We start from the raw sequence: 72,089 nt of genomic DNA, 5'->3' as shown, positions 1-72,089 counted from the left end.
TTTTTTTTTTCCTTCACATATTTGAAATCCAAATGCTTCTTTTTTTCTTTTTTTTTGTTTTTTGTTCTTAACCGTTAACTGTCATATCCATCCAAATAAATCCAACCCCTAGCATATTTGGTAAACTTTTCCATCTTGGGTACTGTCTAAGAAATCCAGCTAGTACATACACTTCGTTTAGATTGTCTGACATCACATCACACACTTCTCAATTAGAATTTAGAACCAACAATACAAGGAGGATACTCCAAGTATTATTTCCAACGAGGTCACCAATCCTGGAAGGAACCATATTTTCAAGCAAAAACATAGAATTTTAGCCCTATCTCACACCAGTGTCACCCCACTGAAAGATTGAGACCATAAAAAGAACCATCTTGCTCAATACCACTCTCTCAAGAAATCATTATAGTGAGAATCTTTAACTTTTTCATAGGTAGGACCAAATCGTTGCAGGTCATCTCAATGCAGGACAGGAGTAGTTAAGCTGATCCGAAAATGCTACAAATCATAGTATGCAGAATTATATTTTAAGGTTCAGGAACCAATTCATTTTATGTAAGAAAACCTTAAGGAAACTCCCTTTTATTAATTAAAACTTGGTTAAGAAAGTCAAAGAAGACCAGAGAATAGTTACTAAAATTCTGATACAAATCTACTAATGTCAACCGCTGCTTAAATGGAAAGCTACTGCATATGCGAATTTAGAAAGAAAGCCAAAAAAACCAATTTCTAAAACTAGGGATGCAGCCTTTATATCTTTAAATAACTGAAAGAAAGCTACTGCATATGTGAATTTAAACTCCAGATTCTATCAGAGAGAAGAACTAGAACTCAGCTACTAGAACGTAGGGAATTTAATAGCAACTAAATACGAAAGATGTGAGAGCTTTGCTTCTCTACTTGGTCCAGAGTCAAAGTCTCACCCTTTCCTTTTTCTTGTTTCTTTTTTATTTTTGGAGATAAATAATCAAAAGTGAAATAATTTTTAAGTGATCATTTCTACATAGAATGGGATTTAAGTTAAACCTCATATACAAAAAATACATTGACTCAACTATGACTCATGTTTGCATTCCCCAAAATTCTTTCAAATAGAGTCCCAACCAACCCCTCCTCCCCTCCCCCACTCCCAACCACCTGAAAAAAAAAAAGAGTGAAGAGAAGAAAGTGCTCCACTTTACCAATCAAAGAAATCCATGAATGACTCTTGTTGACAAAAGTGGCAAGTTCCATAAAATAGAATCCATATTTATGTACCCTTTTACTGGCCATGTCATAACAACTGAAGCAACTCTTCTCAGGACTGCCTAATTCTGCCAATGGTTTAACAAAGTGAATTCGTGCCCTCAGTTGAGTATTCACAATATATGAGATAAATGGTTGATATGGAGAACACACATTTCTCATACGCTTCCCTCTAGGTATTAAATGACCAATCATTGATTACTTGTCAAGTATCAGGGTCCAATGTGAACTCCACTAGTGTAAGCTTGTCTTACACTACCCAACCTCAAAACTAGATACAGGATGGGTTGTATCAGGTTGACAACTGCACTAAAACTTTGCCAAACTCTCATGAACCTTGGTTTGATAAAATTTTCTTTTTTTTATCCTTTGTAAAACTTTTTTATATTAATAAAATTTTCATTTTTATGAGTCTACAAAAAAAATAATTCATAACAAGGGAGAGATTGAGGATGTCGTCCACAAAATTAGAGCAGGATAAGCAAAATAAAGGGGGTGTATCTGGAGTTTTATGTGATAAGTGAATACCACTTAGATTAAAAGGAAAATTCTATAAAACAATTGTAAACAAACTATGTTGTATGGAGCAAAGCATTGGGAAGTAAAGAAATATGTCCTAAAAAAATGATAGTGGTAAAAATGCATATGCCGAGATGGACGAGTGGAAAAACTAGAAAAGGATAGGATAAAAAATGAAGTCATTTGAAGAAGCCTAGGAATAGCTCCAGTAGGTGATAAGATGAGACAAAGTAGACTAAGATGGTTTGGTCACGTGCATAGAAGACCGCCAACAACAACCATAAAAATAAGTGGTTTGTTACAGATTGAAGGGGCTAGAAGGGCTAGGGGTAAACCAAAGATGACATGGGTAGAATTAGCAAGAAATGATTTAAGCACCAATAAATTAACAATGGATGTGGCATTAAACATAACAAAATGGTGAAATGGAATCATGTAGACAACCCCATATAGATGGGATAAGGCTTGGATCATGATGATGACCATTGTCCACACACACACACAAGAAAACACATGTCCATGGTAAATCTATCTCTCCCTTCAAGAATGGTATAGATATCCCCACTTTGGTCTTACTCTTTAGTTCACTTACTAAGTATAACTCAAAGGATAAAGAAGGAACTCAACTACAAAAGAGGATTCTCAGTCTAATCAATACAGTGACAAAAAAAATAAATTCAAAATGGAAAGTAGATGACATGTGTAATAAAGAGAAGACAAATAAAAGACTACAAGGGAGAATGAAAGAAGATACCCATTGAAGTATCTCAATCATCCCTATTTGATTCATATAATTGTTTGCTATTGTTTTCTAGTCTTAAACGTGCAATTAGACTTCTTCTAGCGTTTCCTTCAAGGTTTATTAACAAACTCCATGTTTTTAGAATTTTTTTTGACTTTTTAGATTTCCAAATATCTTAGCAAAGTTAGCGAATTATCCCCGAAATTTCCCATCTCTACATGGCAAAATGTCCATCAATATCGAAATTGTGAACCATGGATGGAATAGAATAGAATCATGAGGTTTTCAGTTCATATTGCATGATACAACCGTTTTTTGAAGAAAACATACAATCTAAAGCCAAATTGTTGAATCATATCATAAATCATGAAACACAAATCACACTACTTGACCTTACTTAATAGATCAAAATATTGTGGCTAAAAAATTTAACTTTCCTCTTTTATGTTGCTCGAAGAAGGGGCTTTTGTATCAAGACTCTAATATGATATTTTTGTTGGAAATAAACAATATATTGGCCTTTGAACCCTACTTTGATATGTTGAAAATAATTAGGTTTTTCACAACTAAAATGAAAGAAAAACTTCACCTTTTGATTGGTCTTCAATTTTGTATTGCCCAAGTTTCTTAAAGAAGGTGCTTTTTTTTTCGAGAAAAAGTTATCAGTTTTTCATTCTGCTTTGTGGTTTTCTTTTTCTTTTTCAATTTGAATTTGCATAACTACGTAGATACTTTCAAGATTTATTTTGATTTTGAACTTCTATTTTAAAATGACAATGACACCTAATGGATGATAACTTGACATAGTTTCCATTTAATTTTCCCATAAACATCTATCATTTCAAGTTTATAAAATGAAAAGTAAGAACTATTGCCTCCTGTAATGATGTAACGAAAATCAGTACAGTAAATTAATAGATAATTTGAAGTATTTTGACAGGGACTCCGATGCTTTCCATAAAACCAAAGGATCTGCCGATCCTACAGCAACCACTCCCTTACATTAAGTTATCAAATAAAGAAGCTTTACCTAAAAAAATGACATTCCAAGAGCTCAAACAATACCGCCATCATAACGAACATATAAACAGCAGTAGCCATACTAGGATGCAATAGCAGAAATCAAGGGAGAAGAACAAAGACAAAATGGCATTAAAATCGCGGAATTTTCAAAATAATGTCACAGAAACTAGAGGGAAATAATGCGAAATTAGGGTTCCTAAATCAATATAAGCAAGAGGCAGAGCAGGCCGTACCTAGAACTTCCCGGATCCTCAGTACTGAGTGGAACATAAGACCGATTAGAATGCAGAATAGAATTGTTGGGCAATTCGATCGCCATACCAACGGAGGAACCAGAAGAAGAATGAGAGGAAGAAGAGATCGTTGGAACACGAACATTCTTCAAAGCATCTCTATGCTTTCTGAACAGGGGAGTCCGATTTCTCGTCGCCATAGCGAATCCGATAATTTTAACGGATAGAAATCCAAACCACTCTCTTATAGATCTGAGAATGGGAACTGTGAATTCGGTTGTCTCATATTCAACGGAGTGAGAGAAGCAAAGAGTGGAAAAAGAAGAAAACAAAAGGCAGAGGACTTAAAATTTAAATAAGAAAGAACGTCGATAGATACAGGAAATTTAGGTTTGGGGGAAGGGTGATTGATTGATTGGTGAGGAACCAGGACGAGATCTGACGTTGGGAATTCCGGGAAACGCAAATGCTTCCTTGCATAAATACATACATTCTCGTGCAGGGTTACAGACAGCCACCTCTCCTTTGAACCTTCTTCCGACAGCTTAATCAACCTCTGGAGTCTGGACAACCTTCTCTCCTTCTTGTTGCCAGCCAACCAAGGATTAAAATGCGCCGATGGGGGGGGGGGTTAAAACGCTTAAACTACACACTGTCTAACTCAACGAAACGCTTAACATTAATAATACAGCATGCTTGTTGTCATATATTGCTTCTGACCAACGCTTCCCAATGCAAAAGGTTTTTTTTTCTTTCTTTTGGTAAGTGCCAGTTATTGAGACTTCAGAGAGCCCGGTCCAGCTGCGCTGGATGGTTGTTGTGTAGGAGCTATTTATCCATTAATAACGATACTGGATTCAGTCAGTGCATGTTCCATTCAACATTCTTTATAGCCTTGAATTCGGAATATCTTCCCTTGAAATAAAATACATAAGTACGGAGATGTTAAAGACTCTTTGAACCGTGTTCGAACGGATTTGCACTGACTGAAGCCTATCTTATAAATAATGCCCCACGTCATCCACAAAGTGACATAATTTGGGGTGATGCATCGGTTGCATTTGGGAGTTGCGATCTCCTACCAACGAAATACGTTCCTAGTAACCCCTATCAATCTCATGAAAATGAGATGTACGGTGATATATAATGTTAGTAGGGGTTGGCACGTGTTCTGTTGGTAGGAGATCCGGACTCTGTATTTGGGGCCTTGTATACACAACAGGAGTTAATGGTGTATTCACTTATGATTGATTATATAACCGTTTTTAAATAACTATGTTTGTAACAGATCTACGGTGTGGAGTGATTTGTGGAGCATGTAGATAATAACCGACGTGAGGAGAGTGGATTAACTCAACTTGATAGCTGCTGTGGTTTGGGCTGTGTGAGTGTGAAGTAGTCATACTTTTCCAATTCCCACTTGTAAATTCTAGCCCATAATAAATTTGAGGCCCGAAAACAATAAGATTTTAAAAGGTTGTGTGAGCCTATGTAATTTCAATAAGATTTGAGCCATAAACCCTGGGGTAAATCTTAAAGTATAAATATAATGTTTCAATTTTTATGTATATAAATGCAATGTATGTATGTAGGCAAACGATTTATTTCATTTTATATCTAATTTACACATTTTCTTTTTATTACATATATATTCTTTTTAATACAAGCCTTATGTTATTTTAATTCTATTTTTATAACTCTGTTTATATAAGTTAGATAATTAATATATAAATACATACTAAAATTATTTGTATTGTTTTATGCATTAAGGGTACAATTTATTTATTTTATGAAGTATTTATATTTATATTCATTTTTGTCTTAAAATTAATCATATGTTTATGGTAATAATTTATCTAAATAAAATTATCCACATATATAATTTTCATATTTCATAGTTTATTCATATAAATTTTAGATTGTATTGAAAAAAATCTAAAATATAAGATAGTAAACACAGCATGGTCATATATATACATACATACATGTAACTTTCTCTATGGCCACTTTTCGGGCCAAGTGGGAGATTGTTAGAAAAATTATCCATTGGGTAGGACTTGAATTGTGGCCCATCATGGTGGCCACGTTCCAGATTGAATTGGTCCAAATCCAATCACCCTAATTAGAGCTCATTTATGAGGGTATTGGACTTAAAACAATATCCTGATAAAATAACTCCATAATTTAAGGGATTTATGATATTCAAATTTGAATTTTAAATGTCCCATTTACAATTTTAGAAACCATGGGGTTGATTGATTGACAGAAATTATGGGAATTGAATTCCCTTTAATTAGGCAAGACCTTTGCTAGGAAGATTGCCTAAGAGAATGACTAGAGAGAGGATCCAAACTTCACTCTCATTCAGCTCTCCCATGAAAGAGAAAAAGAATGCTCCCTATCAACACTGAACTAGATAGTTAGCATACAAGAGAGATCGAATAGAGTTCTAAGGAGATATTACAGTTCTCGCAAGTCACTAACTGTAATCGGTGTGTAACTGCTGAATTGCTCGACTGTATCAATCCGAAGCAAGGAATTAAAGACTGACGGGGTTCGATTCAAGGAAGAAGAAAGAGGATTCGATCAAAACAACTATTACTATGGGAGATCCTTGCGCAGAGGTTATGGCAACTGGAGGTAAAATTTTATTTATATACTGTTCATTTATTTCGGTTGAACAGATTTTGGTCGACTTTTAGACCCCACGAGAGGAGAGAAAGGATTGCATTGGTTGAGAAAAGAATTCAAAACCATTATCAGTGTGGATCTTCTTAATATAATAATGAAATTGTGTTTGAACATAAGCGAAGAAGATTTGAATTAATGAACAAGTTTCAGATTTGAAATGCATGAAGAACACTCATGTACATCTAGTGAAGTCATCCACAATAGTTAAAAAAACAAAAAAAAAAACGAACACCCGTAAATGAGGAGGGTACAGTGTAGGGACCCTATATATCACACTAAATCAATTGAAAAGGCGAAGTGGTAGAGATGGAACTAGAGGGAAATGGTAACCGTGTTTGCTTGGCAAGTGGACAGATGCGACAGTTTTCATCCGTGGTGCAGGTGGGAATGAGGTATGTATATAAGGGTCTGTTTGGTTTGCAGGAATAAGGGTCTGGAATCGGAATCGGAATGGGCTATTTCAATTCCAACTGTTTGGTTGGGCGGAATCGGAATCCCATTCCCATTCCTGCTGGAATGACATTCTTCCATTTGAAGGAATGGTCATTTCTTGCCTCTCCCTTGAGAATAAAATCTCATTCATATTCCTGTTTGAACCAAATAAATTATGAGAATGGATCATTCTAATTCCGATTCTGAAGAATTTCGATTCCAATTCCAATTCCAACTACAAACCAAACAACCCTTAAATTTATTCATAGAAAATGTGCCGGGATGACCGAGCCGACGGTGCCATATTTCAAAAGAGGTTTGTAGAAGAGAAGGGACTGGTTATGCGGTATGTCAATATTGAAGTATTCCAATTGGCGAAAGGTCCTCTACAACACAATGATCATAATAAAAAGTGACGGAACAATCGTATCTGTTAGTTAGTTGACTGACAAATAAAAGATTGAATTTAAAAGGAAGTATAATTAAGCAAGACATCCGAAAGGGTGATGATCATTAAGGCGAGAAGAACCAGTATGTGTGATTTCGGCAGTGGTTTGAAAAACCAAAGGATCTGTTCAGTTTCCAGTTAATCTATAAAAAAACCTACGGTTAGTCAAACCAATCGGTATATATATTTATATGTATATTTTATATATATTTTTAATATATGTTACATATTTTCTATGTATTATATATAAATATATATTTATTATATATAAATATATACTTATATTGTATTTAAAATGATTTATTTATAAATATATTATATATATTATATATTTTTAAAATATTTATAATATATTATATATCATTTATTATTTATATATAATATTATACATATATTTATATAATATATATTATAAATATAAAAAACCGAAAAATTGAAGAACTGAATCAGTTAAAAAACCGAAACCGACGGACTAGTTAACTGGTGGTACTGATTCAGTTTCGAATTGGCGAAATGAAAAAATCAATACCATCAGTTCGGTTTACAAAAAAGGGCCATGGTTCAGTTAACCGAATTATGAACACCCCTAGTGGAAATAAAGGATAAGGCAAGATACAAAAGGATAGATTACTAGTTTTTTTTTCTGGTTTATAGTATTATACACAACAATGGGGAGCCCATACCCATTGCCCCCCCACCCCCCCTCCAAAAGTAGAATCTTGGTGCTAGTAGGATTTGATCCAAACTCTCTCTAAAACCCTATTGCTGGTTAGCTGATTGGCATTTTCAATGTATATGGTTTTGTTTTTTTTAAAATAAAAAATATCCACCACAACAACATCATCAAGAACAAATAGGAACAAACAAAGAAACAACCAGGGCACCCATTCAACAGGGCACATTATGGTAATTTTCTATAAAACTGAAGCCATGGTTCAATTATAATTATAACCAAACTTGCAATGACTCAGTAGTTGAGCCTCCAAAAAATGGATGTGGATGATCAAACCCACTGCCTTCGCGTGCACCCTCTCTTTCCCTACCTCTAAATTACCCTTTATGTGTATTATGTAATACTCCCCCACCCCCACCCCCACAAAGAAAAAAAAAACAGATATGATAAAAAATTACAATTTAGTCATAGGGAACGGTCAGGCAGTTAGGGGCAACTTTGATAATCATATTTGTCCATGTGTTAATGTCCTCTCTTCATCTTTTCTTAGTCATTTTTTTTTTATATTTTACTTTTTTTATGCATTTTTAGTACAATTTCTACCATCTCATGTCTAAATTACATCTCTCGCTTTGATAGAAATACATAAGAGTATATAATCGTTTTATATTTAACTTTTTAATAACCAATTCAATAGAACTCCACCAGAGTTGGTCGATTTTCTGGTATTACTGATCAACTTTGGTTCAACAACTTTCCAACCCAACCAAGTTAAGTCAATTTCGGTTTGGCCATTTATAAACCGACCAAAAGTGAACCAACCCAACCATAGATATATTAATAATTTATATTTTAATTATGATTTTTTAACACGGAAAAGTGGGAAAATTCCCATATTTCTTAGTTTAAAATATTTTATATCATAAATTTAATTCTTTTTTTAATTTATTTTTAATAATACCATTGAAATTTATTAAATTTAAATTCAATTTTTAAGCTTAAATCTTTTGAACAAATAAACCAAGCAGAAAATAAACCCAAATCAATACAACCCGATTTGACAGATTTTCACTAATAGTCAGTCAGTTTTGGGTGACAAACTCTCAACCTAACCAAGTCAATTTAGTAGGGAAAATAGCTTATAACCGAACTGAACCAATCTTTGAGCACTCTTAATTTTATCTAAATTAATAGTTTAATCTCCAATCATTATTGAAAATTTATAGCAAAAATACACAATTATTGACAATTAATTTATAATGAAAATACAATAATTACAAAAATACAATAAATATTGAAAATATATTAAATTAACCAATAAATAGTGTAATATCAAATAATTGTTTAATCTCTAATAAATATTAATCAATAAATTATAAAAAATACATAATTAGTGAAAATAAATTTATAAAAAATACAATAAATTAAATTTCAAAAGTTAAATAATAGTTGTTTAATCTCCAATAATTATTGACAATTTTCTATTAAATAACAAAACAAAAATATATTTATAAATAATTATTGAATATATATATATCAAATAAATAATAAATAATTATTGGCCTAACTTGGTCGGTTTACAAATGGCCAAACCGAAATTGACCAAACTTGATTGGGTTGGAAAGTTGTTGAAACAAAGCTGATCAGAAATACTAGAAAACCAACCAACTCAAGTGGAACTCTACCGAATTGGTTATTAAAATGTTAAAATATAAAACAATTATATACTCTTATATATCTTTTTTTGTTTAGCTTTCGCTTAGCAAAGCTAAATATATAATGAATATACACTATTATCATAAAATTATTACTAATAAATATTAATTTTTTTGAAATTTATTTTCTATAATTATTAATTGATATAAGAGAAATTAATTATTTACACTATTATTTAGTTATTTAAATAATATAGTTATTTAAATTTTAAAATATTAATTATTTATTGAATTTAATAATCTGTAGAATTATAATTAGTACTATTAGTACATAATTTGTTGTTAATTTTGTAAAATATTAAATTATTATTAATATGAATATTGTGAAATCTACTATAATTATTTTCCATTTTAAGAAAAATTTAAATTATTTCATGATTTCATTATTTTAACTATTTAAAATTTAGTCATGTTAAATATTTCGTTATTTAAACATTTAAATCATATGTATAATATTTAAAATTTTTCATTATTTGAATTTTATTTATTTTAAAGTTATTACGTGATATTAAATATTTTTATATAATTATTATATATTTTTAATGTTTTGATATTTAAGATATTTAGTTATTGAAATATTTAAATAATATTTTATTTTTTAATGTTAATTTTTTATTATTTGAATAATATTTAAATTGAATAATTTGTAAAATTATAATTTATATTGTTACTACATAATTTTATGATAAATTTTGTAAAAATATAGAATTATTAATAATACGAATATTATTAAATCTATTATAATTAATTTTTGTATTTTGAATAAATACTTTTAATGTGACACTTTCTTTAGATAGATGTAGATAAAAAGTGGGGGAGAGGATAAATAGGAATTAGAGATAGCTTAGGAGATAATCTCTCTACTAAATTAGAGATAATTTAAGAGATAAATAGGAGTTAGAGATAATTTAAGAGAAATTGGGAAGTGGGAACGTGTGTGTGTGTGTGTGTGTGTGTGAGGGAGATAGATAGATAGATAGATAGATAGAGAGATAGAGAGAGAGATTTTAGGTAATTTTTTATGGAGAAGGAGAGCATATTATTGATTGTTTAAAAATGACATGGAATTAAAAAATAAAAAAATTCAAAAAAGGAGAAAATTCTTAGACTTCCTTTTTATAATATATATATATATATATATATATATATATATATATATATATAGAGAGAGAGAGAGAGAGAGAGAGAGAGAGAGAGAGAGATTGATAAAAAATATTAGTAAACTTAATTTTAGTACAAAATACACAATACAAAATTGTTGATTTTAGATTTATTTTTATTAATTTAAATTCCATTTAAAATGATTACATTAATAAAGGTTTAGAATTTTTTGTCAAACCATATTAATAAAAAATAATAAACATGTATTCATTTTAAAGTTATTTTTTACTAGTTTAAACTCTATTAAATCTCATTTACAAATAGTAATACAAAATTTGGCCACCCTCTCAACGAGGTGTAATTTGAATTAAAGTTAAACCCTAAAATATAACTATTGAATTGATTTTGAATTTTGAACCACTCAACCCAACTGAGATTGTCCGTGAACTAAGGTTGCAATTTTGGTTGGGTTAGCTTGAACCCAATATGGGAAAAAAAAGTAGGGCTGGGTGGGATCGGATTGAAGTTTGAGTTAGCATTGAAAAGCATGGACCTGACCTAACTTCAAATTGGGTTAGGGTTTCATCTTTAGCCAACCATAAGTTGACTTAGATTTATGTTTATATGTATAATTATTATATAAACATACATCTATGCAAGTACCATATATACATGTATGGTTGTATGCAAATATGCAAATATGCAATCATGCATGGTGCATCAATGTATGTGTGTGTGTACTATTTATAAAAGTGCGAATGAGGAGGTATTGGCTTATGAAATTTTTCTTTATTGGAATACCCATCTTCTTGAATTTAGTTCATCTCTATTGAAAGGATAGAAAATGTAATTAAAAGAATACCATTAAATACATTCAATTATCTCTCATTAAGTCTTACATTTAAGTCATTAAATAAATTACATTCACTCTCATTGAATCCTTCATTTATACTTTTTTATCATCATTAAATTCCACTAATAAATCCATACACAATAATTATTAATAGAATGAAATTTTATATTTTTAAAATAAACATAGAAATGAAATCATATTTTTCATCTAGGTGGTGGGTAAGTAATCCAACCATTTGGGTCAAATGGATAATTTCATATGTTGTTTATAAATAATTCAAATTTAGAAATATAAAAAATATGTTTGTTTATCATCGTTAAATTCCACTAATAAATCCATACACAATAATTATTAATAGAATGAAACTTTATATTTTTAAAATAATTCTAAAAATGAAATCATATTTTTCATCTAAGTCGTGGGTAAGTACTTCAACCATTTGGGTCAAATGGATAATTTCATGATGTCATAAGTAAATAATACAAATTTAGAAATATAAAAAAAAAAATTGAAAAAAATAGATACGTTCCTATTATTATATATTTGTCATATTAAAAAACAACTATGATAGAATAGACATAATTTTATTAATTATTGACATCAAATATACAACTTAAAACTGATGGGAAATTAAACCATTTTCCTATCTAGGGGGTGTGTTAATGGTTCAACCTTTCATCTATAATATTATATACTAATAATATAAAAAAAGTATGATAAATAATAATTATTTTATCAATGATATAAATGAAATGAAAAATTTTAAACCTGTTTGAAAATGAAACTATTTCCATATTTAGATGGTAGGTAGGTCAATGATCTAACATTCTGGATCAAATGAATATTAAATACATACATACATGGTTATATATATATATATAAACTCAAAGAAAAATATAAGCTTTGTATAAAGCATTTTGATACAATTCTATTGTTATTTATTCATCATATTAAATAAACATAAACGTGAAAATAAGAATTACTTTTATCGATGATGAAAATGGAATACATGATTTTTTATCCAAGTGGTGGATTAGTGGTTAAACTATCCATGTCAAATGGATGTTATTATTAAATAATAAAATACATAAAATTCTAGAAAATGTATAAATTTGTCGATAATTTTGTGTACATTCTATAATATTATATATTCATCATATGAAAAGTGTGACTAATGAAATTATTTTCATTAATGATAGAAATAGGATAAAAATTATGACAAAAAATAAAGAGCATTAATGTCTAACACATGACCTCAGTAACCATGTCAAATGGTTCAATAATTTAATTAGCTATGTCATTATAGGCAAGTGGTTTGGTAGGGATGCAAACAAATCAGATCAGATTTAAATTAAGGTATATTCAAATCTGATTTGATCCAAATATTCGATTGAATCTCATAAATATTGATTCGAATCCAAATCCAATCAAGATATCAGATATTTGAATTTGATACGATTCAATTCAATTTTTTAAAAAGTAGTAAATTATTAAAAGAAAAAGAAAAATATAAAAGTTGAAATAAAAAAACAAAAAATATAAGCATTTTCAACTATTTCCATCATATAAAAAGTTTACAAAAATGCAATATAAATAACATATTTATACATAAATGAATAATAACATATATATTATATATAAATAATATATATACTATATATATATAAATAATTGATTTGACCACAATATTAAAAACCAATATTCAAACAATATATTGGAATTGCATTTCCTCTTGGTAAATAAGCAATTTTTATTATCTCATAAATTAAATAATAATAAAAAAATAATTTTTTTATAAATTTTATAGAAAATTTGAACATGCATTAATATTATATATTCTTCATATAAAATAAAAATATGTTTGAAAAATAAGAATTATTGTTAGTAAAGATAGAAATGGCTAAAATACAAAGAAAAAATGAATTAATGTTTTAATCATAGTCCATTTTCCTAATTAAATAGGTTAATGGCTCAACTAGTAAAATCATTTGGTTGCTGAGTAGCTATTATCATTTGATATTGTCACGTGCAACGCGCGTACTCTTTTACTAATATTACTATAAAAATTATGAATAGGGTCTAAGATTTCTGGAATTTTTCTAGACAAAAATACCCCTTTTAAATAGGATTCCTATTAATTAAATCTACAACATTGATTTAAATAGTATAAAAATAAATATTTGAAAACAAAATCATTTTCTTCCCTCCCGATGGCGGGTAAGCAATTCAACCATTTGGTTCAAATGGGTATGAAATGAGCATATCTCTAATATTATATATTCATTATATTAAATAAAATTGAGTATGAAATGTAAGAAATATTTTTATTAACGATGAAAATGGAATTACAAATCTAAAATAAACCTTGAAATTAAATTAAATTAAATGATGTCATAGTCAAATAATAAAACTTAAAATAAAATACAAAAAATCACAAAAATAAAGAAAAATTAGAGAGCAATTTGGGCACATATTTGATGTTATATGTTTATAAAAAAAATATTGGGTCCATCTATAATATTATACATTCATTCTACTGAACAAAAATAAGTATTATACGTAATTTTATCAATGATGGAAATGCAATAATAAAGGGTTTGGGTGGTGGGTTAGTGGTTTGGATCAAACAGATTAACCAATGATGTTATAGTAAAATAATAAAATTTTAAAAAATAAAAAAGTACAATAATAAAAAAAATAAGAATTACAAAAAAAGTGGACACATATCTAATATTATATATTAATTATATAAAATAAAAATTAAGAATGATAAACAAACATTATTTATATAGTGTAGATGAAATATATAATTTAAAATTGATCTGAAAGCAAGGTTATATATTCATCATATTAAATAAAAATTATATTTATTTATGATGAAAATGGAATACAAAATTAAATAATAATAATAATAATAATTGTGATGATAATAATTTTTATTGCAATTTAAAATTTTAAGGTGCAAAAGCACATTCACATTTACTAGTATTTTTAAAAAGCCAATATTACCCCTTTTATAGTCGTTTTAGTTGTATGTATTTAACATCATTGGACAAAACCTCCCCTCACAAATGTTTATCAATTAAAATCTTGGTAATAATACTGGTCATATGAGAAGCTAGGGACGAACGTTGTTCTTGTTTAAGAATAACGGGTAATGATATATATTGCTTTATAAAAAGAAACGGGATAAATACTTAAAACTTTAATGTAGTGTTTGGTTTGAAAGAAAAAGGTAGGAAAATGTAGGGAACCGATTAAGGATGTTGTATAGGTGTTCCCACCTCTCTCTGACCTCCCTAGTGGGGGGGTCATTAGACAATAGACCTGTTTATGGGTTGGGCCGGGCTAGGTTTTCACTCTTCATTAACGATTTTTTTAAGGCCCAAGCCTGAGCCTAGTCCGACCATCGGGCCTACAACTTGGGCCCAAGCCCAACCCTCATAAAACCCCGAAACCCGGGCCTAGGCCCAAGCCTGAAGTCTAAAGCTCATGCCGTTGCTATCGCTGAAACGGCTGAACAGAGAGAGAGAGAGAGAGAGAGATTTGGATTCGAATCTCTAGATCATATCATATCATATTCATATATCTGACATTGATCAAATTCGGATTCGAATCAATATTTATGAGATCTGGTCGAATTTTTGGATCATATTAGATTTGAATATACCTTGATTCAAATCTGATTTGATCTGTTTGCATCCCTACCAAACCACTTGCCTATGATCAAATCTGATATGTTTGGTTAGTCAGGTCATGTGTTAGACATTAATACTTGATGGAGGATGATTTGACCCGTCCTACTAAAACGATGACACGTGTATCTGACTCAATAGGAGCAATAGCTCAGCATCGTGACCTGACCACAACTAAGTACGAGTCTGTAGAGCAGCTCGCTACGTCATAGATCGCTATAGGGGGAGCTCGCTACAACGCGAGCTCCAGGTCCCCCGAGCTGCCCACAGGTTGCGAAGGGAATACTCCAAGGCTATTTCAGCTCGCGAGCTAGGGAAACCAGCTCGCTCCAGCACCTGGGCAGAAGAACTGCCCCGAAGACCAACAGGGTAGCTCGTTGGGCAACAGGGTCACCCCGAAGTACTCCTAAGAGCTTGCTACAAAGTAGCTCGCTGGGCAACAGGGTAGCTCACGGATAAGCAATGCTACACCCTCAAGAAGCTTCTATCTGACAAGACCGTACTCGTTAAACTGCGCCACGTCTCTCGACTGACGGCACAGTCCCTGCCCGTTTGACAGTTTGCCCCACGTCTCTCGACAGATAGTGGCGTGCCTGTCCCTTCAAAGATGTGTCACTCAGCCAAGCGGGTGGTACATTGTAACGATCACTTGCGCAGCCCTGGCAGGTAACGACTGTGATAGGAGCCCAGTGGCGGTTACGCCTGATTTGACAAGAATGCCCCTATAAAAGCCCTTTAAGCGGAGAAAAGGACTCTCTCTTGAATTAGATCTGAAATTGGACTCTTGCTCACGAGCTAATCTCGAGACATAGTGATCTAGTGCAACCCACACTCTTAGCCTTTTACCCTCTTTTCTTCCTCCCCAGCGTTCTAACTTAAGCTTCGGAGTATTCCCGCTGGGCAAATCCCCCGAAAATCCTTCATCTTCCTCTTCTCAGGTGCCATTCGTTGCCAACAAGGAGCCAGTCAGCAGCTAGCTAGGAGTGTCCGGATCGTGCTGCATCAATACTCTTTATTTTTTATCCTAATTTTTATCTCATTTCTATCATTAATGAAAATAATTCTCATTAATCACACCTTTCTTATATGATGAATATATAATATTATAGAATGTACCCAAATTTATCGACAAATTTCTACATTTTCTAGAATTTTATGTATTTTGTCATTTAATAATAACATCATGTGTTGATCCATTTGACATGGGTTAACCTATTTGACCTGAAAGGTTGAACCACTAACCCACCCCCAGATAGGAAGATGGTTTAATTTCCCATCGGTTTTAAGTTATATATTTGATGTCCATCAGTAATAAAATTATGTGTATTTTATCATACTTATTTTTTTAATATGACAAATATATAATAAAAGAAACGTGTCCATTTTTTTTCTAAAATTTCTTTTTTAATATTTTTGTATTTTTTATATATCTAAATTTGTATTATTTATTTATGACATCATGAAATTATCCATTTGACCCAAATGGTTGAAGTACTTACCCACGACCTAGATGGAAAATATGATTTCATTTCTAGGTTTATTTTAAAAATATAAAATCATTCTATTAATAATTATTGTGTACGGATTTATTAGTGGAATTTAATAATGATAAACAAAAGTAATTTTGATATTTTTAAATTTGTATTATTTATTTATGACATCATGAAATTATCCATTTGACCCAAATGGTTGAACTACTTAGCACCACCTAGATGAAAAATATGATTTCATTTCTAAGTTTTTTTAAATATAAAATTACATTCTAATAATAATTAATGTGTATGGATTTATTAGTGGAATTTAATGATGATAAACAAAAGTATAAATGTTGAATTCAATGTGAGAGAATGTGATTTATTTGATGACTTAAATGGAGACTTAATGCTAGGTAATTGAATGTACTTATAGGGCGTATTCTTTTAATTACATTTTCTGGCATTTCAATGAAGATGAACTAAATTCAAAAAGAGGGGTATTTTAGTAAAGAAATATTCCAAAATCCAATAATATACATCATCATTCGCACTTTTATAAGTAGTATAGATAATTGTTCACGTTCTAAGAACATACAACCAAGGTTCAAAGTATCAACACAGGCCGATATGCTGGTAGGGCGTATCGGCCTATATTTGTGCTTTTTTTATGTTTTATTTATTTATTTTTTCAAAACCGCTTCAAAGGGATCAGTTTAAGCCCCGATTACCCTCTAAACCATGGTCTGACCCGATACAACCCCTGTAGGGGCGTATCGAGAAGTCATCGACCAATACGAGCTGATATGTATCAATACTTTGAACCTTGCATACAACGCAAAAGCCACTCTTTTATTTAATATATATGCATTTGGTTAAAGGAAGAGATGGTAAAGAGAAAGGGAATTAACAACTAGTGCAATTCTTGTTTATTTAGACACTTGGGAGGAAGCTGAATTCCAGGATGATAATGACCAACAAAAAAAAGGGGGAAAAGGGAAGAGAGATGGATTATTTGAAGTCAATCACAATTGTAAAAACAAACACAACGAAAGGAACCAAATCCAACAGGAGTGCGCAAATACCATTGCCGTTGTAGGATTGGAGGCACCACTGGCGGCATGAGGCGAGATCACAACCTATGCCTTCCTGAGCAACTTGGCATCTTTTTGCAGCATCCGAACCCGACACCATTGATGCTGCAATTGCACCACCCATTCATCATCCATCATCCATCATATCGTTAGTTAATACATTAACCAAATGAATACCAAAAATTGTATAGAGCCACTTTACCCACCTAGGAGATGGGTATCACTTACCTAATCCTCACGTTAATCTGAAAAATGCCCCCTTAAGAAAACTTGCCCTAAAAAACTCCTAATCCCCTATAATTATTACCTCTCTCTCTTAATAACTTCTTTTCTCTCTTAATTAATAATTAATTACTATATTTATGATAGTATTCAAATTCAAAATTTACTTTGACCCTAAAATTTATATTTATTGTTATTAATTTATTTTTTTTAAGATTTATATATTTTTCCTAATGTATCCATGCATATCTTGATTTTTCGTATGTGTCCATGTGTATCCAAAGCATATCCTGAAACGTCTCCTAAAATTATCTTTTCGATACGCCTTACGTTTCTGGTACTTTGAACCTTATGAATATGAGCTACTTTTCTGTTTTCTTATAGTGAAAATCAATCTATAATGCTGGAAAGACATGATGCACAACCGATATCCTATGACTTTTGATGATAATCCACCTAATTATTTTTTTTTATGCAAGTTGATTGGTTGTAAGTTTTTTCCAGTATCACATCTTTCTGGCATCATAGTCAATAAACCCTTTCTCTATATTCATGCCCATCCAATAGGGGGTAGTTTGGTAGCAACACATATCAAACATCTATGCATGCTAACCAAGAGGGAGTGTTTATATATGTTTAACCGCTTAACCAGCCTCTTGAGTCTTACCAGATTCAACAATTAGTTGATGATGAAAATTAACTTTTAAATGAATTCATGTTCCTTTATTATTATTTTTTCTTTCTTTTTTCATTTAAGTATTTCCATCCAATATATGTTCAAGGTTCAAAGTATCGGAAACGTAAGGAGTATCAAAAAGATAATTTTAAGAGATGTTTCAAGATATGCTTTGAATACGCATGGACACAAACAAAATATCAAGATACACATGGATACATGAAGAAACTTATATAAATCTTAAAAAGTACATTTATAGCAATAAATATAAATTTTACATGACCTTAAATAAGTTATTTTAACACTTATTGATGAGGGGTAATTTGGTCCTCCTAATCACATCACAACACGTGGCCTGCAAACGACACCTCGGCGCTAAGTAAGCAAACTAGCTCGGCAAGTTAGCCTAAAACACCTCACCCAGGCCGAGCTAATAGGTCTCCCAACTCATAGCGACCTGCCTCAGAGACCGACCGAGCAATAGGAACCTATGGCCACTTACGAGGAGAGCCCACTAACTTGTCCTGAAGATATGTTACCAGCCCGAGATCTCCGGAACATTAATGCCTCGACCGTTGGACCGGCCTACCGCATCATACACCTCAGAGTTACTCGAGCAAATCATAACCCCCGCGTAGAACACATAACTAACATAATAATAACTCACCTAACCAAGCGGAAACGGCTCCACGAGAAGATGAGACCCGTTGTAAAGGGGCTCAGTCCACTAATACCTATATAAGGCACTCATTTCTACCTGTAAAGGTACACGTGATTATAAGCTCTCAAGCTCTCTCATTCTCTAGAAGACTCTCAAAGAAACTCTCTGACTTAAGCACTGGAGTGCCCACCCCGGGTAAAGACAGCCCGGGCACTCTAACTCTCCTTCTTGCAGAACATATCAGCTCGGCCACCTCCAACTCAGCCTAACATAGCTCGACCCTGACAAGGACTATCCGAATCAGAGTCCGAGTCACCTGACACGAGGGAGCTACTAAATCGCGCAACATCACTTATAAAGAAAGCATGTTATTTAAACATACAAACCCATATCTCAATAGTATATATAAAATGTGAGATATAGGGACAAATTGGTAATTGTTGAAGATAATGGAAGGAGTAAAGTGTGTATTAATTTTTCAGAAAATAAACATAATTTATATTAATGTTTATTAGTATATAAATTCTAATAATCAATTTTAACATTAATTAATGAACATCCATTAAGAAAAAAAATATTTGCTTAAGAATAATAATACATACAATTGTAATCAACAATTGAATATGGTGTAGTGGTTTGTTTATGTTTATTACAATCAAATTACCAGAGCTCAATTTTCCTTACCTTTTTTATTTGTAGCTTTAATTACCTTTCTTATTTGTAGTTTAAAATATGCTGGTTTAATAACAAGACAACTTCGAATTTATTGCTTTAATGAGGAGTTATTTAGGGCAAGTTTCCTTAAAGGTATGAATTATTAGAGAAACAAAGAATTATTAAATTGTCTTATTTATGAGAGAGAGAGAGTGAGAGAGAGAATCTAATACTATAATATGTATCACTGATACATTCAAAATATCGGTCCTATATCAGTCGATACAGACCCAAAGCAATCCGATACTAATCCATATCGATCCGATACAGATAAAAAGGAACAAAACTACTAGATTTGTAGTGTTCCATGTATCAAGGTGTTGCTAGAATGATACATATCGGACCATGTCGATCAATACATTGCGATTTTCTAAACCTTATATGTTCAAGCAAATTGGCCATTCATACCATACCCGACATTCTCAAAAACAATGCCATCTCTAACATTTTCAAAATCAGCGCCTGTTTTGTTTGGGTCCAAGCTAGGGTTAATATTTAGGTTGGCCCTTAACCTAACCCAATTCATTTAATTTACACCTCTATTTTAATAGAAAGAACCAAAAGAGATTAAGAGAGGTTTAGGCTTAGTTTGGGAAAAGTATAAATACAAATAGCATTTATACTCTTCCCAGAGTAAGCTTAAGAAAAAAAGAGGGATTTAATAGAGAAGGAAGATATTACAAACATTGACTATTAATGTGTGTGTGTGAAAGAAAGAGAGAGAGAGAGAGTAGATTTTATGAAAAACAATTAAGACCCATAAGAGTTTTAATTTTGACTTGTTAGATTTTAATGATTTGATTTAAAAATAAACTAGCGAGGGTGCCCATGATAAGCATGAGCGAATAATACTAATTAATTGGGAGAGTAAAAAATGAAGAAAATTAATAGCAATTACATCTTTAGGCAATCCCAGTTCTTGATTCTTCGTAATAGAAACAATACAGAATAAAGAGAAATTAGTTTATATATAAAGAGGTGTTCATTTAATCAGATCAATACAAATTTCTGAAGGATAAAGACGATTGTTCAGTGGAAAAAGAAGAAAGGTTTCCGATTAGGAGATGTGATGTCTAACCAAATAGTGAATAACTCTAATGATTTCAAAATTAATGTTTGCCCATCTGGTTGACCATTTCTTACTTGGGGTTACTTGGTATTTCACTTTCTCAATCCCACACTTGACCTAGACTATTGGATCCCTTCTTCCATGGCTCCACCAATCTGTTGCTAGCAACAATTCCCAGGTGCAAATTGTTCTCCTACATAAAATAAAGGATAGAAATTAATTAGTGTTGAAAAATTAAAATAGGACAGAAATTTTGGGGCTCGACATTTTTTTTGTAGATGATCAAAAGCCAAACATAAAACACAAATTTTGTATCAAGTATCATATTAAATTAACTTCATCCATATTAGATACTTCCCAACTAAAAAAAAAAAAAAACTCTCTTCTAAGCTCCCCTTATGTTTCCAAAAAATAACAGAACACAAAAAGCTAGGAAAAAGCATAGATACAATTCTAAGAAGAATAAGGATATTATCCAACATAAAATAACTTTTCCTCTAAACTTCACCTTCTATAATATAAAGAAATCCAATGAATGAGTCCAAAGGACAAAAGACACTACAAATAAGAAGCCTTAAATAATAGAGCAATGTAAACGTCTAAACTCTCTTAATACATTAAACCAGAAATCTGAAATTACCTTTTCGGGGCATTCATAATCTCATAGTACAAGACAGAGAAGTTGAGGATGAGACCTCCACAGATGGAATGAGTTGAGGGAATATTTATAATTTTATATTTGATGTTTGAAGCAGCCTGATAAAGGACAAATAGAAAGCAAAAAAAAAAAAAGGAAATATTCAAAGATTATAAGAACTAGAATTTACAAGTTATTAAATGAAAGCCCTGTGAAAATGTATTCAGCAAATGTGTGAGGGAGGAGAAAGAACCAGGTAACCCTTACATAGTTTTCAACTTTTCAAATCTTTATAATTATAAGAGGTCCTGTTCTATACATCTACGGTCTATTTGTAGGTGAATAGATTTTTCTGTAAATAGACAACTATCTCAATACAGGAGATTCCTAAGTTCATAAGAAGCCTAATTGACAGTTCACTTCTTGAAAACCAAGTCAATAAATGTGCATAAACTTTTATAAATGGAAATGCATTCGATATGATAAATAAGGTGATCATTAAACTATGGATATGTATAAAGTCTTGGCATCTCAAACGGAAAAAGAAAACATAATATACATATGCATATGTCACAGAGATAACACAAAAGCCATACTCACCTATGACTAGCAGGCACTCAAGGGGGTGAAAATCTATGCAGGTAATTTGTCCTTTGTGGAATGTAAATGTAGAAGCTTTACAGCTATTAGATCCCATACCTTTTTAGATAGTTTTAGAAGTTGTTATTTATAGTTTTATTTATTTATTTTGGGGGGTTGAGGGGGAGGGGTATATCAATGGCTTTATGGTTACCTTTACAACATTATCAAGTCCACCAGAAACAACCCAACGACCATCAGGAGTGTATCTAATGGTACTAATTCCCTTTTTTCTGATGTCCCAGATCTTTAGATTAGCATCCAGTAAGAACTAGATGCAAAGAGCTCACCAAATGGATGGAATTCAATGGCAGTGCAATTAATTCTGTGTTCGGTAAGGGTGTGAACGACAACACTTCAACAAGAACCATAAAGCAATTTAGAAAATGCCAAAAATTCTCCAAATACAAGCTTTGGTTTAAAAAGTAAAGGAATTGTTATGTGAAGGTCCTAATCAACAAAATTAATGACTCAAACTTGGGATGCAAGCAATTAGGTTCCCAAGCCCAACTGAGACCAAACAACAGGATTATTTCAATTGTATGCTTCCTTGAGTCATTAACTTATGCATTCCATTACAGTGCATGTGTCATGAGTTCCAATTTTCAGGTGCCATATCTTGGTACTTAAACTACTTAGCAAGCTGTGCCACCAACTGTTTAGCAAGTGTTTTTTTTTTTTATTTTAACTTGAAACAATCAATGGAGTGAAAAGAATAGACTTACTCTTTGCTTCCTCCAAATCCCACAGCTTTATTGCACCAGTAGAAGCTCCTATAACCACCAAAACCTCTGCTGAATCAAAAGCTACACATTCAACTGGACTTGTGTGACTAGACAGGCTTTGCATATTTACTCAAAAAAAGAAGAGTGATATCCTGTCATAGCACGTAAAGATGTACCCAAACGTTGGGTCTCCTTGCCAAATTAGATAAAGTTTCAGACAATGAGAAGTTATAGGATTAACATTAACATGCAATTAAAAAGAAAAAATAAGTGGAGCTGATAAAAAAAAAACAGTCGATTTAAGTCCATGAAAGAATTATCCTTTGGTTAATTAAACCGTGTCTATTTCAATTCGGTTCGAGCTATTAGTTTATATTTACCACAAGAAGTAGAAACAGAAGCACCTATTAGAAGCCGTGAGTTTAAAAATTATGACAAATCTAGAGAAGCACAAATGAGTAGTCGAAGAGAATTTCGGAATTTGAACTAATCAGCAATGAGCTCGGTTTCCCAATATCGCTCACAAATTGACCTTGTGATCTTCTCCTCCAGTCACAAGAAGTCTACACGATTCTTTCTGATACTTAAACAGTTTACACTTGATGCATGGGCAATGAATTCCTCTAAAGTAAGTTGGTCAAGCAAAACAAACAATCCAATGGAGCAAAATGAATCCACTGATCAGAAGAACTTAATGAATCGGATTATACAAAGTTTAAAACATTCCTCCTGACTAATTCATGGGGCAACATTCAACAGAACCAAAACTACAAAGCAAGATATATAAAAAGATGAAAGCCACCCTACTAAACCAAGTAACATTCTCTTCGTGCTAAAATCTTAGTTAAGTAACACAAACCCTAAGTTTAGACAAAGGCATCTAAATGCAAAACTCAGCTAAATCAAATCAACGGATACACAACTTATAACCTCGCTTCGCCATCAACCAATGAGCATCAAACTTCTCTTGTCAAATCCTATTGACAGAACGGGGTCGAAGACAGACAGCGATGTGCTGGAGAAACCCAAATTCACCCAACACTGGCACGGTTGCGAAAGCCAAAAAACAAGAGCAGTCGTGGGGTGGATTTAAGAGCTCCGCCTCTAAAAGCAAGACTTGATTCAGAGAGCCTGTTTCTGCTCTTCCTTTTTGAAAGCTTTGGAACTCCAAAAGGAGGGAAGGTGTATAATCGCTTTATTGTTCGAGTTTTTATTAGCTGAACGAATTCTTGTCAATAGGAGACGGCTCTGCGATTGTGTCGAGAATCAGAATCCAATCTACTAGCTTTGGATGAACCTGTTTTAGATTTTAAGCTCCGGAGGCAGTTCTCCAGAACTTCCCGAGGAGAAAACTCGTCCAATCGCTCCTTCTCCATGGCCAAAAATAGGGTCTAGGAAGACAAAAGCATTGCATGATAAAAGTAATAAAATGAAATCAAGAAAATGTGATTCAAGACATCTTGAGATCTAAGGAATTCAGTCCTTCACCTTGAGCAGAAATAGAGACGGGAAGTAGAGCCACCGAAATTTTATCTTCACCCAAAGTACCCTCGCCTACCGGGAGTTTCGCGATGGCGGCACCAGTGTTGTTACCGTTTTTGCTATGGAGATAAACCCCATTCAAATAATAAGTCACCAAACACGCCATTAAAAAGAGAGGAAGTAGAGGTTGAAGGCTCTAGAGCAGCTTCCATGAATTATCAGACGAGGGAGAGGAAGGAGGGAGAAAGAGAAAGAGGGAGAGAAACGAAGAAAGGCAGCGGTGGCAAGATAGATAGACGAGATGGGGATTGGGGAGAGCGGGAAGAAAAGAGAGAAGGGGGATAAAGAGAAATGTGGACACGTGTGTATCATGTAAGGAGAGAAGTTTTTTTTTGACAGGTAAACTTAAACTTGTATTAAGAAGAAGAAATAGATACAAAAGATTGAACAGGAGGAAGAAAGTAAGGATAGTGGGAGAGAGAGAAATGTTCTGCTGTGCAGTTTTATACCATTTTGCAAGTTCATGAGCAGGAACGTTGTACATACGCTTAATATGAACTAGTAAAGAAAGAAGATAAGTTTAGAGTTTCTGTAAGAAATCCCAAAATGTGCCAAGAGAGATCACTTCGTCCTGTTAGAGCATTGATAACTGATTGAATATCTGAAAAAAGGATCGAAGAAAGGTTTTTCTTCCTCTTGCAATATGTATACACTCTAAATGAATCGTTGGATAGATAATTCCAAAGGAAAAAATAGAAAAAGAAAATTTTCCTGCATCTGTGAAAATAATACAGTCATTATTTTCTTTGAGAAAAAGATGCAATTTCGGAGAAGGGAAATGGACCAAGTTTTTAGTGGAGGGTTTAGCAAGAATTTGATTGCAAATAGAGTTTGTTTTGTGAATAATCCATAAGTTAGCTACATATGAGTTTTTTAAATTTTTTTCATTTCGAGCAAACCAGATATAATATAAAGCAATTGCATATCAGCATATCAATTAAGTATTGTAGATTCCAAGGAGAGGCAAAAAGAACTGATTGAATAAAAGAACAGTTTAGGAAAAGATGGTTTGTAGATTCCAACTAAGATTGACAGAAAACACAAAGTTGGTCCTGGTCAGGAGCTAAAATTTTTTATTTAACAGGCAGATAATTAAAAATTATATGCCAAAGAAGAAACTGATAACGAGGAGTACAAGTGAGTTGCCAAATCCACTTAATACAGGATTGAAGAGAAATACTTAAAGAAGGTAAGTTATCCTGTATTAGACTTTTGTAAGCTACCGAATTGGAAAATTTACTAGTGGAGTGTTTAGTCCAGATCCAAACAGTGGGAGTGTATTATGGGGTAAGATAGGAGTTCTCAAAATGATAGAAGCTTGAGTATCATCAAAGAGGGAAATAATAACTGAGGAATTCCAATTTCCATGTAGAATAAGATCATTAAAATTCAGATTGGAAGTTTCAGTATTTAGAGGGCAATGGAAGTTTGCAAAAGCTAAACTATTGTAAATAAAAAAATGAATTTTCAAAAGGTAAATTTTTTAATTAAAAGTTTTTAGGAAAAAGATTTACTTAAAATAAATAGAAATTTATGAATAATAATATATTTAATTTAATAAAATAAAACAATAAATAAATAAAATTTTTAGTTTTGAAATCAATTTAATATAAATAAATCAATTTTGTTGTTAAATAAAAAATACAAATCTTTTTTTTTCAATTTCCTAGTCGAGCTTTGGGCTTTATATGGGGTCAGGCTTGGGCTCAAGATCTAGGGTCAATGATCCAGTCATGCTCCTTGGGCTTGAATATGTTCCGTTGATATAAAGGCAAAGCCTAGCATGGCCTATGAATATGTTTAGTCCCAACCCCAAGAACGGAGAAAGAGGGACCTCAAGGAGCCATGGCCTTCCCATGGCCCAACAAGTCCCTACTATTCATCTATATTACCCCCCTCCCCCACTCCCCACTTGGCCATCCATATTTACTCCCCTACCCCAATCCACTTAGATTTTGGCACCCCTCGTAAAAAATTCCTAGCTATACTCTTGCCCAACCCAGACCTAACCTATTGGTAGAACTAAATTATCCCCCAATCCACTTAGATTTTAGCCCCCCTTATAAAAAATTCCTAGCTCTGCCCCTACCAACGCAAACCTAACCTGTTGATAGCCCTAAATTATTAGGCTTGGGGCGAAAGAGAAATAATTTGTTAGTAAAATAAATTATTAATTAATTGAATAATTTAGTAAATTAAATAAATAAAAATCTATGGATAATAATTTGCTTAATTTTGCAAAATAAATAAATCAATTATTTAATGTAATAAACTAAATAAGTAAATATTCATCTATTATTGGGACATGACTGGTCCAAGTTATCTAGAACCAAACCCGACCCATTAGCAACCCTAAATATTGGGTGCATGTTGAATTAAATAAATAAAATTTTATGGATAATAATATATTTAATTTAATAAAACAAAACAATAAATAAATAAATAAAATTTTCACTTTTGAAGTCAATTTAATATAAATTAATCAGTTTTGTTGTTAAATAAAGAATACAAATCTTTTTTTCTCAATTTCTTGGTCGGGCTTCGGGCTTTACATGGGGGTTGGGCTAGGGCTCAAGATCTAGGCCCAATGGTCCGGTCATGCTTAGGCTTAATCCAAAATATATTTTGTTGATATAAAGGCAAAGCCCAGTGTGGCCAGTGAATAGGTTTAATCCAAATCCCAGGAGCAAAGCCAAGGGGACCCTAGGGGTGCTCACGGTTCGGTTAACCAAACTCTAGGGGCCTGTGAATAGGTTTAACCGAACTGTGGGGCATTTTTTGGAACCGAACCGGTACTACCAGTTTTGTAACCAGAACAGAACCGAAGCCAGTTGGTTAACTAGTTGACCGGTTCGATTAATCGTCGATTCGGTTCGTCGATTTTTTGGTTTTTCAAGTTTTACAAATATTAAAAATATATATAATATTATATTTTAAACAATAAATAATATATAATGCATATTTATTAATTTATAATATGTAATATACATAAATATATAAAATATATAAAAATATATGTATACTGGTCGGTTCAATTAACCCCCGGTTTTCTATACTAGTTAACCGAGCTGATCGGTTCAGTTAACCGATTTTTCGGTTTGGTTTTGGTCATTTCGGTTTTTTTGGTTTTTTTATTCTCACCCCTAGGCCCCCCTATGGCCCAACAAATCCCCACTCTCCATGTATATCCCCCCCTCCCTTAAATGGCCACCCACATTTAGTTCCCTACTCCCAATCCAGTTAGATTTTGGCCCCCTCATGAAAAAGTTCCTAGCTCTACCCGTGCCCAACCCAGACGTAACATATTGGTTGTTGATAGCCCTAAATTATTAGGCTCAAGTAGAGAGAGAAATAATTTGTTAGTAAAATAAATTATTAATTAATTGAATAGTTTAATAAATTAAATAAGTGGAAATATGTGGATAATACATTACTTAATTTTGTAAAAAAAATAAATCAATTATTTAATTTAATAAAATAAAATAATTAAATATTAATTTATTATTGGGACATGACTGCTCCAAGTTATCTAGAACCAAACCTGACTCATTAACATGTTGAATTAAATAAATAAAAAAATTATGGATAATAATATATTTAATTTAATAAAACAAAATAATAATTAATTAATTACAATTTTCACTTTTGAAGTCAATTTAATATAAATAAATCAATTTTGTTGTTAAATAAAGAATACAAATATTTTTCTCAATTTCTTGGTCAGGCTTGGGCTCAAGACCTAGGCCCGATGATCCGGTCATGCTCAAACTTGGAATTGAATATGTTTTATTAATATAAAGGCAAAACCCGACATGACCTATGAATAGGTTTAATTCCAACCCCATGGGTGGAGCCAAGGGCGCCTAGGGAAGCCATGGCCCCCCATTCCACTTACATTTGCCCCCCCCCCCCAAAAAAAAAAATATATATATATATATATATATATATATATATATATATATATATATATATATTTTGCTCAAGGTGAGAGAATAATTTGTTAGCAAATTATTTTTTAATAAATAAATAATGTCTATTAAAATCTTTCTCTCAATGTCAAATCTCCTTTATTTTACTAATTTATAAATAATTTATTTGATTTTGTTAAGTAAATAAATTCTTAGGTAATAATAATAAAATAAATAATTTAGTAAAATAATAAATAAATGTCTATTAAAATCTTTCTTTCAATGTCAAATCTCCTTTATTTTACTGATCTATAAATAATTTATTTAATTTTATTAAATAAATAAATTCTTAAAGAATAATAAATAAATAAATAAAAGTTGAGATAAAGAATAAGAGGATAGAGAGAGAATTAGGTGAGAGAGAATAGGGATGGCATAATCGTAAATAATTCTATATGGCATTCATGTAATTTTTTAATATCATAGAATCAATTAAATTAAAATGTTTGTCTTATATGTGGTAGTCTTGTAATTTTTGAATACCATAGAGGTAATTACAAGTTGAAATGTTTGTCTTATATGCGTTAGTCTTGTAATTTTCGAATAACATATAGGCAATTACAAGTCAATAAAGTGGCACTCCTGTAATTTTTGAATGACTTAGAGTCAATTAAATTGGAAGATTTGTCTTATATGTGGTTGTCTTGTAATTTTCCAATATTATAGAGGCAATTACAAGTCAATTACATAAGGAGGTTTGTCTTTATGTAGCATTCCTATAATTTCAAAGGAAAAAAGGCAAAAGTTAATGTTAGATTCCATTTCATCATGATTCGTGCAAACAGGTTGTGTAATGAAATTGAAGCTAGAGGAGTCTTATGGCATTTCCAATTGGGCCAAGTTGGCTCAAATCCAACCCAAACATCATTTTTTAATCTACATGGCTTTATATAAACTCCATTAAATATGTCTTTATTTAATAATTTTCATAAATTTTAATTATTTGAAATAGAAATGAAATGAATTTTACTAATTATTTTAGATGAAATTCTATTAATTTTAATTTTTAAATTAAAATTTATTCTTAACAAATATTTATTAATTTTATTATTTTCAAAAATATAATAGAAGGAGCTTTGTTAAGCAAAATTTAAACTTGTATAATTCCCAATTGTACTAGTCTAAGTCCAATCCAAAAATTATTAATTTTTGTTATTGTTTTTAATTAGATGATTGATATTTATTGTTTTTAATTGATTATTAATCTACAAATTTTTGAATGAAGTATCATTTTTATTTTAATAATAATATTATTAACCAAATATATAGCTAACATTATATATTTATTTATCACTAATACAAACTTGATTATGGTACCATACTTAACATCATGGTTTTTAAAACCACCTTGATGATCGAATTGGTCAGGGGTTTGAATGGTCCGACCATTCAAACCGAACGCTTGGCCCGTTTTGACAAAAAAATAAAAAATGGTCAAAACCATTCGAACGGTTAACCGCCTGATTCAGCGGTTTGCTGACCAAAATCAATGGTTTTAGGGGAAATCCAGTTTTTGGGGAAAACGGAACCGATCACCTGACCGGTTCCCGGTTTTTCTGGTCCAACCGTCCGGTCCGGTCCAGTTTTGAAAACCATGCTTAACATAGGTTCCATATATCATACAGGACTAGCATGTTGTTCGGGTTGTGTGAAAACAGGTCCTCAATGACCCATATAAATCGTCTTCTTTACCTGTTTAGTCAAAACATGTTTCTTACAACCCGAATACCCACAACAACCATATCCTTAATGGCCCATATAAATCGTCTTCTTCGATAAGTGTCTTTCCACTTGCCAAGTCATGGTTGTTGTGAGGACTATTTCTATCTTTATCTTTGATTAGCCTTGAGAGATAAAAGAACACATTAGAATGGGTATGCATGCACAACCCAGTTCAAATAAGCTTTTCACATCTTTTGACAAAAAATTATGAATCTTTAATTAAAAGCTAAAAAGTATCAGCATGCTCTGGGGTTGGTGCCTTGGTTGGAGTCTAAGAGGTGTTAAAAGCCATCAAAACACACTATGTGGAATTATGTAGAATTTATAAAATAAAAAATAAAAAAAGGAAAAAAAAAAAGATAGATGCCATGTCACACCATTCCGTTTTAATATATAGATATAAATGACATAAAAAGAAAGAGAGAGAGAGAGAGAGAGAGAGAGAGAGGATTAATATTGAGTTAATGTAAAGTGTTAAAAGCTTTAAAAGTGATTGGTTACTTAGTTAATCTATTCAATTCTAAAATTAGAAAACTAAAAAAAAAGGAAAAGATAAACATTTTTTAGAAAAAAAAAGAAAAATGCCAGGAAAAAACTATGAAGCAGGGAAGTGCCGATTTGGCACATTGCCTTTTAGTGTGTGTGTGTGTGTGTGTATATAAATATAGAAATAGATATATAAGATATGCACATGTGTGAAAAATGAGAGGAGGAAGAGATATGTGTGAGGTATGTGGTGAAAGGACCCCTCGCCTCCCCCTCTTTCCTTTTTTCTATTATATATAGATTATGGGCAAATTGTAGATTAGTGCTCTCATTAGATAGGATTCAATGCTCATAAGACTGTTCTCACAACCTTTTACAATTATGCATTGGGAATATCTTCGTATTTTGTATGATTTTTTCATGAGGAGATGTTCCCAATCCAAGGCTGCAAGGGGTTGTGCGGTGTGAGCATGGTCTTGTGAGGACCAAATTTGACTATGCTTTTGATTAAGTGTAATTTGAATTTTCAAAAATTATCAATCAGTCGAAAAATCGTTAATCGATATTGGATGGCATGTTAAAGGACACAAATATTCTTCTAACTTGAATAGGTAAGAAATGCACAATTTTGAAATGGTCAAAATAGCCATATTTAGATATCTTTTCCCTATGATCAAGCACCACTGTTCACTTTTTGCCAAAGAATTGGTACTTCTTACCAAAGAAGTTGCATGAAAAAACGACATTGGAGAAGACAACACATTCCTAGAGAAGAGGGATTTAGATTGTCGTCATTGTAATCCCTTTTTAGTTATTCAATCCATAACAAAGAGGGATTAAACTTCTGTTGTTGTTGGAGAAGCGAGTAAGTCTTTCCATTGTCGGGAAAAAAATCAAGGTAAAATGGTCTAAAAAATATTAAAAAGGGTAATTTTGATATTTTAAAAATTTAAGTCACACATATCATCATGTAATACAAATAATTAATAGACTACTAACGATAGGTATTAAATTGATAGTTTTCCAAAGTCAGGTACTACAATGGCACATTTTAAAGTTTGGGTGCTAAAATGAGACTAGTCCCAAAGTATAAGGTATTAATTTGAAATTCACCCTTTATAAATGAAAACGAAACTATTTATAAGAAATTAAAAATGGAAATGGGGCAAGTTTGGGGAAGATTTTATAAATTCCAAGTCATAATTGCCTTACCCCACCTCATTGGACCTCTTAAATTGTATCCCCTAAACTTGTAACAATTGGATTTTCACAATCTAAACCCTTTCCACACATGAAAATGCAAAACCCTTCCTCATCCTACTCTCTCTGCATTTGAGCGTGGATGGGTCGAGTTGACACGTAAGGTTAAAAACCCACATCTAATTTCCTTTTATATAAGAATAAACAAATAAAGTAACATGAACAAACATCAAAATTTTCAATTATTTGATTAAAAAATGTATACAACAGATAAACTATCAATTATCTTTCACACAAATTCAAAATAGTATTAAATTTAACACCAAACACATAAGTTCATATTGCCTTCAAAGAATAACTTAATACCATATCCTATCTGTACTCGTATGAATTGTAAAATATCAAGACCCATTCTACCCCAAAATCCATTTACAAGAAAAAAAATGATCAATTGAGGTGGGTAGGGGCAATACCGGGAAGGATAGAAATTGCATTCTTACCATGAAACAAGTGACACTATAAGCTTCCTTAGACTAAGTAATTACTATTGGTTTGACCTTCTTAGTTGGTCCAAAATTGCCTCCTTTAAATTGTTCATGTTCTTAGAAGATACAAAGTAGGAAATTTATACTATATATAAAAGTGTGGATGTAGAGTAAAAGTTTTTTTAGACTAAAATTACCCTCTATTTTTTTGTTTGATAAAGGGTATAAAAGTCATCTTATTACAATTTTAACGTCATCTTTAACGGTTATTAAAATGTTCATATTTGTTTATTCATTCCATCTCAAATTGTAGGGATTGAAAATGTAACTTCAATTATTATTACTTTCCACCTCATTTAATCCCCTCTCGTTAAGTCTTATACTTAAAGGTATTAACTCCCATATTCTCTTATTAAATCCTATATTTAAATTATTTTTCACTAATAAATGCTACTAATTATATCCAATGTTCAAAGTATCGATATGATACGCTCGATATAGGGCGTATTGTATCGTATCTTTTAGCATACGATACAAGATACGGTATGAAATCGGAAATGTCATATCTTTTCGCCCGTATCGGTATCGTATCGATACGATACAGTGTCGTATTGTGCATTTTGGTGCCGATACGGCCCTAAAACGATATGGGCAGAAATATAATTCCTTGAACTCAGGAGAGAAGGCTTCTTTCTCTCCCTCCCAAACAACTTCAAATCTCTCTTATACTTGTCTACACTACTAGATCTGCAAAAAAAAAAAAAAAAAAAAAAAAACATAAAAAATGCATCAAACTTGAAGATTTGGAAAGATTTTTGAGGTCTTGGAAAATATTGCGAAAACATGTGAGTTTTCTAATTTTTTTTTCATCTAATCTCTCTGATTTGATGTTTTTTTCTTGTTTAAATGCTTTAAAATGCTCTAAACCTACCTGATCTACATTTCCCATGTCAAAAATCACATTTTTTTATTGTATGTGTAGATCTATGGATTTTTATGAAGAAATTAAAAAAATTAAAAATAAAGAAAAAAAACTTGAAAATTTGTTTATTTTTTATTTGAATGTAAGCACTTAATATGTTAGAAACCTATGGGTGATCTACCATATCCATGTAAGATTTGAAATTTTCAATGTAATATTTATTTATTATTATTTTTTTTGGAAATAAAAAATAATATTAATTAATTATTTTTATTATTTTTGTCCATAAACACTGAGTATATTGTAGATATATAGCTGGATCTATCATATCCATAGATCATTTGGCATTTTGGCATTTATTCTTTAAATATATGATTTTTTTGAATTTTTTGTAATTTTCAGAATAAAAATTAAATATTAATTAATTATTTTTTAATATGATTTGTCCATAAACACTGAACATATTCTTAATATATGGCTGAAATATCATATCCATAGATTATTTGACATTTATCATTCAAATATGATTTTTTTGAATTTTCTTTCGTAATTTTCAGAATTAAAAATAAATATTAATTAATTAATTTTAATATTATTTGTTCATAAACACTGAATATATTCTTAATATTTGCCTGATCTATCATATCCATAGATTATTTGACATTTATATTTCAAATATGATTTTTTTAATTTTCTTTTGTAATTTTCAGAATTAAAAAGAAATATTAATTAATTATTTTTTAATATGATTTGTCCATAAACATTGAAAATATTCTTAATATATGGCTAATCTATCATATCCATATATTATTTGACCTTTATCATTCAAATATAATTTTTTTGAATTTTCTTTTGTAATTTTCAGAATTAAAAATAAATATTAATTAATTGTTTTTTAATATGATTTGTCCATAAGCACCGAAAATATTCTTAATATATGGCTGATCTATCATATCCATAGATTATTTGACATTTATCATTCAAATATGATTTTTTTTGAAATTTGTTTTGTAATTTTCATAATTAAAAATAAATATTAATTAATTAATTTTTAATATGATTTGTCCATAAAAACTGAATATATTCTTAATATATGGCTGATATATCAGTTTTAAAATTAAAAATGAATAATAATTATTTATCTCTTATTGTAATTTTTCATAAACACTGAATATATCCTTAATATATGGCTAATTTATCATTTCCATAGATCATTTGGTTTTTTTATTTAAATTTGAATAATAATTTGGAAATGTGGATTATGAATAAATATGACATTTATATTGAATAAATATGAATATGATTATGAAGTGTTTTCTAATTTATTTTTATGGTTTACGTGAATTATGAAGTGCTCTCTACCGAGTATTCGATATGGCACCTAAAAGGGAAGAAGACCTAGATATTGGATGGAAATATGGTACTAGAGTAAATAATAGTAGACTCCATACCAAATGTAATTTTTGTGAACAAATCATGAAAGGTGGTGGTGTAACCCGTCTTAAACATCACTTGGCTAGAGGGTATCCGAACATTTCTGATTGTCCAAAGTGCCCGATGGAAATTTTCAAGGCAATGAAAAAACATCTCAAAGAACAGGAGATGTTGAAGAAACAAAAACAAAGAGAGAAAAAAATTATAGGAAGAACATTGAGGCCCAGAGGGGATGATGAGGATGAAGAAGAAGAAGATAATGATGATGAAGAAAGGTCTGAATATGTTAACATTGATAATGATGATGATGATGCAGAGCAAAGGGAATTCAATATGGGTAGACATGCATCACGAGCTTCTCAATAGAAGCACGAACAATTACAAAGATTCTATAGCACTAGGCCCCAATTTAGAGAATCACAACATCAAGAGGGGGGTTCTTCACAATTATCTAGAAGCAAGAGTAGTATCTTTCGAGCAAAGAGTTGGAAGGAAGCATTTAACATATTTAAGCCCTCCAAGTCCAAAAAAAAATCCTCAAAAAGTGACACTCCTAATATAGAAGAGATGGACAGATTTTTGTATAGAGATAAGGATGTTGGGCAAAAAAAAAATTAAAGTGTTATGACCATGGATTTTGAAATGGTGCTAGAAGAGTTGTCTCAAAGTTTTTTCTATACAATCATATCCCTGCAAATGCAGCAACCTCTTCATATTATAAAATCATGATAGATGAAATTGCAAAAGCAGGAAAATGTGTACGGGGGCCTACACCTTATGAAATTATGGGGAGGTTCTTAGATGAGGAAGTTGAAGAGTTGAAAAGCCATTTCAAAACATTCTTCCAAAAAGCTAAAATATATGGGCTCACTATAATGTGTGATGATTGGACAAGACCAACTAGATTGTCGATCATCAATTTTATAGTGTATTGTAATGAGGAAACAATATTTTATAAATCTATTGATGCATCTAGTGATCGACATAATGCACAGTATTTGTTTAATTTGATGAATGCAGTGGTTGATGAAGTTGGTGCAGAAAATGTTGTACAAGTTATGACTGATAATGGAAGTGCTTATAAAGTAGTTGGTAGAATGTTAAAACAAAAAAGAAAGCACTTGTATTGGACACCGTGTGCAGCTCATTGCCTTGATTTAATGTTATAAGACATTGCTAAACTTTCTATGGTGTCCAGAGTGATTAAAAGGGGAAAAATGATTACCAATTTCATTTATAATCACTCAATTGTTCTCAACTTGATGAAGAGCTTCACAAACAATAGAGAATTAATACGTTTAGGGCCAACTCGCTTTGCTACTCACTATATTGCTCTTGAAAGTCTAAATTCTCAAAAGACAACATTGAGACACATGATTGACTCAGATGAATGGAAATCACTGCCACAAGCAAGAACAAAAAGGAGAGAAGAAGTTGAGAAAATTATCAATGACAATAACTTTTGGAAATTAGTTCAACAATATGCTTTGATGACTGAGCCCCTTGTAAAAATGCTTCGAATTGTTGATGGTGAAAAAAGAGCAACAATGGGAATTGTATATGAGGCAATGTGTAGAGTGAAGAAGATGATTGAAGATAAATTTCCAAATTCACATAAATACATCTTGGACATTATAAACAGATATGGAATGCACAACTCGTTCACCATTTACATAAAGCACATATTTTTTTACTCTATTTAATTATATCATTAATTTCCAATATTTTATATTTTTATGCTAATTGCTAAATGAGTTTTTAAGATGTCAATTAACAATGTTATTATTTTCTTAAATTTCAGCATATTATTTAAATCCAGCTTTTCAATATGATAACGATCTTGCTGTGAATGAGGATTTATTGTCATCTTTGAAAAAAGTCATTACAAGGCTAGAGTCAGATGAAATCAGAACTGGCCTTACCTTACAAGAGGTAAAGTGTAAATGATTGTTTAAGTTGATAAATTATATAATAAATATATTTTGATAATATGATACTAATATCTTTTATTTTTAATTTAGGCAAAAATATTCTGTGAAGCATTAAATGGCTTTGTAGATCCTATAGTCGTTAAAGCAAGAACAAGAACTGACCCAGGTAAATTAAAATTTTAATATATTCTCATTTGTCTATTTTTTAATGTTAATTATCAAGTTGTTAACTAATTAATTTTATTTTTAATATTATACGTTTTATATTTATATTAAAATGTATATATATATATATATATATATATATATATATATATATATATATATATATATATATATATATATCAACTGAGTGGTGGTTGATTTATGGCCAAAATGCCCCACATCTTCGTAAAATAACAGTAAGGGTATTATCACAAACGGCTTATTCTAGTTGTTGTGAACGAAATTGGAGTACTTTCGACCTTATTCATACAAAACAGAGGAATCGTCTATCCTATGACACTTTGGAGAAGTTGGTATATATCCACTATAATATGAGACTGAGAGTTAGGCATCTCATTAGAGTTACAAGGCATCCAGAAGGTTACTTCAACCCAATTGATCTTGATGATATATATGATGAAGAAGATCCAGTGATGTTTTGGTTAGAAGATAAAGACATAGAAGCAAGGGTCCTAGATGAACTGAGTAATCCTCCAAGACCTGATCCCTATATTGCAAATCAAATGGGGATAAATGTTGATGATTGGTTTCAAGAACAGACAGACAATAGTGGGACTGGTAATGGGAATGAGTCTACTGATGATGATGGTGGTAATGGTGGTGATGGTGATGGTGGTGGTGATGGTGTTGGTGGCGGTGATGGTGGTGAATATGATAGAACAGGTGGTCGCAATAAAGGTGATGCCACTAGTACTTTTGTCAAATATATACCACCTATGGATAATTTAATGCCACTTAGTCAAGAGAAATACCGTCCAAGTCGCAGAGACATGCAATTAATGGATAGTTCCAGTTATGGTTTTTATGGTTATGGAACATCAAATGAATGGAACCAACATTATGGAAGATCCATGGAAAGTAATGAAATGATGCCTGAATTAAATAAGATGAGTTTGAGCTCAACTTCTAATTATGGCTACAACTCTTCTCAGTATGGATATGAATCATATGACACGAGTCATATAGCTACAACCCCTAGAACTACAATGAGTTCTTGGCTTTTTGGTGGTTTTGCTGAAGGATATGGATCAAATTATCAAACTCAACCTTATTATCAACAATGTTGTACTAGGGAGCAATTTGAGCATTTTAGACAGATATATACAACATCATACACTAATATAATGAGTTGTGACGAATATTGTGCTTTGTTTAGAGATCAATACAATGTAGATATAAGCAATTATGAGCCTGAAATAAACTCCCTATGGTACTAAATTATTGCTTGTCATCACATGATTTCAGATATATAAGTAAATAATTTATCAAATAATTAATTTTTGTTATAATTTTAATATTTATTTATTAATTATTTTTCAATTATATGTTATATAGGTTATTCACGGACACCATCATTCATGAAGGTACGTTTTACACTTCTATTACTAGATGTTTTTTCTTTAATTTTAGACAATATTTTGTATTGAATTAGGTTATATGTGTTGAATTGAATTATTAAATATTGATGCGATTATAATTTTAGTAAACATTGTTTAGATGTTTCACATATGTTGAGTACTTGAGTATGATGTGGTTCCTTATAAATTCTATTAAAATTTACTAATTTAATGTATATATCTTATTAAAGCCTTATATTTAGTGTTATTGGTGTATTTTTATGTTATATTGAAGTTTTTATAGTATTTCTATGCGTATCTTAATTTTTCTCTGATACACATGTGTATCTCAAGCGTATCTTGATACGTATCTTAAAATTGCCTTCCCGATACGCTAAGCGTATCCAATACTTTGAACCTTGATTATATCTATGTCAATATTTTTAACAAAGTGATTAATAATAAAAAAAAATAGGGTAAAATACAAAAACTTCCCCTAACTTTTCTTATAATCATAAAAACCTCCCTATAGTTTCACTTTAGCAAAAACCTTCCCTGAATTTTTAAAGAATTCGACAAAAACCTCCCTTCTAGTAATGACCCAGACGGAAAACGTCAGATCAGTGCATCCCTACCGACCTATTATCCTCTTTACCTCTCCCGTCAACCTCTTTTATTCTCTGTCCTATCCCTAAACTCTATCATCTAAAGAGGAGGAAAGCGACAACTCTTTCAATCTTTCATCAAAACCCAAATGGAACACAACTCTTTCCTTTTCTCCCTGAAATTTCTTTGTCGATTTTTTCCTCCTCTTTTAATCTCCCATGAATCTGTAATTTTGTGTTCAATTATGTTTCTTTTGTTTATTGCCCTACTTGAGTTAGAAAAAAAATCTATTTAATGAAGCATAAAATTTAATGTATTTTGGAGGTATGGATCCGTTGAATGATATAGAGTAATTTTCTTATAAAAAACCTTCAAACCAACAACTGTTTGTGCTAATGGAATGCTGTTTTCAGCACACAATTAATTAATGTTCACCATTCATTGGCCTGACTGCCTGACATTGACAGCTCCAAGGTGATGCAAGATACTTATGGTGGGGAACATGATGATATTGATCATCCGTATGAGGCTCCTATAGCCAACCATCCACCATTACCAGTCAAGGAAGTTAATGGGAATGAGGGCTCATTCTCATGAGTTTTTTGTACACAGGTTTCCAAATCATAAAGCACACAATGTGTTGTATATTTTTAGCCCCAGAATTTTCTATATATAGGCTTCCAAATCATTCTTCTGTATAAATGCACCACTGTAAGTCATTTGTATATAGACTTCACTTCTAGGAAGGAAATTATTTCCAAAATTGGGTCCTTTAAATCAAAAAACATCTCATATAGCCATAATCTACTCTCACAGCTGAAGCGTCTCTCTTCCAAAGTTCTGTGATTTTAGGTTTCAACTAAGATAGAGAAAAACAGAGCAAGATGAACGATTTGATAAAAAACCCTTAGCTACATGGATCTAAAGAAAGAAGCTGGCAATGTCGACTTGGAGATGGTAGTGATGGCGATGCAAAATCAAATAGACCATAGGAGGCCGATATGGTGAAAGAGATTAGTTTAGACATCCTTGGCCGACTACAACAAGCCAGCAAAGAGAGCAAGTGCCTCCACAAGCCGGAGGCCCTAAAAGCCCTGCACACACGGACCAATGCCGATATCGTGTTCGTGCTTAAAAGGTGAGAAGCATAAAGTCTCAACTCGAGGATATGGATTGCGCCAACGCTGCCAATAGGAGGCTCTTTGGATACAGAGAAGGGACGTTGGTGAACCGCACAAGGACTTTGGTCACCATCAGGCTGCGGAAGAAGCTAAAGTAGCTAATGGACTTCCAGGAGTTGAGGCAGTGGATGATGGTGGAGTATAAAGAGACGGTGGGCTGTCAATATTTCATGGTAACAGGGGAGTACCTGAAAGAAGAGATGATATAGAAGATTATATCAAGTGGAGCAGGAACGAGAGGGGGAGGAGCTACTGCTAGAAGTGGCAACGAGCCGAGCTTTTCCCGAGCTGTTTGAGCTCGGCTTAGCTCGGTTTCAATCGAGCTTGAGCTCGAGCTCGAGCCCAATTCACTGGCTCGATTATTAAATGAGTTGAGCTCAAGCCTACTAGAGCTCGTCTCGTAAGGCTCGCGGGCCGGTTCATATATATATATATATTTGATATTTAATATATATAATAAAAATATTATAAGTATTATGATTCTTAATTTTTAAATATCAAATAAAAAGTATTTTTATATATAAATTTTTATTTTTATAAAATATTTTTTCTCAAAATCGAGCTCGAGCTCAAGGTTCTGGCTCAAACTGAGCTCGAGCTTGAGCTCGAGCCTAGTAGTATTCGGCTCGGTTCGGCTCGAATCCACCCCTAGCTACTACAGAGGGCGGTGTAGGAGCATGGGAGGGGAAGGTTCTTGAGACAGTGTTGGAGATACAAGACAGGCACGACACGATGAAGGAGATTGAGGGCAAATATGTTACTTTGTAAATTAATTGAATGATGCTTCAGGGTAATTTTGTAAATGTTAACGTTTTCTATTTGGTCATTGGTGAAAGGGAGATTTTTGTTGAATTCTTTAAAAATCCAGGGGAGGATTTTGCTAAAATGAAACTATAGGGAAGGTTTTTATGATTGTCATAAACTTCAGGGGAGGTTTTTGTATTTTACCCTAAAAATTATAATAAAAATATAACAAGCTGATTTATGTAATCAGATTTGGATTTTGCAATCTACATTTGATTAATAATAAATAATAAAAAAATACATATTTATATAAATTTTTAGATACATTATTATTATTATCATTATCATCATTTAGAATTGTCACATGTACCTGAGGGTGTGGAACTCCCATTTTCCTTTTTTTTTACAAAAAAGAGAGTAAACTTTCATTCTTTCTCATTAAATCTTGTATTGAAGTTTTTTTCCTCACAAATAAGTTCTACTGATTATATCTATATCCAATACATTTGTTTTTTGGGCAAATTTCTTAAACTACCCCTACTATTTAGCTAATTAACAAACTGTACCTAGGGGTGTCAATTGGACTAGATTTGGTCCAATCCGATCCAGCCCAATGTGAGTCCATTATAAACGGACCAGATCCAATCCAGTCCAATGAATATTTTGGACCATTTTGGACCAATCCAATTCAATGTTTGGACCATCCAATATGTTCAAATTCGTTTTGATTTAGATTGGTTTCAACCCAAACCTGGTCCATTGACACATGTATTCTTATCTTATATCAGTAGACCAATCCAATATAAATTTATTATGGACGGACCAGGTCCAATCCAATGTAATAAATATTTTGGACCGGATTGGTCCAATCAAATATGTCTTGGTGGTCCATCCAATCTGTCCAAATTGATTTTGGATTGGATGAGGTCCAATCCAAAACGGGTCCATTGACACCCTTAATTGTACCCTTATTGTTTAACTATTGTCTTAAACCACCCCTATAGTTTTTGACAATTAACTAATTCTATCCTTGTCGTTAGTGTCCGTTAATATCCCGTTAAAATCCGTACGCACATGACATCGTGTGATGTATAAATTTTTTTAAAACCCAATATTGCCCTTCAACTGAAACCAAAGCTCGTCTGAAAATAGGTTCCAAAGGTCACCTGAAACTTGTCTGAAATAGGGTGTCAAAGCTCATCTGAAACTCATTTGAAATTAGAGATCACTTGAAACCACACATTCTCTTCACAAACCCATCTTAGATTGGATATGGGTAAGGCTTATTTGGGAATCTTGAACGGAAGAAGCAAAGATGGGTTTGGCTTCACATCCAACCTTCTCAAGGGAGAATCTTGCATATTAGCGGTGTCGGACACCTAAAACCACACATTCTCTTCAAAAACCCATCTTGGACCAAACATGCATAGGGCTTATTTAGGGAATCTCGAACGAAAGAAGTAGACACGGGTTTAACTTTAAACCCGACCTTCTTAGGGGAAAATCCTACAAACTAGCGGTACCATATGCAACTACCGTGAAAAGGAAAAACAGGGGAGTTAAGCTATGGGTTGAAGAAGAAAATAAAGAAGAGAGAGAGAGAGAGAATGGTCTGGTGAGGGAGGTTTGCTACGAGTTGCAGCAGCGGTGGTAGGGGAGGAAAGAAGGTCTGGATTGCCACCAGTCTCCATGATTATCAAGACGACCGTCGGCTGGGTTGGGGGAAGACGACCGTCGGCTGGGTTGCTAACGGCAAAAGGTAATTTGTGTGATTTTGGTTGGAGGGGGAGATTGGATGACGAAAACAAACTTGTCAAACAAAACGAATAGAACGCCAACGATGTTCTTCGAAACTTGTCTCACCTTTGCTATTGTGGTTTTCAGCCCCTTCATCAATAATGGTGGTGGCGGTGTTGCCTTCGCTGGCGAGGGGAGGGGGAATTAGAGGAAGTGGAACCGCCGACGGTTTTGTGGTGGTTACCATTGGCGTTTTGCTTTCTTTGATAACAACAAGGAAGCTGACAAGGAAGGTCTCGGCAGGGGTTCTGCATACAGTGTTGTAGTCGTAGAATTGGAGAACAGAGAGAGACCAGAGGCGGAGGGGTTGTTGTTTCCGTCGCTCGGGAAACTAGATACAAATGTTGATTCACAACCATCTCAAAACCTTTAAGACCCATATCAATCCTTGGTTCATAGCCATCAGCAGGAAAGGAAGATGTGCTATAGGACGTAGAGAGAAATAAGAGAGAAGAGAGGAAGAAGAATACGAAGAAGGAGAATGAGAAGAGAGAGAGAGAGGTTGGAGAGAGACTAGAGGCAGAGGGGGTTGTTGTTGTTGCCACTCGGGATCATGAATTTGAAGAAGATAAATAGTGATTTTGTTCGAATTTAGGTTCAGTTTTTTTCTCTTTGTTTGTTTGTTTGTTCATTGTTGCCCTCACTAGTCGAAAGTTATAGCGGTAAGTGGAGGGCAAATTTGACATTTTGTTTCTTTCCGTTAGCATTTAACGACAGTGTCAATTGTGAGAAACAATAGGGGTACTTGTTAGACAGTTTTGTATGCCCTTAGCTTCAATCAAAATGATGAACTTTATGAGTTTATTGTAAATGAATAAATATACATATTTGATTCATGTTCCCTTGGTATGTTTCTGTGTAATACCCTTAAACTGGACACTTAATGAGACTCGTGTTAGTTTAGAATGTTCACAGCCAGTGGGTCGGTCTGGGGAGACCTATCCTGACAAGGCTGACACTGTGGTGCCACCAAGTCGGTTGGGGTGGCTTGTCTCAGCTGCCAGGGTGAGACCCTAGGCACATACAGTGTAGGATTAATTGAATCTTTGAACTGGACCAGATTTCCAGTATTGCCCTGGACCTTGGAGATTGATGGGCAAAACTGGAAAGTTACACCCGACCCCTAGACTCGATTATGATACTACACTAGGTGTCGGATTGGGCTGTCTTTGATGTACCAATCAGTGAGATCCTTAGCGGGGGTCAAAACCTGGGTATGTTGGGACAGTCTGAGAATTCATCTGAGTGGGTGATCATAGTGACAGGATCAGCCCCTTTGTCGGACAAAGGTAATGATCGGGGATGCACTCTCACTGATGGAAACCAAGACTGCCGGCAGCCGATTTCAACCGTTGAGATTTGTTTTGCAAAATATATTTTATATAAGATATAAAAGTATATATGTATGGTTTCTAAATTGTTTGCAAGAAGGTTTTAATTCCCGGGATCCATATAAGTGGAGAGTGCAACACTGTTCCTTGCAGCCGAGGGAGATGTCCTCTCTTGTCGGACAGTGTATGATCATTATGGGCTGAGAGGTTAAGTGTAAGACCATTGAGGTTAATACCTGATGGGCTAATCTTGCATCTGCCCACAGTCCCTGGGTGTTACAAGGTGGCTTGGCCCAGGGACCTCTTAGGGTAAGTGTTGGGCCCGTAGAGCCCATTTGATGGGTTTCAGGGGGTGCACTGTCTTTAACAGTGTATTCGGCCAGGCCTTGTAACAAAGGCTGGGCCGAACCCATGTGGCTGATGTGTAGATCAATGCTTGGGTCCCACGCCATACAAGGAAGCCCAACTGGGCAGCAGTTAAGAGGGTTAAGTGAGCACATAAGCTTAATGGGCCTAAAGCCCATTTCGAACTGGGCTGCTTATTTAATTAATAAAGGGGCGAAATCTGAAGTGGATCAGCTAATAGGATTGGGCTTAGACCCTATCCACTTAGAGAGTCCAAGATCTAAATAAGATTTAGATCTGTAAACCTCCTAATCAGATTAGGAGATGGCTGATCTGATCTCCAGATAAGATGAGGATTATCCCTTATCACTTAAAGGGACTTCTAAACCAAATATGATTTGGATTAGCAACTCCTAATCTGATTAGGAGCTGATCCCTTTAAGACTATAAAAGAAGAAGGGGGCGGCAGCCTTTAGACACACAGATCATCAGGTTTCTTTGGTGCTGAAATCTAGAAGAGAGAATTCTGCTCCCTGCAAATACTCTCTTGCCGCCTCCCTGTTCTTGCCGCCCTGCTTTCCAGTTCGATCTCCACTTGTGGGAGAAGTCAAGATTGGATCTTGACATCAGTCCTTTGAGAAAGGATTGAAAGGAAGCTGTGCTCACATGCCATCTTACTGATTCTTGCGAAGGACAAAGTTCTTGGAGAAGAACACTGCTGATTCTGCTCCACCTGCACTGCGCCATCTTCAGTGGGAGCAGTCTTTGGATCCTTCCTTGGGCGTGAACACCTTCGTTGGGAGATATTACTTCTCCGTATCAGGTATAATCCTTCTCACTTCTTTTTGGTTCAAATCTGGTTCAGTTTATGGTTCAGAATTGATCATTGAAAATATGATTTTCTAAATGGGGAATACGATTCCCAGTTGAAGGGAGAGAAAAATTTTTGAAATTCGCCCCTTATTCCGCAATCTTTTGGGCGTCCATAGGATGGATCTCTCATCCCTTCATGTACTTTAAGATAATATGTAAACAACAATGGTAGAGTTAGCCAATTAGCTAAACCATAAGGGTAATTTAAGAAAATTGCCTTTATTTTTTTAATTTATAGTCCCTCTCTAATTGCAAGGATTGAAAATATAATTTGAATTGCCACTTTCACCTCATTTAGTAGTTTAATCTCCACTCATTAAGTCTTATATTTAAGATATTAATTCTCATGCTCTTTCATTAAAATCTATACTCAAGGTATTATTTTTCACCAATAAACTATACTAATTAGATCCATATCCAATACTTCTAATAATATAAAACTCATGTTTTTTAAAGCTGACTTAAAAATAAAACCCTTATTTTGTTCAAGTGGCAAGTAAGCAATTCAATCATATAAATCAACCCATAATGTCATAATTAAAAATAATTTAAAAAAAATAGAAATAAATACACAAATTACAAAAGAAAAGAACACATGTACAATGCTCTATGTAGGTATTGTAGGCTCCATGATCACCATGGCTTGGTCAAGCCTCCAAAGGTCTGGAGAAGTCGACGGGAAAGAGAGAGGACGTGGGGAGGAGAGGAGAAGAGGGGAGAGAAAGGAGAGTCCTCCTTATGAGAAAACCCTAGGTCTCAGTTATATTGTCCCCCTCTGCCCAATTGCTCTCCTCTTTTATGGAGAGAGAGCCAAGGCTATATGGAAAAAGACTTAAAAGAAGACTTTTCCTGTTAGGAAAGGAGATATTTCCTTTTCGTTTGACTATTAAGGGAGCATTATTGGAGTTTCGCTACGTGTCCAACGAGATCCTCGAAGACAAGGTTTTCTTTCCCTTAAGGATTTTCTATGTATGCTACATCTTTTTGTGACCCTTTTATACTAACGTGGTGCAAGTGACATCATCATTCGGTGGGTGCGCTTTTACTAAACCCATGTGACGTCTTATCACACACGTAATTTAAAGACACACGTGTAACTGACATTTATTTTCGGTTTTTCGTGGTTCTGTAATGGTTTCGGGTTCATCATAACTATGCGTGCGTCCGATGTTCGCAAATTCACGCACGTCTAAGATTCATCGCAGATTTGCGTAGGCCAAAGCTCATCGCGACCTGTTTTGGGTATGAGTTCATCGTAGATTTGCAATGAGTTGTGAATACATCGCAAACATGCGATGAGTTATAGGTTCATCGCAGACATCTGTGTAGTGTTGGTTTGACACCCTTTGTACTTTGATGGTCTTAGTGACCACTATGTACCCATGCTCTATATTGACCATATTAAAGAAAATTAAGCCTCTCAAGCAATAACTGTTTTAATTGATGATGATGATAAAATACAAAATTTAAAATCAATAAAAAATTATTTCCTATTTGGTGGTGGATCAACATTTCAACTTATAAGTCAAATGCGACAATCATTGATATTATAATTAAATAATAAAAAATTAATAAAGATGAAAATACAAACATTGACAATATACATAAATTTTGTAGAAAACATAGAAAAATTTAAACACATCTATAATTGTGAGGATAGAAAAATAATTTTTTATTGATTTTAAATTTTGTATTTTATCATCATCATCATCATCATCATCAATTAAAACATTTATTGCTTGAGAGGCTTAATTTTCTTTAATATGGTCAATATAGAGCGTGGGTGCATAGTGGTCCTGTGATGAACCTATATTATTAATACAATTCAACCATTTAGGTCAAAATGGGTCAATCCATGATGTCTCAATTAAATATTAAAAATTAAAAAATATAAAAAACATAAAAAATTATAAATAATACATAAAATTTATAAATATCTAATATTATATATTCACCATATTAAATTAAAATAACTATAATAAATAAAAAAATACACAAAATATTACAAAAAATCAAGCACACATCACCTGAAATTGCCACGTGCAAGGCATATGAACATTTGTTAGTTGTTTATAAGGATATCAACAATAAGAAGTTAGACAATTTTTTTCCAAAGCATGTTAATTATATCATTATATATAATAATGCTAATTTTAAATTGATCTCAACCCTTATTGTTGGGAAAAAAAAAAGATTAACTTTGACTGATGAGTAGAGAAGTTGGGCCAACACGATTCCGACCCGACCAGTCGGATCGGGTTAGGGTTGGGGGTTCAGCAATTCGATTTGGGTTAGGTTGACCTCAATCCGATCTAACTCGGTTCGACTTGCACCACCATCTGGGACTTTCGTCATTCATTTTCTCTTCACAAAGTCCGTGCATTGCACGGGTCCGGACTAGTGAAAAAAGGGAGAGCCTCTGAGAGCGAAGGTTGCTGGAGCTTTCTTCCACAGCGACTTCTGTGTTCTTGGTCATTTTTTGAGGAGAAAATCAGGGAAAAAGATTGTGAAAAGTTAGAAAACAGTTTTCTCCTTCACTCGTTTTTTCTCTTTTCATTTTCGTTTTTCTCTTTTTGTCCCCATCTATATTTCTAGGGTTCCTATTTGCTCAGTTAAACCAAACATTGCTCCTGCTCGGTGATAAAAAGTCAGTGGCTAGGGTTTCTAAAAAATCTTAAATTTCAAAGCCAAAATTCATGGAGGCCGATTCGTGGAGTGGTCGTGTTTCTACTTCCTCTAGGCGCTATCAATCAGCTCTTCCATCCCGTTCGGGTAAGTATAAAAAATATATTCTTCATTCGACAAAAAGATCTTCTGGGTTTCATTTTGGTTCTGTAGCAGTTCAGACTTTTGATCATAAATTTGTTCTGATCGAATATGGGGAAATTTATTGATCAGATCTTTACTTCGGGTTTGAAGAAATCGACGGCGATGATGACACGCGAGCGGAATTTCCTTGCCCCTTTTGTTCAGAGGATTTCGATATCGTTGGATTATGCTGCCATATCGATGATGAGCATCCTGTCGAAGCTAAAAATGGGGTATCTACCGCTCTCTCTCTCTCTCTCTCTCTCTAAAACTTTTTGACGTAGCCTGTGTGATAAAGAATCGCCTTATAAGAGCGTCTGGTAATGCTTTTGATGTTTTTGACTTGTTGAGTGCTATTGAATCATAAAATTCGCTAGTTAAATTCCTCTTACCTTCCATTAAGTGCGTCAATGGTTTCGGGATTTTTCCCCCTCCAGCTATACGTTAGGCACAGTGAGGTTATAGGAAATACCCCCACCCCGGCTCGATCTGCTCATGGGTGGAAGAGTGTGTGCCCAAACGCAAAGGAAGATGTTTCATTATCAGTGTTCGGTTTGATATGGTATTGCCTTCTTCATTTAGTAGGAGCTCGTCTGGAGATGTATTTTTAACGTATATCATCGGCAACTTGGTTGTATTTGCAGGTATGCCCAGTATGTGCAATGAGGGTGGGGATGGACATGGTTGGACACATAACCATGCAACATGGAAACTTCTTCAAGATATCCTTTTTCGCCCAAGTCGACAATAGATATATTTGGAAATTGCACTGAGTTTTAGTTCTCCTCATTGTTTTGAACTCCTAGTAGTTAGAAACCATGCATGTTTTTTTGGTAAGTGAAACCATACATGTTCCACAGCCATTTGTCTTCATATGCTTGATCTTAATCATGAGCTGTTGAATAGATACTCTTCTTATTGCAATAGTAGAAATAACTGAAAAGAAAAATAGAACTTAAAAAAAAAAGAAATTTCAGGCTGTTGAACTTTTTTTTTTCCTTTCATATCCTCTACACGTTTTACTCTTATTTTTTGTCACCTTTTATTCCTTTTAATATTTTGATCAATACCTCCCCCCTCCCCTCTGAAAGTCCTCTTGTTTGTATCTGCTTGATAAGTGACTAAAATTTTGCCATTTATATGATATGGCTATAATGCAAAGCTGATCTTACACACTGGATTTCTTGACTGGAGGTTACATGCAACGTAGAAGGAAATTCCGGAAAGGTGGATCCCATTCAACCCTTTCTTTATTGAGAAAGGAACTGCGTGAAGGAAATTTACAATCCCTTCTTGGGGGGTCTTCCTATGTAGTTTCTTCCTCCAATACTGCACCTGATCCATTATTATCCTCATTTATCTACAATTTGCCCACGATTGATGAGCCAAGGACTGTACCATCTAATTCTTCTGCTGAAGCAAGCTCGGTCAAAAAAAGTTTAGACGAGTCGGTATTAGAAAGGTATGTGGTTGTCATGTTTCTTTTTATGACATTTCTGGAACTAGAATTCTATTGTTCATAGAAATGAACTGTATTTTCATTTGCTGCACAAATTTTATCTAGTTCTTGTGATCCTCAGACAAATCAAGAAACTTTTCCTACTTGATTTGTTTGACAAGAAAATGGACTAAATGTGTAAAGAATAAATTTATGACAAACAACTAGAACTTGGTCTGTTGAGTAAGTAAACTAGTTGCATTTCACTGTCAATCTTTATCGCCCTTGACAAATAGTTAAATTTTATTCTTTTTATTTGGATGTTTTGGATTGGAGGGTTTAACGCATATGCTTGCCCTTGGAATGTGTATTATTACTATAGAAAAATACATGGATTGGATTAAAAAAAAACGAAGTGTCACATGTCTTAACTCTTAATTACAGTGAGCTGGCTTCTTGAGGGGGATGGTTGTCTAGGTCCTTCCTTCAATATGAAGTGTTTTATGATATGAAGCATCAAGGTTGCTTGTGATCATATTCTTTTTCCCAGTGTTAGCATGCTTATGATCATGCAATTTTAGATACTTTACTTTTTTTTCCAGTAATAAAGGCAGTAGTTAGTGGTATTGAAACCTTGAGCGGTTGATATTTTATTTACACATTCAATTTGCTAAAGATAGAACTAAATATGCGGCAAAATTCTATGTTTTGAGTTAAAGAATGAACAGGCAATATAATATAAAATCTTCTAAAAGAAATGCTTTAATCATCAAGAAAGGGTTCCTTTGGTTATGTATATTGAGGGAAAAAAGTGAAAATGAATGACATACATTGGTTAAGCTATGGATGAATTTTACTTGGTTTTATTAGTTTCCTTTCTTACGTATGCATCAACAAAGTGAAGGCAGAACGCTTTTTACTTGGAGTAAATAATTTATATGTTGTTTAGTAATTGGTACATTGATACTGTGGTTTGATGAAGAGTCGACCAATAATGTGATTTTTACTTTTTATTTATCAAAAAATGGGATTTTTACTTTTTGAGTAATGGTATACTCAAAATGTTCCAAAATTAAATGAGTGAATTGTATTTTAGATGGAGTTATCAAAAGAGCTACCTCAGCCAAGTGTTATGAGATAATTTTGGTTGTTTTTAGTAAGAAGGGTCACATTTATTAAAAGCGGGTACAGTTGCTGTACTTCTTTCTTTATTTATTTTTTGTAAATTTGATTCAGTGGTTGTCACTTGGGCAATTTTTGGTTGTCATATGGCAATAAATTCGATAACCATGCCCACTTAAAGTTACATTTTGTCAGATGGGAATATATTTGATAACAATACCCATTTAAAGTCTCTCTTTTTTTTTATCAGCAAAGAATTAATTTTATTAATCAGTGAAAAGCCGGTTACAATACAGTCAACATTCCAACAAAGCCAAAAAACTACAATTGTGCCCAAAACAGCTGCTGCCTATGGACCCTCTGCTTAGTTAATGAATCAGCCATTCCATTTGTAGTCATTCTGATCCAAGTGAAGGAAGCATTGAGTCCCCTTGCCAGACTTTCTATCTCTCTCAGTGTGTGTCTATATATCCAGGGACCATTACACGTTGTAGTAGTCCAAGAGATGACCAGTTTTGAATCCCCCTCTACCTCCAAATTTTGAAAGTTTGCTTGCTTAGCAAGTTTTAGACCTTGTAACAGCGCTAGCAGCTCAGCCTTTATTGAATGTCCTACCCCTAGCGGACCCCTGAGTACATTGCCAATACTTTCCATGAACAATCTCTAAATACACCCCCCTATGCCTGCCAGTCCTGGGTTTCCTAAAGAGCTCCCGTCGAAGTTCAGCTTTATTTTATTGCCATCTGGGGGCTTCCAGTCCATCACTTTTTTTTTTTTTTTTTAATCTTTCCCTTTAGTGGAGTGTGCAACATAGTTTTCAAGGCGCCAAGGCGAGGCTAGGCGACAGGGGAGCGAGGGGGGCGCCTTGTCACCTAGTCGCCTAGGCGGTGGATTTTTTTAAGTAAAAACATGTATCCTAGGGTAGTTCTCTAGGTTCCATAATCATATTTCCTTAATAAATACCCATAATTTTCATAGGAAAAGTATAAACTTTATTTTGAAGTATAGAAAATCAACATATTCCAACATAATCATGAGAGAAAAATTAAAAAATATAGGGGCTGAACCCCTATTTCTGTTATAGGAAAAGAAGAAAAGAAAAGGTGGAAGAAGAAATTAGTAAATAAACACACAAAATTAGTAAAGAAAAAGAAGAAAATGTGTTGATTGGACAACATTTTATGTTCTTCTTTATTGGTTCAGGTTTTGAAGTCTTTGAGGGTTCAATACAGCATTTAGCAATGTTTGTGTTGATTAAACCCTAACAAATAAGAAAATAATAAACAGAAATTAGTATATAAACACACAAAATGAATATTTTAGTTTAAAAATGTCCATTTTATAATTATAACCTAAAAAAATTAAGAATACAAAAGTTTTTTATAAAACGCTATAGAAAACTGCTTGGCGATTAGGCGAGGCAAGCCTCCAAGGGCGCCTTGTCTCCTAGGCGTCGCCTTGACAACTATGGTGTGCAACTTCATTCCATTCTCTTGTAATGTCAGTCACTAAAAAGCTTTGAAAGAGCTCTAGTGTTTTTAGCCAACTTGCAACCTCTATCTTTATAGAATCCACAATTTCTTCTTTTGACCTTCGCTTTTCATTGAAGATCCTTGCGTTTCTTTCTGCCCAAACAGTCCACACCATTGCTGCCCTAATTGCTTTCCACATTACCCTTCCTCTTTTCGTCGGTTGCCTTAGGAAGTTTGAGTTGAAGAGACTCACTATATCTTGAGGAGTAGTCCACCTGCAACCAAAGAGAGCGCAAAAAGAGTCCCAGACAAAGAGCACAACAGGACAATAAAGCCGTAAATGAGGTAGGGATTCACCACTTGCCAAGCAAAGAATATACACACAAGGAGAGAGGCATTTATTTGGCCTCCTCTTTTGAACCATGTCATAGGTATTCACCTTTCCAAGGAAAACCTCCCAGCACAATGCTTCGACCTTGGGTGGAATAGGCTAACTCCAAATCTCTTTCACCGGGAAGTTCTTCCCCTCCCCCCCCCCCCCCCCCCCCCCCAATAGGTTGAACAAGAGAATTGAAAAAAGAAGCACAGGTAAAGATACCATCAGAAGTGGTAGACCATACCACTTAAAAGTCTCATTTTGATAACAATCTACTGGTTGCTTCATGTGATAGATTCCTGTCTGAATTGCTACCCTTTTCTCATATTGTCCTTCTTAGGTAACATCAGAGCTCACAGATAGAAGACAAGGTTGATGGGTAGCATTGCTTTAAAAACCAACAAAGTATGCTCTGAATCTAGGGGAAAATCTGGGAACAGTTGCTGGTTTTCTTCTAGTAGCAGAGAACTACTAGAAAGAACAAAGAGAAAGAAGCAATCATGTGTTTCTCCAATACTGATTTCAAGACAAGAAAAGTAACTATAGAGAAGAAAACAAAATAACTCGTTCAATTTTCGTTCGATTCTTCTGCTGTTTTAGACAGATTTACATGTATATATAGACTCATCAAAGCTTAAAAATTTGGCAATTATTAATATTTTTTGATCAATTACAGAAACATAATTCATTAATTATCAAAGAAATAAATACAGTTAAGAGAAAGGTAGAGATAAACTCTCTTAGCTCTCCCTAAAAAGATATAGTATTACAGCCATGTCCAAAACAGTTGATCCTTCCCGCCCCATGTTTAGCCAAAGAATCAACAAAAGAATTATCATCTCTTTTAACCCATTTTAGAGTAACATCCATGCCTTGCATCAGCCACTTTTGCAATAGGAAGAATCAAGTGGGTTGGTGGGGTTTCTATTTTCTGGTTTCTACATTAGAAGTTTATACTTTCTAAGGTTCTACTTTTAGAAAGTGGGTTGGTGGGGTGTCATCTATGAGAAGAGAACCTTAGAAAATAGAAACCTCAATGTAGAAACCAGAAAATAGAAATTCCTAAAATAGAAAGCTAAAAAATAGAAACTCTTCAAAATAATAGTTGCCTAATAGTTTCTTAAATGACAGAAAGCTGCTAAAATATGTAACTATAAACAGAAACTTTCTGGCAGGCATAAAAAGAAACAATTACAACAAAAACTATCTTCTTCCAAGATATCTTTTTTTCCCTTTCCGATAGGTAATCTGCTTCCAAATCTTGGTCCTGCTTTGGTGCAGTTATTGATTCTTTTTCCTCCTTTCATATGTTTTGGTAACTTAGGGATGCTCAAATCTTTCCAAAAATTGTTTCCATGGATCCTAGGAAAATTCCCTAGGTTCCATTAGCTAGTAGCAATATTATTAATTGTTTATAATCTTCATACAAAATGATAATCTTCACTTAAACATAGAAAATCAACATATTCATTAAAAAATGGAAGGAAAGAAATTTCAGAAAACAGAGGAGTTGAGCCCCTATTTTGTCTTGGGAAAGGAAGTGTCGCAGTTGTTTGGACAAATCACTTAACATGTTAGCCTGCCTTGATATTTCTAAATTTCCATAGTAAAGTAGTAGACTCTTGAGGGAATTTCTATTTTTTTCATGTTTTAGTGGGTTGTGTGCATTTGGGGTTACATAGCGGGTATAAATTTGGATCTAAGATCCAAGAACTCAGATCTCAGATCTGCATCTGTTGCCGCTGCCTCGTCGTCGTCGCCGCCGCTATCGTCGCCGGTGAGCTTCGAATCCTCCTCTTCCTTCTTCTTCCCTCCTCTCCTTCCTTCTTCTTTCTTTTTTTTATTCTTTCTCAGCCAACATCTCTTCTTTCTTATATGAGGTTTGCATATTAGGGCAAATCTCATATAAACATTTGCCCTAATATGCAATCCGTCTGAACCGTTCGACCCAGATGATTGAACCACTGACCTGGAAACCAGTAGCTAGAATGGTTCCATTTCTGGGTCGGTTTTTAAAACTTTGGGTATATCTTGAATCAGTTTCTGTTGTCAATTTCATGTCACTAAAACGAGACCCGTGCATAGGTGGTCATTGTGGAGCTTAGCTACTGAACTTCACACAGATTTTTTCCATGTACTAGGTAATGAATTGCCCTTACTCCTTAAGTATAACTCGAGAAAGAAGAGTAGAATTGAGTAGTGACCGAGTCACCTATAGTTCGATGTGGCCACATGGCAGAGCAGAACCTGTAAAATTTGGTACCAATCATAGATTGGAACATAATCCAACATTGTCGACGTGGCAGATCATAATAACTTATACCAAGGCTTGTTCTCTGAGAAGGCCACCGATAAGCTTTGGTGCAAATCAGAGGTTGGTACAACAACCAACATTTGATAAGTATGATTTTACCAAGGTTTAATTAATTGACTGTCTAATATGATTGATATTCTGGAAATTGAAAGGATATACTGGGGACTCGGTTTTCCAGGTCACTGATTCTAATTGCAAAATAGTGCTATCTCTTGGGCCACATTGGACCATAGATGATGACGCTAATTTTCTGGTAGTATTTCACCTCTCTCTCTCTCTATTTATTCTCCAGTAGTATTTTCAGTAGTACAACATGAAATAGCACTCCTAGGGTGAGTAGTGTTTCTTTTGGAGTAGCCAAGATACATGGGTTTGCATATATCTAAGAAAGATGAACTGCTTCATTGATAGTAACCTACTCATCATTGTAATGTGGCATTTTTTGGAACCCTCATCATGTTGTACTTAATATTGCCTCATACCAAACACACTGCATAGTAGAATAGTATGTAGGCGTGGAACACAACTTTTGCATTGGAGACCATTTACCATTTGCTAGGAGGTGCCACATTTCATGTGGAGTGTTTGATCATTCGTTTCTGTCATTTGGTTATGTTCCTAGACCAATAATCAATTTGAGTTCTATTTTGCTACTGCTGTTGAAATATTGTGTTAGAATCATGCGTAATTCATACATTTTGCTCTACTTGAATTGAATTTGGCATTATTGTGTGGTGACAGAAGCGTCCAACCATCATCTCCTGTATCCATTAAAGACCAAGAGGAGAAGGCTCGGAGATGCGAGTTTGTACAGGGGCTGCTGTTGTCCACAATTCTTGTTGACAAATTGTGAAGAGAGAGCATTGAATATAATGTCCTTTTACAGATGGAAGTATGTAGCTAGTCCAAAATAGTCTAATGTGATCCCCTGTTTCATCTTATTGTGCATAATGGAAAGATGATGAATTTTATGCTTATTGTCATCCATCGATTCCATCCATCCCATAAACGTCATAGGTAGATGGTTACTTTGCTTCATGAGATCTATGCTCTCCTGTCGCTGGGAGACCTTTTTCTCCATGTTAGGGTAGCTTGGGTTGGGGAGGAGGGAGCAACAGTTGCTGCAAAACACCCAAACCCATCCCCAAAGGACCCAACACAAAAATTATTTCTAGCTTGATCTTGGCAGTTGGCACGATAGGTTAATCGGTAGCAACTCCTTTGAGTCGGGCTAAAAAAGCTTGGATATTTATCTATAAGCAGCTGCCCCACCCGTTGGGGAGATGATAAAGGAAACTTCTGGTTGCAGCATTTCCTCCCATCAACTGGTTGGATTCTACACGATTTCTATAAGCGAAAACATGAGTTGTCAGCCCCGTGCCAATAAATTAAAACTCAAAAGTGAAGTCTTGCTTATGATTATTAGAATTTGAAAGAAATAACCACTTTTGGTAAATAAAAACATAATGTCAGCTGAAATTAAGCATTCATCGGTAGGGGTGTTCACGTGTCGGTTAATTGAACCGTGGTTTTTTTTTAATCGAAACAACCTGATTGGTTTTTTAAAAATCTGAACCGATGCAACAGGTTAATTGCGGTTCAGTTTTTTAGTTTTTTATACACTTAAAATTAAAAAAAAAAAAGGAAAAAAACATCTCTCTTGCATCCCTACTTCAATTTAATAACAAACTTGTATACCTGTATCAATTTACAAATTAAAATAAATAAACAACGAAAAATATACTACTGTTTAGGCAAAAAACAAATATAAGCATTCATTCATTCATTAATTCTAACAGTCTCAAACAATGAAAAATACATTTATTCATTATAAAAATGCAAAAAAATAAAAGAAATACCTAAAAGAAAGAAGAAACACAGCAGAGGGGTGAGGGTGAAGTGGTGGCTGGTTTGCCGGTGCTAGATTGGTTGGTGATTGCTGTCGCTTGAAGTGAGAGATTGAGAGGTAGCAGAGAGAGAGAGGGAGAGAGAGAGAGAGAGAGAGAGTAAGGGAAAGGGAGAGCGGCGAGACGACGACCAGCATTGCTGCTTACCCGCTTGATGGTTGCTTGGTTGTAGGGGTGGATTCAAGCTCGCCAAGGCAGTATAAGACTCGAGCTTGAGCTCAAGCTCAAGCTCAGTTCGAGTTAGAACCTTGAGCTCAAATTTGGCTTGAGTCAAAAGCTTGTAAGATCGAGCTAAGCTCGGCTCAAGCTTAACTTGAGAAAAATTTTTATAAAAATAAAAAAATTATATATAAAAATATTTTTTATTTTATATTTAAAAATTAAGTATTACAATAATTAGTTATTATTATATGTTGTTGTTGTTGTTATTGTTATATAGCTATTCGAGCTTGGCTCACAAGCCGAGCTTTATTAGGCTTGAGCTCGGCTCGAAGCTCAGTTGAAACCGAGCCAAGCTTGAATAGCTCGTGAAGAGCTCGACTCATAACCACCCCTACTTGGCGCGACGGAGATGATAGGTGAGCCATGAGTAAGAAACAAAGACATAAGGATTCAGGGAAGTCTTGCAATCATAAGGGAAAAACTAGCCACTAGGGGAGAGGCCATTAGTCGGAGGACGACCAGCACCAAAGGAAAGCAAGGGGAACTGGCAACTGGGGATTGGGGAAGACGAAGAGAGAGTGAGAAAGGGTATTAGCCTATAAGGTTTACTGGTTTAGGTTTTTAACAAGGGGAAAGGCCCAAAGGGGATTTCTCTCTCTCTCTATTCAGCCGCTTCAGCAGTAGTAACAGCATGGGCTAAATTTCGGGCTTGGGCCCAAGTTGTAGGCCCGATTGTCGGGCCGGGCTCGAGCTTGGGCCTTAGAAAAATCTGTTAATACAGAGTGAAAGCCCGGCCCGGCCTATGAACAGGTTTACTCCTATCCTATCAGACGAAACGCCAAATTAAAAACAGAGTCGGTGATGAAATAGTTAAGTTTTCATTCCTTCAAATAACGGTATATATTCAATAGAAGTCATCTTTCAGAATTGAAAAGAGAGAATTACCAAGTTCATCAAAAAAGAAAAAGAGAGAATTACTATGGATTCTTTTTTCCCTAGTCAACAAATTCTTCATTCATAATTCATAAGAGCATGGGGATAGATGATCCCTATATTTCATTTTGTATGTCATTCATCAGACATCAGCAAGAGTTTTGCTTAGTCACGCGGCCATACCATTTTTATTTCTATGCTTGTATTGGAACGTTTTTAAGTCCAGCATATGCTATCATCAATAAGTAAATAAATAAATAAAACCTAACATGACTGCTGTATAGTGTATGCAGATAATGAAACCTTCTACCTAAGGTCCTATTGTCCTAAGCATCTCTCCTTCAAAACCACCGCTGTCCACGAGGAGGACCCATCAACCAGGGATTTCAACTATTCGGATTTCTTAAAATTCATAACAAAATCATTTTAAGGCCGTATTTGGTTTGACAGAAAATAAAACCTTCCCTCAACTTTGTTTTTCTATCTTAATTTTTCTATCAAACCAAAAATCAGAAGACTTAATCCGTACGGAGCAAATCCAAATTATTCACCACACGGAGAATAAGTTCATTCGTTTAATCCACAGTAGCCCTATTCCCCACCTTGTATTGGTGGCATTGCAAATTAATATTCGTGATTCAAAGTACTTAACCCATGCAAAGGTTTACATTAAATATACGGGAGAATCTGGTCACCAACATTGACTATTTAGGGGCTCCAAACTCATTAGCCACTTGGAGTATTGGAGGGTAGGCAGCCAGTTTAATCTTTAACCCATCCATCCATATGAAATAATCGAACATTGTTTCACAAAGTTACAGTCATAGTTTCGCTAACATTTTTGATATCACTAACACCTTCAGAACCCACACAAGAAAAAAACAAGGTCATTACTCATTAGGTCCCAAATCTACCAGTTATTGTTCTCGCAACCCTACCAGAAAAGTAAGCAATCACATTGCGGTCTGCCTTAAACATCCTGTGCACTCACTCACCTTAAAAAAACCGGGTCACGTTGCATCAACAGAATCCCTTTTTCATTCGAAGTCTGACTTTGGCAATGATGACTTGTAAAACCAAAGGATGACATTGCTGAAGCAACAGGGCACAAGATTCATAACCGTCTGTAGGAGAATTGCGTGGCAGGTATTCTGGCTTTTGCCAAGCTTCATTCCAAAACTCACAACTTTGCCATTTCTCTTAATAGAGGCACTACAGTGAAAACCCTTCCCTCATCTCCGGTAAGTATTATGAGATACAAAGAATCGGTAATCAGGGTGATCAACTTGTAAGAGCCGGAGCCAGTTGTCAGCTGCTTGTAACAATGAGCTTGCTTGCTGGCGTTCATAGACTCCATTTGGGGTCCAAACTGAAGCCTTAAATTTGTAAGATGCAAGCCCAAATGTCGGAAGTGATAGTTTCTCATTCCCACGAATTTCTCTGTTGATTTTTCTAACAAAGCTCTGTTGAAATTGACCATCTGTACCTGTCACAAAACCATGGCATCTACATAAATTCAGAACACATGTTGGGGGGAGGGAGAGGGAGGCGACACGTACACACACACAACATAACACACGAGAGAGAGAGAGAGAGAGGAATACTCTTAAATGGAGTAGACAGAGAGTGGAATGTTAAAAAGCATGCATCCAGATCTCGGAGTGTTGGACCTGTCGGTATCCTATATATTGGATACCTGAACCAAAGTTCCAATTTATGAATGTTAAGTCACAGTAACTTCAAATGTAAAGAAATTAATTGTAAAACAATATTGCAAAGTATTTATTATAATTAAAAAAATGGAAGAAACATATACCACGCCACAGAAATCCAACTTGCTGGAAGTAGATCACAACTCCTATATGTCCGAAGTTCTGGAAATTGAGAGGCAAGAACTGAAATCTGTAAAAGACAACGAGATACAAGGTGTCATTAGGACAGCAAATATCATGCCTAGTTCTGCAAGTCAAACTGAGATGACATGGCAGCATCAGCAATCAAACATACAAATACACTAAATATAATTTTCTGGGCTTCTAAAAGCAAGTATTAATGCAACTGAGAATCCCATCCCATGATGAAAGCCTTCTGATGGGAAACAGCTCTTAAAATAATCATTACACCAATGTAGGCAAAACATTTGAAATTTGTTACCACGTGTCAGTAGGCAAAAAACAGCTCTACCCCAAAGGGTTACTGGCTTACTGCTGTGTTTGGTTGCAGTACAATTTTATTTGCACTAGTACAAATGCATGGGAGTGCAAATGAAGAAAATGCAAATTCCCGTTTAATTTTGTTTTCAATTTTACTTTATTCTACTTCATGTCTTAATTTACTTCATTTTACTGCAATCAAACAAAACAAGCTAAAATTTGAAACAAAAATAGGTCAGAATTTACACTCAAACCATTTGCACTGCCATAGTTTTGCATCAGTGCAAATTTATTTGCACTGCAACCAAACACAGCCTGATGTGCATTTCCAAGGCTGCTTTTGGTAAGAGTGCAAATGCAGAACTGAAGCAAATTTGCACTTTTGTTTCAGTTTTGCAGGCATTTGGTAAGTACGTTTTTTAAATGAAAATGAAAGCAAATTAGTTTTTTCAGTTGTTTTGCACTTGACTCAAAGTACAAGGCACTGTAAAGTTATGAGTACAAAATCAAACCGGGTTTGTATCCTTCTATTTTAACAAATGTGACATCTGCGCATTCACTTTTTGCACTCTGAACCAAACATAGCCCAAAATTCAAAATGTGTTACCATGCAGGCAAAAAGATCTCTCCAGTTACAAAAAGGGGAAGATTATCTTTTAAAACGCACGCCAGACAGTAATAACCATTTGGAGTGTTTAGGAAGAAAGAAACAAGAGTGCCCTCAAAACCATACTATCGGTTATAGGTTGGATCCTAGAGCAATAGATATTATAAGTCCCAATAGACTTATCATTAGAGGATGGCAAAGGATAGCAGATCTTGCCCAACAAAGGCAACCTCGAGGGCAATACTGGGAACAACTATTGACAGGCAGAATCAAACTGAATTTTTGTTGATGCTCTATTAGTAACCAGGGATTTTAGAGGTCACTCGGGAGAAAATATTCTTAGTTTCCTGGGGATTTACCAACAAGGGAACTTTTAAGACACTTTAAGAGCAAAGAATTCTCTCACTGTAATAATGGCTCAAGATTGGCTTCTCCCTTGGGTCCTAAACCTTATGGTGGAAGGCAACTCAACGTGATCAATAGTTGTTGGATTCTCTTATTTTCAGATGGCCTATGAACCCTCCAACACAATATAAAACGAGCAAGGTCAACTGCACCTAGAATGGACAACTCGTTCAGAAGGATTCTTGGATGGGGAAAGTCATCAACTCATGCCCTAACAAGAGAAGAAAAAGAGCTGTATTCAGTGTATTGGGGGGCTTTAAACCTGGTCAGCAGTAAATGAACAGTTCATGTAATAGAAAATGGACCAGCAAGAGAAGGGGGAGAGGAAGGGATGAAGTGTATTCAGAAGTTTTAAACTCAGCAGTGTTTTTCTGGATTCATGATATGCTTGCCAGAGTCTTTCTTAACCATCCACCTTCAGATAGGACGAAATGAATGTATCTCTTTTATCTATTACGTTCTTAAGCAACAAATCTGTTTATCCATTTTATTCACAGAGCAGTATAAGCTCACCTTATCTGCCAGAGGTTCTCGGCTGTATGGGGGATCCTGCTCCAAATATTCAAATATTAACAGCCCTGGTGGATTGCCAACTTCACCTTCATCACTTGATGAACCAGCAAGAGGTTCATCTCTCAAAAATATCCTGTTCATTCTTTTTGTGTTCAAGTCCATCAAGTTATGGTGACCCCACAAACCCTCTGAGATGTGCTTGCCTCTCCGTTCTAGCTCACAATCACTGCTTCCCTCACTACTTCCTCTAGAGGACTCAGCATCACTCTCATCACCAGGCCACCTGTCACAAGAATGGAACCAAGAGCAATGGTCACATGCATCCCCATATGATATGATGCATTGAATTTGACATGTGATATTAATGCGACAGTTTTCAAGAGAGGGTGGGAACTCTGCAATGAAATGAATTGCATTTTTTATCCATGGGAAGAATCACAAGGTCAGAATGAGACCAACTTTCAAGAAAGAAAAATACTGTTGTTTCAAACCATACAGCTCAAAGAGCTAAAACAGTGTTCCTCACCATCTATGTCTATACCATTGAGAGTGCACGCACACACACACACACAGAGCTGTGGGCCCCGTCAACTTACAGGTTCCCCAGTTGGGTCTCTAGGGCTGGGGTTGGATTGGTCCCAAAACAATATAACCTAGCCCAAGATGTAGCACTAAAAGTGCCACTCATGTTTCTGTTGTCATACAAGCTCCACCATTTAGGTTAGCACAACAAATATTTTCAAATACTACAAAAGTTACTTTCAAATGCTCCATAATAAAACTGCTATACACAAGATGGTTCAAACAGTGTACTGTAGAACATAACAACTGCTCCTGAATTATTAACCAATCATTCGTCTACCATGTTTTGAAGATTCAAAATAAAAGTTACTCATCTTACTCATCTTATGTACAACACGAACACACTTAAACCGATGTTTTCACCAACCATTTTCTATGTTTTGAAACAACATACTACCATATTTTGAAGATTTAAAATAAAAGTTACTCATCTTATGTACAACACGAACACACTTAACCCTATGATTTGAAACAACATACTGGCATATTGATATCCTATACAGGTAGCAAGAACGTTGCGCTTGCTCATGTCTGATCAGAATGGACCAGTACTAAGTTTTCTTTTTGTTTCTCTTTTAAAAATAAGAACAATAAGAAAGTTAAAATGCAACAATTAAGATTTCAAGTCTTAATGAGATTGAACTAGAGTAACACTATCATAAAGGATTTCTGTTTCGAATTTGGTGCCTTCTGGGGACAGTGAAAGCACTCTTGGAAGAGTGGTAGATCTCAGGAATGAGAATGGGAAAGTACGCTGGTCAACTATCCCTATGGCGATCCTGTGGGCTATATATGTGGTATGAGAGAAGTAATAGAATTTTTGAGAAGAAATCTATCTAGATCTGACGCAGGGGTGGTCAATCTAATTTGTACAGAGGACTTGTACTTTTTCATTTAATACAATATACTTTACCTTCTTCCAAAAATATCATAAAGGTTTTTCTAGCAACATTGGAATGAACACCTTAGATGCCTTCAATCATAAAATCTAAAATGTGAGAATCATTAATCCCATGTATATGCAGAAAAACCCATGTTAACTTTGCCAATTAAAGTACTCCATGACTATAGAGCCTGTGATAGCATTGCTCTATGGTTAAACAACTGTCAGTAGTTCTCAAGTTTTTTTTTTTTAAAAAGAACCTTTTCCACTTCTTAATACAAGTTAAAAAAATCTTGATTACATTAACAGTGTCCTACACTTTTAGTATAAACTATAGATAGCCTTCAATCATAAAAACTAAAATGTGAGAATCATTAACCCCATGTATATGCAGAAAAAAAACCATTTTTATATTTTGTAACTTTGCCATTTAAAGTACACGATGACTATAGAGACTTGATAGCATTGCTCAATATGGTTAATCAAAGTAGTTCTCCTTAATTAAAAAAAAAAAAAAGAGCCTTTTGCACTTCTTGATACATGATAAAAATCTTGACTACATTAACACTGTCCCACTTTTAGATCACCATGAACATATATAAAATGCATCAGACAATATCAATTAAGCTTAGATGTTGAAAACTGGACATAGTACCAACTCAAATGGGAGAATGCCCTTGAGAAAGAACTTAAGAAAAAGATATGGGTAAAATACAAAAACCTCCCCTAAAGTTTTTGACAATCATAAAAACCTCCCCCCATAGTTTCATTTTAACAAATACCTCCCCTGAACTTTTGAGAAATTCAACAAAAACCTCCCTTCGGTCACTTTTCCAGACGGAAAACGTTAAACTGATGCACCAGTTTTTTACAAATACCAATTCTACCCTTTTATAAATTATTTTACATGCAAAATTACTGAAATAACCCTATTTTAATTTAACAAAAACCTCCTTTAATGATCATCTTCTAACATTTTTATCAAGTTAAAACAGGGTTATTTTAATAATTTTTCATGTAAAATAATTTATAAAAGGGTAGAATGGGTATATGGAAAAAACTGGTGCATCAGTCTAACGTTTTCCATCTGGAAAGGTGACGGAAGGGAGGTTTTTGTTGAGTTTTTCAAAAGTTCAGGGGAGGTATTTGTTAAAATGAAACTATAGGGGAGGTCTTTATGATTGTCAGAAACTTCAGGGAATGTTTTTGTATTTTACCCAAAAGATACATTTTTGATAGATACTTAAGAAACAGAATTTGTTCAACTTGAAATGTCATATTCATCCAAATCAAACCCAACAAAACCAAACAGCTAAAACCCTACCATTACATACGAAGGAAAAATTTCTACCAGATGCAGAAAGAAGGATCCCTGACATCCAATAAGAGGTCTGGCAACTCTAGAAGGAATAGGTTGGCAGATATGATAACGAAAGGTTGCTGGTTAATAGCAATTGCTAGACATTCTGAGTTACCTTGCTGAACAAACAAGTCATTTGCAGTTTGCTGGTGACGCAGCCCTTTATGCCTGCCCAGAGTCCCTTATCCACCTCAAAGAAATAATAAAAAGGGCATACCAGTGCACGAGGCTCCCACCAGTGCAGGGTGTGGGGAGGGACAGATGCACACAGCCTTACCCCTGCACATACAGAGAGGCTGTTTCCAAGATTTGAACCCTGGTCACCCAGGTGGAAATGGAGCAACCAACAGTTGTGCCGACTGCCAAGGCCCACCCTCACCTCAAGGAAATAATCCCATGTTATAAAGCAAATCAAGGTCCTTGTATGAACTGCACTAAAAGCAGCTTATTGGGCATTTGCCTCTTTATTAAGGATGTTTTGAATTCAGGAGGATATTCCATGGGAGAAAAGAATGGCCTACTAACCTACATAAATAGCTCTCTTCCAGATTCCAGCTAGCATTTAACTATAAAGGAACTTCCTTTACGATGATGGAAGGAAAAGTGGAACCAGTTGGTGCATGGGAAAGTAGTGTACAAACCCAAGATGGATTGAAAGAAGTTGGGATTTGCTTCGAATGCATCTCTAAAAGACTCAGCACTTCTAAAGAAATGGTGGGACAGCAAGCAATTTATAGGCCGTTATTATGGGCAGAAAATACAAGATGAATGTGGGACAGCAACCTTCTTTTGGACAGATTATCTTCATCCAACCCATGGAAGGGTATTATAAAAACCTTGAATTCCTTCGTCCCACTGTTCTGGACAGTCTGGTATGACTTAGTAATAGAAACCATGTCAAATATTGGTCTGATCTCTGGTGAGGCAATCATCATCAAGAGATTGTATTCCCCATAAATCCTAGTTCTGCCTTGACAAAGGGACTGTAATGACCTCTATTCTAACAAGTAGAGATCATGGTCTGTCCTGGAACTCTATCTGGTGGCCTGAACTGGAAGAAATCACTTTCCAGTTCCCTCTTGGAGAATGGAGATCCTCAAGGATGAGTATTTTCGTTCTGTAATGCCCCTATTTAGTTGGTCTGGATTTCCTACTGACTCGATTCTACCACCCTCTTCACCAAACCCAGTTAAACATTGACACCTGTCCCTAAACGAGTTTAGAATCCTATGTGTGCATATGATTAGTGGATGCCATTATTGCCTTTCCATTAGACATCTTTTCCTAAAAAAATCCTTTTTTTGCATGAATCCTTTTCTAATTCCTCTCCCCTTCTCTCCTCTCTATTCGTTCACGGAAACCTACAGTGCTGCCGGAAATTGCTATATTCACCGGACAACAAATTTTTGGCACCTAAGGTCATAATCTTTCTCATTATAATCATCCATTTATATGTACGTTAGGACAATCCCATGTTAGATGCCCTCTCAAGTTCTCCAAAACCCCTAAAATATGAGTCAATCACTGATTCAAGATGTATGGAAACCAGTACAAGTTCTAATCCATGTTCAAATCTGCAGCAACTGTGTTTGCAGCTAGTTTTGAACTGGTTATAAAAGACAAGCATCTCTACTAAAAAACAATGAAGTTCAGTCGAGTTTTGTCTAATTTAATACATAAGACTTCCTAGTCATCCTCTCACTCTAATCCCCATTTCAATCTTCTTACATTATTTTCTTTTATTCTCTTACATTTACTTCTGTTTTCATCCTCTTTGCCATTGCAACTCAAATGGGGAGCACAAACCATTACTACTCTGTCTTCTGCAACTGAAACAGGGACAAACTAGCTCATTGCCAGTCATCCCCCTTCCTCCTCTTCTCCCCTCTTTTTTTTTTTGATAATAACAGAAAACTTTCATTAAAATATTGATAAAAAAAAACTTTCATTAAAATAAAATAACAATACAGACAGGCCGGTGATGAGATAACACCAAAGACCAATTACAGCATATTGCCAAGATTACATTTCTGAACCTCAATAACAATCCAGAAATTAGATCCTAAATCTGAGACATTCACTTGAGCAAATTCAGGTAAAATGAGCACCCACTCAGTGACAGCGCTTCCAATAGATACCACAATTTTTCCTAACTCCCACTGTTTATCTTCAAACTCCGCCCCCACCCCAGCTGCCTTAAAGTAAACAGACACTGATAACTCCCCCACCTTCTCCCCTAATTTGAACAGTGCACTAGGATCCCACATTATGATCAAACCCCTGAAAGACCAACTGCATTAAGTTCCAGCCATTCCCCACAACTTGATCCTCAAATTTCAGACTTCTCCCTTACACTGGACCTCTCCAGCTTTGTTTCTTGTAGACAAACCACGTCTGGCTTGAGTTTTCTAATGAACTCTCTCATCACCATCCTCCTCTGATCTTCCCTCAAACCCCAAACATTCCAAGACAGAATTCTCATCATCCTATATGTCATTCCTAAGCTTCTCTGTAAGTGCATGTAACAGAAGGCTCAATACAAATCCCATACCTCCTTTGAATTGCAGTCTACCTCTGTATATGGAGGCTATTGGACGGCTAATTCCAAGCCTAGAATCCAAACCGTAACATCTCTATTATGAGATTCGTTCTGGTCACTATGACCTGAACTTCCCTTAATTGATCTTTGGCGGTGACCTGTATTTGCATTAATTCTAGGGACACCATTGTCATTCCACTGAGCTCACAGTTAGGTCAAGGACACCCATCTTCACTTTGGTTTTAGCCTTGTGGCCATATGAAGACAGAAGGTAACATCAAGCAGAGTCATGCACATTTTTTTAGGAAAAAATGTCTATTGGAGGGCCAATAACACCTTCCGTGTTATCTACGCAAGTTAAGACTCCAAAGACATTAAGGGACAGGTGGCATTGTTTAACTGGGTTAGTAGAGAGGATGTAAAATGAAGTTAGTAGGAAAACCGGACTGCTATTTGGTCCCTTTCCTCCTTGACTTGATCTGTTGCAGAGAGAGGACTGTGCTGAATCAGAAGATCAAAATATCATCTGACAAAGCTATTTTTGGAATAGGATGGAAGGATTTTGATTCTCAACAGAACAGATAGAATAGGTTGCAAGTTGTGGGCATCCCAAATCCACCTACTGCTCTTCTGTCCACAAGCTGAAGATACTTCCCCATATATATCAAATGATATTAAAACCCAAGGAGATTTTCCAAGCCATGGTATTGTTCTCCCATTTTGACTCCATGTAAATGCCACATAAGCAATTTTGCTTTAACGTGTAAAAAACATATTTTGTTTGGCAGATTTAACTTGAAAACAAAGATAATACACTTTGCATGGGGAAGTTGGGAACCATCAAAAAGACGCTGCTTGTATGTGGAGGCATTCCCACTTCAGTTGTCCTATATGCCATCTAATGGCAAAATATTGTACAGTGTATTTTGTTCCAAAAAATCTCACTTTGTCTATTATCGATTTCTTGATTTAAGTTGAAATGTTCTAAATTAAAACAACATGGTGCCAAACATTGTGCAAATTATCTTAGTTATGATTCTAAAACCAATACTATTGCTTCCAGTTACCAACTCCTAGTTACAAGCTTTGACATCTTAATGATAAGACAAGGAGAAAAGTCCTACTAGGGTGAACACGGTGCATAAAGAAGGGGAAGAAATGAAAGGAAAAGAGAGGAAAAAGAAGAAATACAGCAAATTTTTCATTCCATGAATTCAACTTTAAAATTCCAATTACAATGACTCTATTTATAGACTAAACATAAGGGCTTGGGTTTCCCCTCCTAGATTCCAATTTAGACCAAAAAATAGTTCAACTCTAAAATTCCAATTACAAATCTACAATGCTCTATTAATAGACTAAACATAAGGACTCAGATCTCCCTTTATAGACTTCAACTTGGAGTAAAAAAACGATCTAAAACAACTTCCAGTTCACAACTAAGGCATGTCCATGTGCTATTCATAAGGTTTAAGACTCTAAAGTAACTCCACGAATCCTACTAAGTTTAACTTGTTATAAAGAAATCATAAGTTACTGAATATAGCAAATTGTAATTTTACTATAAATAGTGAGTACAGAAATTATTATAATAAGTCCAAAAGTTATTACAAATATCCAATTGTTAAGAAAAGTAAATTTCTAAGAATAAAACTCTTCCTACAACCATGGATTAAAGTATCAATGTACCCAAATGTATTGGGCCTATCGGTAGGGGTGTATCGATACTTTTTACCGCACGAATTTTATTTTTTTAGTTTTTTTCAAATTTTGATTACATATATGTTTTTATATTATCTAATAAATAAAAGAAGTGGTATCCTGAAAACACTTTAAAACAGGTGTAACAGAAAACTAATGATATGATACGATATGCCCGATACGGAGCATATCATATCGATACTTTGAACCTTGTCTACAACCACCTCCATGCTTTCTCTTCCATTGAAGCTCTTTCATTTCTTATAACCTAAGCTTCAACATTGTAGGTAATCAAATTTTATCAAGCATCAACATAGAAAAAAGAAAAGGAAACAAAAAGTTATGTCGCTTAACAACAACAGACTTTATTTGTGTTATTACTAACATCTTTTATTAGAATCTACTAATAATGAAAGAGAGAGAGGTAGAAAGAAAGGCAAATGGAATTAAAAGATCAAAATGGATACAAGAAAAAACAACAATAGCGAAGTGAAAGCTCAAAGGAAACTAAAAATTGAAAGCATAAAAGGTTGACACCATTGATTAAAAGAACACAAAGACTAAATCTAGCACAAAATAGAAGAACAATAATATAACTCAGCTCTCTATCCATGCTATTCCTAGCCAAATCATCATATAAAGAACTAGCCAACCTGGATCTTGTTAAAAAGTGGGTTGAAGTAGTGACAAATGATTTGAGGACACATGATTTAACAATATATGGTGCTGAACAGGGTGGAATGGCAGAACAGGATTCTGTAGCTGACCCCATATAGTTGAAACAGAAGAGTTAAGTTGAGCCAATACAATTAACCAACCTGAAATCCATGTAAGAGGGGGTGGGGTGGGGGCAGGGGTAATTTCTCTCATGGTAACTAAAGTTGAGCTCTTTACTCATGAGACAGACATAGACTCGTTGATGCAAAAGCTCCATTTAATATTTTTCCATACTTCACAGTGGAAAACGCCCTGCTTGTGATGGTAAGTCGTATATACATGGTTTTCTTGACAATTCCAAGTTCAAGACTTCAAACAGTTTTTTTTTTTTTTTGGAGGGGGGGTGCTCAATTGAAAAACACAGAAGTCAATCTGTTGCACACAATCACATGGAGAATAACTGTTTGGAAAAAAAATGCCAATATGATTACTGCATAGTACATATAATGCATTTTCCTTCAGTTAAACTTTGGATGGCATACACAACTTCAAATTATCAGGGCAAATACAAATTACAAACATGACATAGTGAGTACTATGTCAACACCCTGATTACAAGAATGGCATTGTTCTCCCGGATGACAACAATTCTTTGTTCGTATAAAGAAAAAAAGTTGTTCTTGCAATAAAAAATTAAAGATCCCACCAACACAACCTTATAAGCAGAAGAAAGCTCATTATTATCATCTTCCCTATAAGATGATGCAGTAATAATATTACTTAAAAATTATGTTAGGAATGTAAAATTGACTGAAGGTCATGTAGATAGGTTCAGTCGAAACTTAATAAATGGATGTTGGCCAAAACAATTAAGGAAATACATCTCTCTGCCCTGTTACCCCCACCCCACGGGAGGAAAAGTAAAGAAATAAAGCAATTAAATTACATAAAAGGTGGCAAACAAATGTGAAAAAACACAGATTTTAATTTATTAAAGTAATTCTTTTTTATCAGTTTATTACTTCTTAGGTGCATTAACCAAATGCCCCAATTCAAGCCTATTCAGAGATCCCATCTAAAGAAATAAATATTAAAGTTGCATTCACCTAACCCACTTAAATTACCAATAATGCAGCCCAATTAATCCTTGTACCCTCAATATTTGTCTAAAAGTTAGAAGTTCAGTTTAAATACAAAATCCAACACTGAATTTTCCTCTGAATAACCCAAGAATCAAATATTTGAGAAACGCTGAAAATAATCAAAGAAATAATATAACTAAAAAATGCCGAAGTTACCAATGCTACTGATAATAAAATGTATAGAACAAATTGTGGGATCGGGCATTATTGAGGAAATGACAGCTAAACATTAAATAGACACATGAAGAATCCAAAAAAGGGATTGAATAGAACATTACAACTCACAAAAGAAATAGCAGCGTGGAGAATTTCTAAGTAAAGAAAAGCTAACCAAGAAATAACAGTATGGGACTTCAAAAAATAGGATATCATAACCTAACTAAACAAGATAAAATCTGGCACTCTTACCTCGACCTCGAGGAGGGTTTGGATGGGTCTATGTACAACTGAATGCCCGACAAGTATGGCACGTAGTACTGCACAACAGAGTCACTCCCGTTCAACAGAAGAGGCACACCTGCACCGTACGCGCTCCACTCCTTGAAAGACTCCCATAGATCCCCCAGGCTGAAGTACGGGTGAAAATCGGTCTCGCAGGTTCTCCATCCCCTTATGCTAGTCTGTAAATTCCAAAAGTCACTAATTCAAACCCAAATTTTTTTAATGGGGTTAAAGAAGCAAAGAGTCGGGGACGTCGAAAGGAAACTCTTAGAAAATACCACGTCCGATGAAAAAAACCAATACCTTGGAGAAATACTGCGCCGGAACGACAGGAGTAGTTGACTCCAAGAAGCGATCCAAGTTGGTAGAACTTGTCTGTCTCGTCGGAGACGACGAACGAACTGAACGTTTCGACGATGTGGAGTCGTCAGACTCCATTTTGTTCTCAGCCTTGACTGGGGCCTTCGGCTTTGTCGGCCTCTGAAGCTGCTGTTGCAACAATTGCTGTTGATGTCTTCGCATTGGAGGCGGATTATAAAAGCGGTCTCCGTCGTGACTACGCGCGAAAGCAAACCCTCCCGAACCAGACATTATTGGGAATTACAGATGATTCACTAGGGCAGATGGATGATTTATCAGAGATAATGGCTCCGATTGAAAGCCTTTCAAGATCAAAGATTAATTACAGAAATTGTTCCATAATTATTCTCTAGGGTTTGGTAGCACCCGAGATCCGATAATGGCGAAAAAAAACGAATGAAGGAAACGACTGATTATCTTCTTCGTCTTTGTATTTTCTCTTCTCTTCCTTCTTCGAAAGGCCGGTGAGATTAGAATAAAAGAAACGAAGAGTCGAGAGAAGGATATGAGTGAGACCTTTGTAGTGATCAAAGGTGTGTGAACCGTGTGGGAGAGAAGTACAGCCATTTCCTCTCGAAATTTCAGAAATAAGTCTTACTTTTTTCAAAATTACGCATGTGTCCTAACAGTATATACCACATGATTCGTTCTATCTAAATACCCTTTTTATATTACCTTTCCTTTGCTAGCTCTCGTCTAACAATTTTGCCTCTAAAAATTTGATAATAATAAAATGAAAATATCATCTCAATTATTAAGAAATAAGTCATTTTATTTATAAAAATCCATTATTAAGAATGGCA

At 34.2% G+C, this 72,089-nt stretch overlaps 3 protein-coding genes, 1 long non-coding RNA gene and 1 pseudogene across 4 annotated transcripts in view; 2 read left to right on the top strand and 3 right to left on the bottom strand.

Moving 5' to 3' along the window:
• LOC104598862 (tlg2p-like protein a) overlaps positions 1 to 4,447 on the bottom strand; it is a 9,315-nt gene extending 4,868 nt beyond the window's left edge. The window contains exon 1 of the mRNA XM_010261120.3: positions 3,766 to 4,447. Within this exon, the coding sequence (XP_010259422.1) occupies positions 3,766 to 3,965 (200 nt within the window). The 5' untranslated portion in view covers positions 3,966 to 4,447. The remainder of the gene's footprint in view (positions 1 to 3,765) is intronic.
• Positions 4,448 to 23,941: 19,494 nt separating this feature from the next.
• LOC148801812 (uncharacterized) lies at positions 23,942 to 25,814 on the bottom strand. Its single transcript, XR_016083628.1, has 2 exons — positions 24,771 to 25,814; positions 23,942 to 24,673 (listed from the first exon to the last, which is right to left on the bottom strand). It is a non-coding gene; the product is annotated as an uncharacterized LOC148801812 (long non-coding RNA).
• Positions 25,815 to 40,141: 14,327 nt separating this feature from the next.
• LOC148801811 (syntaxin-111 pseudogene) lies at positions 40,142 to 41,089 on the top strand (annotated as a pseudogene).
• A 6,709-nt stretch (positions 41,090 to 47,798) lies between these two features.
• LOC104598864 (protein DEHYDRATION-INDUCED 19 homolog 3-like) lies at positions 47,799 to 55,944 on the top strand. The gene is made up of 5 exons (XM_088902028.1): positions 47,799 to 48,183; positions 48,310 to 48,452; positions 48,864 to 48,943; positions 49,421 to 49,681; positions 55,683 to 55,944. The coding sequence occupies exons 1-5, from the start codon at positions 48,108 to 48,110 to the stop codon at positions 55,792 to 55,794; spliced, it is 672 nt and encodes a 223-aa protein (XP_088758154.1). The 5' UTR covers positions 47,799 to 48,107; the 3' UTR covers positions 55,795 to 55,944.
• Positions 55,945 to 58,704: 2,760 nt separating this feature from the next.
• On the bottom strand, positions 58,705 to 71,815 carry LOC104598865 (uncharacterized). Its single transcript, XM_010261123.3, has 6 exons — positions 71,230 to 71,815; positions 70,894 to 71,105; positions 61,622 to 61,904; positions 59,760 to 59,845; positions 59,548 to 59,639; positions 58,705 to 59,429 (listed from the first exon to the last, which is right to left on the bottom strand). Exons 1-6 carry the CDS (start codon positions 71,515 to 71,517, stop codon positions 59,176 to 59,178), a joined length of 1,215 nt encoding a protein of 404 aa, XP_010259425.1. The 5' UTR covers positions 71,518 to 71,815; the 3' UTR covers positions 58,705 to 59,175.
• Positions 71,816 to 72,089: the final 274 nt, after the last annotated feature.

This window comes from Nelumbo nucifera, chromosome 3 (genome assembly GCF_055504915.1).
Source record: "Nelumbo nucifera cultivar China Antique chromosome 3, China Antique-T2T, whole genome shotgun sequence".
Lineage (NCBI taxonomy): Eukaryota > Viridiplantae > Streptophyta > Magnoliopsida > Proteales > Nelumbonaceae > Nelumbo > Nelumbo nucifera.
This window is presented reverse-complemented; position numbering and strand designations above follow the sequence as displayed.

Excerpts from the sequence above, each read along its gene's own strand:
- LOC104598864 (XM_088902028.1), top strand. The coding sequence starts at position 48,108 with ATGGAGGCCGATTCGTGGAGTGGTCGTGTTTCTACTTCCTCTAGGCGC. Across the intron at positions 48,944-49,420 it reads CATGGAAACTTCTTCAAGAT|GCAACGTAGAAGGAAATTCC; the intron begins ATCCTTTTTCGC and ends TGGAGGTTACAT. Across the intron at positions 49,682-55,682 it reads GACGAGTCGGTATTAGAAAG|AAGCGTCCAACCATCATCTC; the intron begins GTATGTGGTTGT and ends GTGTGGTGACAG.
- LOC104598865 (XM_010261123.3), bottom strand. The coding sequence starts at position 71,517 with ATGTCTGGTTCGGGAGGGTTTGCTTTCGCGCGTAGTCACGACGGAGAC. Across the intron at positions 61,905-70,893 it reads AAACCCTCCTCGAGGTCGAG|GTGGCCTGGTGATGAGAGTG; the intron begins GTAAGAGTGCCA and ends TTCTTGTGACAG. Across the intron at positions 59,640-59,759 it reads AGTTGGATTTCTGTGGCGTG|GTATCCAATATATAGGATAC; the intron begins GTATATGTTTCT and ends ACTTTGGTTCAG.